At 42.7% G+C, this 72089-nt stretch overlaps 3 protein-coding genes across 5 annotated transcripts in view; 1 reads left to right on the forward strand and 2 right to left on the reverse strand.

Annotated features, from left to right (window-relative positions):
• Positions 1-1405: 1405 nt before the first annotated feature.
• LOC118400218 (draxin-B) lies at positions 1406-29381 on the reverse strand. Of its 3 annotated transcripts, none has more exons than XM_035796861.1 (7): positions 29150-29381; positions 18341-18866; positions 17149-17291; positions 15782-15902; positions 15389-15481; positions 2468-2557; positions 1406-1937 (listed from the first exon to the last, which is right to left on the reverse strand). In XM_035796861.1, exons 2-7 carry the CDS (start codon positions 18840-18842, stop codon positions 1825-1827), a joined length of 1062 nt encoding a protein of 353 aa, XP_035652754.1. In that variant the 5' UTR covers positions 18843-18866; positions 29150-29381; the 3' UTR covers positions 1406-1824. The 3 variants fall into 3 exon arrangements, with proteins under 3 accessions (XP_035652754.1, XP_035652755.1, XP_052329370.1); XM_035796862.2 differs by having other exon boundaries at positions 18341-18863; positions 29150-29332; XM_052473410.1 differs by lacking the exon at positions 2468-2557 and having other exon boundaries at positions 18341-18863; positions 29150-29334.
• Positions 29382-29826: 445 nt separating this feature from the next.
• LOC118400219 (4'-phosphopantetheine phosphatase-like) lies at positions 29827-57733 on the reverse strand. The gene is made up of 19 exons (XM_035796864.2): positions 57433-57733; positions 56939-57021; positions 47733-47941; positions 47467-47650; positions 47289-47381; positions 43052-43205; positions 42420-42601; positions 41183-41264; positions 40930-41030; positions 36814-36969; positions 36576-36688; positions 36266-36353; positions 35838-35989; positions 32603-32658; positions 32447-32496; positions 32140-32244; positions 31893-31993; positions 31707-31775; positions 29827-31553 (listed from the first exon to the last, which is right to left on the reverse strand). The coding sequence occupies exons 1-19, from the start codon at positions 57563-57565 to the stop codon at positions 31298-31300; spliced, it is 2367 nt and encodes a 788-aa protein (XP_035652757.1). The 5' UTR covers positions 57566-57733; the 3' UTR covers positions 29827-31297.
• A 14038-nt stretch (positions 57734-71771) lies between these two features.
• Positions 71772-72089, forward strand: part of LOC118399763 (transcription factor HES-5-like) — a 1367-nt gene continuing 1049 nt past the window's right edge. Inside the window, exons 1-2 of the mRNA XM_035796011.2 lie at positions 71772-71892; positions 72013-72089. The exon at positions 72013-72089 is cut by the window's right edge and continues 1049 nt beyond it. Coding sequence (XP_035651904.1) covers positions 71830-71892; positions 72013-72089 — 140 coding nt within the window. The 5' untranslated portion in view covers positions 71772-71829. The remainder of the gene's footprint in view (positions 71893-72012) is intronic.

Consider the following 72089-nt stretch of genomic DNA (forward strand, 5'->3'; position numbering starts at 1 on the left):
TGGGGGTGATTTATCATTTGACTGGCTGCTAGCAGTGCACTCAGTAGCACTGCACTTTCTCTGATGATATTAATGAATACATCACAAACACTTTTTTCCCCCCAAGGCCGTGAATCAGTGAGAGCAAACTGGTGCTCCCAGTGTCCCGATTGTTTGGGATGATAAACGATTGCTACTCTGGCTGATCAAATATTGATACAGGTACAATCGTGTGGTGGGAGTGGGAGCTATTGTTTTACTCACCAATATACAATATACACTTGATGTAATTGATTTAACTTTCTTTACACTCTGTAGAGCAAGTCTTGAGAAAGAGAGAAAGGGTGAGAGAGAGTGAGAGGATTAGAGAGAGAGAGTGCGCATCTGTTCTCCTCCAGGGAACGCTGGGCCCTGACACACAGAATCCCACTCAGAGCGGGGGGCAGATACAGACTCAACCTCAAGAGCTCCTGTGGCTCTTTGGAACCAACTATCACATCTGTCTCCACACAGAGTACTGAGAAGAATTATCCTTACTGGTGTCACGGAGTATAACATTTCGTAAGACCCTGAGCTCAATGACTAAGCATACTAAGCACAGAGGCAGCACGATGATGATGATGATAAGAATCTTAAACAAGCCCGTCTCTGCCCTGCCTGTCCATGAAATGATCAAAGGACATGAACTCCCATTGCTATGGGCCATCTACAGGCCTTGTATTATGTGAAACCCCGAAGGATGATGTAACATGAGGTCCATTGCTATGGGCCATCTACAGGCCTTGTATTATGTGAAACCCTGAAGGATGATGTAACATGAGGTCCATTGCTATGGGCCATCTACAGGCCATGTATTATGTGAAACCCTGAAGGATGATGTAACATGAGGTCCATTGCTATGGGCCATCTACAGGCCTTGTATTATGTGAAACCCTGAAGGATGATGTAACATGAGGTCCATTGCTATGGGCCATCTACAGGCCTTGTATTATGTGAAACCCTGAAGGATGATGTAACATGAGGTCCATTGCTATGGGCCATCTACAGGCCTTGGGAAACCCTGAAGGATGATGTAACATGAGGTCCATTTGCTATGGGCCATCTACAGGCCTTGTATTATGTGAAACCCTGAAGGATGATGTAACATGAGGTCCATTGCTATGGGCCATCTACAGGCCTTGTATTATGTGAAACCCTGAAGGATGATGTAACATGAGGTCCATTGCTATGGGCCATCTACAGGCCTTGTATTATGTGAAACCCTGAAGGATGATGTAACATGAGGTCCATTGCTATGGGCCATCTACAGGCCTTGTATTATGTGAAACCCTGAAGGATGATGTAACATGAGGTCCTTGGCATTTGACAAAAAATGTATGCATCCATAAGATGAAGGAAACACTCAAGAAAACTCAGAACAACAATCATCAATGTACAAGAATTTAATCACATAAAATGAGGTTGAAAAAACACAATAGACACAGAGTTCTGTTGTAAGTATTGTATAAATAAAACAAATATTAAAACATATAGAAGGAAACTCAAACATTTTTGCTTATCATAATAATTACCTTTAAAGAGTAGTGTGACAGAATCATTAGAAAAGCCATTGACAATCTCTCCATTCTCAGAAAACACATTCATATGTTCAGGACACAGTTAATCAGACACTGCAGTGTTGTTGTGTTGGAACTAATGTGTACATGTACGTGATTCTGTGGCACTGAAGTGAGGGAGACCAGATGAGTAGTATGAACATTCTGAATGAACTATCACTAGACACTGTCTGTCTTTTATGTCAGAGAGAGCGGTCATGTTCAGTGTGTGTTGTGTCTCTGTGACCCCTCACACTGTGATGAAGGACCCCTGGTCTCTGTTGGCTGACTCTGGCACCACACAACGACCCCTTCGCCTGGTCACATGAAGCTTCCGGTGGAATTTGGCATAGCAACGGAACCCTGAGACAAATGAATAGGAACGCTGTCAGAGGATGGACAAGCAGGCTACTGACATCAGAAACTGAGCCCTATATCAAATCAAATTTCAAATCAAATCAAATTTATTTATATAGCCCTTCGTACATCAGCTGATATCTCAAAGTGCTGTACAGAAACCCAGCTTAAAACCCCAAACAGCAAGCAATGCAGGCGTAGAAGCACGGTGGCTAGGAAAAACTCCCTAGAAAGGCCAAAACCTAGGAAGAAACCTAGAGAGGAACCAGGCTGTGGGGTGGCCAGTCCTCTTCTGGCTGTGCCGGGTGGAGATTATAACAGAACATGGCCAAGATGTTCAAATGTTCATAAATGACCAGCATGGTCGAATAATAACAAGGCAGAACAGTTGAAACTGGAGCAGCAGCACAGTCAGGTGGACCGGGGACAGCAAGGAGTCATCATGTCAGGTAGTATATATATGTCCTATGTTGGTTGTGTTCTCACTTAAATTCTCTGATGCTCTGTGGCTTTGGCCTGTTACGTCGCTTACTCACCTTCCTCACACATACAGTCATCATAGCACTTGTTGTTGAGGCCGCGGTTGTGAAGCTTGCACTCGTGCTGTCTCAGGTCACAGCAGGATCCTATGGGTGGGGTAGAGGGAGAAACGTCAGGTTATTTGCGTAACCCCGGTTCTCTGATAATATGAGTGAAGTATCTCACTATAGGGACACATGAGAGCCAGTTTCATCATAGTGCTTGATGGTTTTTGCGACTGCACTTGCAGAAACTTTCCAAGTTCTTGAAAATCTCTGCATTGACTTACTTTCATTGTCTTAAAGTAATAATGAACTGTTGTTTCTCTTTGCTTATTTGAGCTCTTTTTGCCATAACATGGACTTGGTCTTTTGCCAAATAGGGCTGTCTTCTGTTTACCACACCTACCTTGTCACAACACAACTGACTGGCTCAAAGACATTCCACAAATTAACTTTTAAGAAGGCACACCTGTTAATTGAAATGCATTGCAGGTGACTACCTCATGAAGCTGGTTGAGATAATGCCAAGAGTGTGCAAAGCTATCATCAAGGCAAAGGGTGGCTACTTTGAAGACTCTCAAATACAAAACATTTGCTGATTTGTTTAACACTTTTTTGGTTACTACATGATTCCATGTGTTATTTCATATTTTTGATGTCTTCACTGTTATTTTACAATGTAGAAAATAGTCAAAATAAAGAAAAACCCTGGAATGAGTAGGTGTGTCAACTTTTGACTGGTACTGTATTTTTTTTTTACAGCATTAACAATATTATTTACAGTATATAGATTGTAAACAGTAGTGGGCCGAGTATCAAACCTTGGGGCACCTCTTTATGTAACTCAAGAAACTCAGATTTGACCACATCTACCTTGATGGCCTGAGGTCTGTCGTTGAGATAATTCTGAAACCGTCGGCAAGCATCAGTATCCAACCCTATAGAGGACAGCTTATTCATCAGAATAGCATGGTCTACAGTATCAAAAGCTTTTGACAAGTCTACAAACATGGTAGCACAATTAATTCTATCATCTAAGGTATTTGCAATATAATTTACAACAAGCATGGTAGCCATAGTGGTACTACATTTAGGTCTGAATCTGGATTGATTAACATTAAGAATACCATTTACAGATAGAAAATAACATAGCTGTAACATAGCTGTTTGTTGACCAATGATTCTATGATTTTTTGCAAGACAAGGGAGCCTGGAAATGGGTCGATAATTATCGAGATCATTACTATCCAGCCTTTAGGAATTTATGAGCTGCTTTCCACACTTTTGGAATATTTCCTAATACTAAAATTCAATAATAAATGTGTGTTACTGAGCAAGCAATGAGGGGTGCTGCATAGTTAAGCAAAGACGGGTCCATCTTGGTGTCAATAGCTAATCAAGCAGCAAGAACTTCTGTTTCTGTGAGTTGCCAAAAAGAAAAACCAGGACTACCATTTCCCAAGTCGACTGATTCCACTGAGACAACTGAAAGCTGTATGTGGGAAGAACAGTCAACTAACTCGCCAAGACCAGTTTGACCACCATTTATTTCAAGTAAGACACTAGCTGAGATAAAATGCTGATTAAAACCATCACAAATCTTAACTTTCTGAGTAATGATGCAGGAGTCTAAAACGACTTGCTTAGAAAGGGCAGTAGAGGAATTACCCCGCTTCAGTGAATGAACTGTTTTCCAGAATTTAGAGGGATCACTAACAGTCTGCCATAGAGCCAAGGAAGTATTTTGATTTGACCTGTTTAACTGAGGCAGTGCACCTATTTCTCAACTACCAAAATAGCTGCTGAATAGCTAACGAGCCAGTTTGTCTTCGCCAGACTTGATTTCTTACCAAGAGGAGGTCTGAGAGAACAGGAGAGCACCATGGATTAATTCGGTTTTTGGCTCTGAGTTGCTTGAAAGGGGCATGTTTAGGGCTCCTGAGTGGTGCAGCGGTCGAAGGCACTGCATCTCAGTGCTTGAGGCGTCACTACAGACACCCTGCTTTGAATCCAGGCTGTATCACAACTGGCCGTGATTGGGAGTATAGGGCGGCACACAATTGGCTGGTGTTGGCCGTCATTGTAAATAAGAATTTGTTCTTAACTGACTTGCGGAGTTAAATAAAATGTTACATTTTTTAAACCAGTCAAAATGGATGAGAAAAATGAAAGTGCCAAAACAGGGTACTGGTATGTCGCTAGTAAAAAAAAGCCAATCAAATTTATTTATAAAGCCCTTTTAACACCAGCCGATGTCACAAAGTGCTATACAGGAACCCAGCCTAAAGCCCCAAACAGCAAGCAATGCAGATGTAGAAGCATGGTGGCTAGGAAAAACTCCCTTGAATGGCAGGAACCTAGGGAAAAAAACTAGAAAGGAACCAGGCTCTGAGGGGTGGCCAGTCCTCTTCTGGCTGTGTCGGGTGGAGATTATAACAGTACATGGCCAAGATGTTCATAGATGACCAGCAGGGTCAAATAATAATAATCACAGTGGTTGTAAGAGGGAGCAACAGGTCAGCACCTCAGGAGTAAATGTCAGTTGGCTTTTCAAAGCCGATCATTCAGAGTTAGAGACAGTAGGTGCGGTAGAGTGAGAGTCGAAAACAGCAGGTCCAGGACAAGGTAGCACATCCGGTGAATAGGTAAGAGATCCATAACCACAGGCATAACAGTTGAAACTGGAGCAGCAGCACGAACAGGTGGACTGGGGACAGCAAGCAGTCATCATGCCAGGTGGTCCTGAGGCATGGTCCTAGGGCTCAGGTCCTCCGAGAGAATAGAAAGATAAATATTAACATGGTCTATATTACTATACATCATAAAGGAATGTTTTAATATTTATCTTCACAATTATAGGAGGGTCATGTTTTCAATTTGGTATCTCTAATAAAAGCGATAGGGCAGTGGTCGCTTATATCACTTGCAAAAACACCACTAGCCAAATACTAATGGGGTCGGTTAGTCAGTATAAAATCAATCGATGAGGAGTTTGCTAGGTTTTTTACATGAATCTGAATGGGTTTCATTATCAGCTGAGTCAAGTTGAATTCAAGACAGATATTCTTAAACTGATCTGAGGCATGTGTAAGCCAATCAAGATATAGATCTCCTAACACATCCAGTTCAGATACCAGAAAGGGTTTTAAATAATCAGAAATAATACCAACAGCCCCCACAGAAGCGGCTGGGGGGCGATAGACAGCAGTAATAAATATCTGCATATTTTGGCTTATGGCCACTTATACAACCAACAAAGCGAGTAGATTTGACATAAAAAGTAAGAGTAGATTTGACATAAATAGCTACCCCTCCCTCTCATTTTTGTCTATCACATCTGAAAATGTTATAGTCCACAATGGCAATGTCCTTATCCATAATCAAATTATTCAGCCAGGTCTCCAGAACATCTGGGCTAGTGTCATGCACAAGACATCCAGAAAGTCTAGTTTAGACATCAGGCTTCGCACGTTTACAGTAAATTGATCAAAAATATAAATGCAACATGTAAAGTGCTGGTCCCATGTTTCATGAGCTGAAATAAAATATGCCAGAAATGTTCCAAACAAAAAGCTCTCCAATTTTGTGCACAAATATGTTTATTTCCCTGTTAGTGAGCATTTCACTATTGCCAAGATAATCCATCCACCTGACAGATGTGGCATATCAAGAAGCTGATTAAACAGCATGGTCATTACACAGGTGCACCTTGCGCTGGGGACAATAAAAGGCCACTCTAAAATGTGCAGTTCTGTCACACTACACAAAGCCACAGGTGCTAAAGTTGAGGGAGCGTGCAATTGGCATGCTGAAAGCAGGAATGTCCACCAGAGCTTTTGCCAGATAGTGTTATGTTAATTTCTCTACCATAAGCCAACACCAAAGTCATTTTAGAGAATTTGGCAGTATGTCCAACCGGCCTCACAAACGCAGACCATGTGTAACCATGGCAGTCCACTATCTCTACATCCAGCTTCTTTACCTGCGGGATTGCCTGAGACCAGCCACCCGGAAAGCAGATGAAACTGAGGACTATTTCTGTTTGTTATAATGCCCTTTGGTGGGTAAAAACGGATTCTGATTTGATCAGTGGGCCTATGCCATCCCAGGCCCACCCATGGCTGCGCCCCTGCCCTAAATCCATAGATTAGGGCATAGCAAATGTATTTAATTTGACCAATTTCCTTAAATGAACTGTAACTCAGTAAAATCATTGAACTTGTTGCATGTTGCGTTCATATTCTTGTTCAGTATATATGTAACAGTTCAAGCCATCTATGAGATTTGAAAAGAGCAGGAGTATCCATGTTGACACAAGTCAATAGAACTGGATGAGCTAGCCACAATGGGCTTCCTGTTTGGATTCAAAGTGGCAGAGCAAATAGTAGAATTCAGATAAATGTGCACAAGATTACTATTGACAATACCCCTATGTTTATGTAGCAATATTTTTATTTTTTATTTCACCTTTATTTAGCCAGGTAGGCTAGTTGAGAACAAGTTCTCATTTGCAACTGCAACCTGGCCAAGATAAAGCATAGCAATTTGACACATACAACAACACAGAGTTACACATGGAATAAACAAAACATAAATTCAATAATACAGTAGAAAAAAAGAAAACAAAAGTCTATATACAGTGAGTGCAAATGAGGTAAGATAAGGGAGATAAAGCAATAAATAGACCATGGTGGCGAAGTAATTACAATATAGCAATTAAAACACTGGAATGATAGATGTACAGAAGATGAATGTGCAAGTAGAGATACTGGGGTGTAAAGGAGCAAGATAAATAAATAAATACAGTATGGGGATGAGTAGATAGATGGGCTGTTTACAGATGGGCTATGTACAGGTGCAGTGATCTGAGAGCTGCTCTGACAGCTGGTGCTTAAAGCTAGTAAGGGAGATGTGAGTCTCCAGCTTCAGTGATTTTTACAGTTCGTTCCAGTCATTGGCAGCAGAGAACTGGAAGGAAAGGCGACCAAAGTAGGAATTGGCTTTGGGGGTGACCGGTGAGATATACCTGCTGGAGCGCATGCTACGAGTGGGTGTTGCTATGGTGACCAGTGAGCTGAGATAAGGCAGGGCCTTGTAGATAACCTGTAGCCAGTGGGTTTGGCGACGAGTATGAAGCGAGGGCCAACCAACGAGAGGGTACAGGTCGCAGTGGTGGGTAGTGTATGGAGCTTTGGTGACAAAACGGATGGCACTGTGATAGACTGCATCCAATTTGATGAATAGGGTGTTGGAGGCTATTTTATAGATGACATCGCCGAAGTCGAGGATCGGTAGGATTATCAGTTTTACGAACGTATGTTTGGCAGCATGAGTGAAGGATGCTTTGTTGCGATATAGGAAGCTGATTCTAGATTTAATTTTGGATTGGATATGCGAGGCTGAAAGGAGAGTTTACAGTCTAACCAGACACCTAGCTATTTGTAGTTGTCCACGTATTCTAAGTCAGAGCCGTCCAGAGTAGTGATGCTGGACGGGCGGGCAGGTGAGGGCAGTGAACGATTGAATAGCATGCATTTAGTTTTACTTGCATTTAAGAGCAGTTGGAGGCCATGGAAGGAGAGTTGTATGGCATTGAAGCTCATCTGGAGGTTAGTTAACACAGTGTCCAAAGAGGGGCCAGAAGTATACAGAATGGTGTCATCTGCGTAGAGGTGGATCAGAGAATCCCCAGCAGCAAGAGTGACATCATTGATGTATACAGAGAAGAGAGACAGCCCGAGAATTGAACCCTGTGGCACCCTCATAGAGACTGTCAGAGGTCCGGACAGCAGGCCCTCCGATTTGACACACTGAACTCTATCAGAGAAGTAGTTGGTGAACCAGGCAAGGCAATCATTTGAGAAACCAAGGCTGTTGAGTCTGCCAATAAGAATGTGGTGATTGACAGAGTCGAAAGCCTTGGGCAGGTCGATGAATACGGCTGCACAGTAATGTCTCTTATCGATGGCGGTTATGATCGTTTAGGACCTTGAGCGTGGCTGAGGTGCACCCGTGACCAGCTCTGAAACCAGATTGCATAGCGGAGAAGGTATGGTGGGATTCGAAATGGTCAGTAATCTGTTTGTTAACTTGGCCCCTTTGAAGAGGGGCATGACTGCAGCAGCTTTCCAATCTTTGGGAATCTCAGACAATAAGAAAGAGAGGTTAAACAGGCTAGTAATAGGGGTTGCAACAATTTTGGCAGATAGTTTTAGAAAGAGAGGGTCCAGATTGTCTAGCCCGGCTGATTTGTAGGGGTCCAGATTTTGCAGCTCTTTCAGAACATCAGCTATCTGGATTTGGGTGAAGGAGAAATGGTGGGGGCTTTGACAGGTTGCTGTGGGGGGTGCCGGGCAGTTGGTAGCCAGGTGGAAAGCATGGCCAGCCATAGAGAAGTGCTTATTGAAATTCTCAATTATAGTGGTTTTATCGGTGGTAACAGTGTTTCCTTGCCTCAGAGCAGTGGGCAGCTGGGAGGAGGTACTCTTATTCTCCATGGACTTTACAGTGTCCCAGAACTTTTTTGAGTTAGAGCTACAGGATGCAAATTTCTGTTTGAAAAAGCTGGCCGTAGCTTTCCTAACTGCCTGTGGGCTATTCGATGCTAATGCAGAACGCCACAGGATGTTTTTGTGCTGGTCAAGGGCAGACAGGTCTGGAGTGAACCAAGGACTATATCTATTCCTAGTTCTACATTTTTTGAACGGGGCATGCTTATTTAAGATGGTGAGGAAGGCACTTTTAATTGTGGTTGTACCTGGTAGGTTCATTGATAATTTGTGTGAGATTGAGGGCATCAAGCTTAGATTGTGGGATGGCCGGGGTGTTAAGCATGTCCCAGTTTAGGTCACCTAGTAGCACGAGCTCAGAAGATAGATGGGGGGCAGTCAGTTCACATATAGTGTCGAGGGCACAGCTGGGGGCAGAGGGGGGTCTATAGCAAGCGGCAACAGTGAGAGACTTGTTTCTGGAAAGGTCAATGTTTAGAAGTAGAAGCTCAAATTTTTGGGGTAATAATATAATAAATAATAATATATGCCATTTAGCTGACGCTTTTATCCAAAGCGACTTACAGTCATGTGTGCATGCATTCTACGTATGGGTGGTCCCGGGAATCGCACCCACTACCCTGGCGTTACAAGCGCCATGCTCTACCAACTGAGCCACAGAAGGACCACTGCAGGTACAGACCTGCAGGCTCTTAGCAGTAGTTTGCAACACTGCTCCCTTTGGCAGTTCTATCTTGGTGGAAAATGTTATAGTTAGGGATGGAGATTTCAGGGTTTTTGGTGGTTTTCCTAAGCCAGGATTCAGACACGGCTAAGACATCCGGGTTGGCAGAGTGTGCTAAAGCAGTGAGTAAAACAAACTCAGAGAGTAGGCTTCTAATGGTAACATGCATGAAACCAAGGCTTTTAAGGTTACAGAAGTCAACAAAGGAGAGCACCTGGGGAGTGGGACTGGAGCGAGGCACTGCAGGTCCTGGATTAACCTCTACATTACCAGAGGAACAGAGGAGAAGTAGGATAAGGGTACAGCTAAAGACTATACGAACTGGCCGCCAAGCAGGTTTGGAACAGAGAGTAAAAGAAGCAGGTGTCTGGGAACGATAGCATAGATTCAAGGCATAGTGTACAGACAAAGGTAAGGTAGGATGTGAGTACATTGGAGGTAAACCTAGACATTGAGTAATGATGAGAGCGATATTGTCTCTAGAGACGTTTAAACCAGATGATGTCATCGCATATGTAGAAGGTGGAACAACATGGTTGATTAAGGCATATTGAGCAGTGCTAGAGGCGCTACAATGAAATAAGACAGTAATCACTAAGCAGGACAGTAATGGACGAGGCATATTGATATTAGAGAGAGGCATGCGTAGCCAAGTGAACAAATGGGTCCAGTGACTGGTTGGGCTGGTTGGGGACACGGCGATTCAGACAATTAGCAGGCCGGTGCTAACAAGCTAGCAGTTAGTAGGCCGGGGCTAACAAGCTATCAGTAAGCAGACCGGGGCTAGCAAGCAAGCAGTTAGCAGACCGAGGCAAGCAAGCTAGCAGTTAGCAGACCGGTGCAAGCAAGCTAGCAGTTAGTAGACCGGGGCTAGCAAGTTATCAGAAGGAAATTTGGGGGATGTCGCGATGGAGGTAAGTCTGTTTTTGCCTCTTCGTGCAGTGACGTTGATAGACCAGTCATGGATTAGTAGGGTTCCAAGTATCTCTAGGTAGCTAGCAGGCCGTGGTTAGCAGAATGGGCCTTCAGCGCACGTCGCTCCTTAGGGGATGTCGGCATTCCAGTCGTAGAGGGTCAGCGGGGTTCCATGCCCCGTACTGGCAGTAGAAAGGGTCATGATATTGTAGCCCAGGAGTGGGATTTGGCGGTAGCCCAGGAGCCCTAGCCAGGCTAGCTTCAGGCTAATTGGTGCTTGCACCGGGATGGAGACACTGGCCAGGAGTAGTCACCCGGGATTGCGGTTAGCTAGTTGCGAAAATCCAGATGAAAATGATCTCTTGATATGCGCATACTGTAGGTGGAGCTAACAACAGTGGGTCCCTTACGGGAGCTAACAGAGCTATCAATGGAAATTAAATTAACAGACCCATAATTACTATTTACAATACCCCTATCAACATGTGCATCTGTGGAGGAATGATTTCGTTGCGATTTAATAGGAGTAAATACCTTTGAACAGCATCCTCTGCTTCCAAAATGTGTCAAAATTGTCTACAAAAGTTACACCATTGGAGCTGCAGTAGTCACATAGGTAGTGAAGTGCTATTAACCTGCTTAAATGTTCACTACCTCAACCCAGCAAGGGCAGAGGGCTAGAAATTTGAGGATGTTTTTGATGTCCAGCAGAGATCCAAACAGTTCTTCAAAATCCTGTTTCAGCCGTTCCAAACTACCATTCCTAATGTCATTAAATCTCACATGGAATACAACAGCATCAATCCCCGTGTGCTGACATAGAACGGTAGGGAGTAGCCAAGTAATATGCTGTACTCGAGGTCTGGGGTAGCACAGGGTTTTTGGTCCAGGAACCGAGACGCTTCGTACCATAGAGATGCCTAAAACAACAGCCAGCGAGATGAGAGGAAATCCACCCATTCCTACGCCTCGCATGAGTCGGGAGACCCGTTGAGGACTAGTGAGAGGCGGTATCTCGTATGCTAGGAACTCTTGGCACCCGGTTCAAGCCTCCCATAACCAATGAAGCGTCATTCACTGTAGAAGCCACCGGCAAGGGAGACAGAACAGGGGACCAAGGCGCAGGTATCTCCGGATCCAATATTGAAGCATAAGCTCCCAGGGATGAAGGTGCTGGAACCTCTGGATCCAGGGCGGCGAAGCTGTTTGAAAGCTGTTTGAAGTCTTTATCAGGTCCGGGCTTCCCACCACCAAGGAGGCCTCTATTGACAAAAGGCCGCTGCTTTTGCCATCCACGGCGAGTAACGTGCCTCCATGGGTGGTTGGTAGGCCCAAGAATAGGAACATCCACTAAGTCATCCAGAAGCATCCTACCAACTCCATTCTCCAGGGAAGGAGTAAACCCCTTTGGGGAGGGATCCCTGCAGAGCACTGGCCAGTCGGCTGTTGGTAGACAACACGGCAGCGACACTCCCACCAGGCCAGAGCGGCATCCAGCAACCGGAGTAGAAGAAAAAGTAGGCCGACATGGATTCCCCAGTAGCTTGTGTAAATTCGCTATTTGTTTGCTAAGAGTAGCCACTTCACTCCTGTTGTCCTATGCAAGCAAACAGTTGCAACATTGGAAGTCCGGATGGTCCACATTGTCCCAGAAGAGCAAAAATAAACACAGCTCCTGCATCTTTGAAAACATTCGTTAGCAACCTTGATTTGAAGCTAGTTCAGCTAGTGTAGCTGGGCTTCCATGTCTCTCTTGTTGACAGGAATTTACTAAAAGTTTGCTACAAGCTACAGTGGGTTTGCAAACCCAGCCTGCACCCCGCTTCCTGAAACAAGCACAGCCAGTGAAATGGCAAAGACACAAGCAACACACACCCAAGTCACACACCAGTACGGAAAACAGAGAGAAAGCGGAGGACTTGCTCATCGTATGGATCCCGGCTGCACATACACTATACGAGCGGAAGATGGCCAACTCGCAAGGTGGTGCTGTAGCAACTAGTAGTAAATTGTGGGGCACTGAGCCAAAACACAGGTCAACATGTTATAAGGCTCCACGGTCCCACCCTCTACTTCATTATCAAGCAACTGTTTTCGTCCACATGAAGGGAAACGTGGTGAGATTCTTCACTCATATTAATATTGTCGGTAGAACCTCATAAAAGGTTTGAGGGGTTGCCCAATATGCCGCATTACAGATCTCTTGGATGGAGATGCCTTTGTATAGTGACCATGACGCAGCCATACCTCTGGTGGAATGCACTCTCAAGCCCTCCGGAGGTGGTAAACCCTTGCTATTATAAGCCAGGGTTAGGTTGTAAGGTAACCTTTGATAACCCTAGGGCAAATAGCAGGTATGAGTGGTGGACTGACAGTGCGTGCAGCTCACTCACCCACTTTGCGTACGTAATGGCTAAAAGTAATGCAGTTTTAAATGAGAGATATCACATTCCTACGCTTTCCAGCGGGTCAAACAGCTGCTGTGAAATGACCTCAAGCACAATAGATAGGTCCCACGATGGGACTAACGGCTTGGACGCTGGGCATAAGCAACACGCCTTTCATAAAATGTCAACTCAGGGGGTGTTTTCCCGCTGTATTATTGTCGAAGCCTATATGACAGGCAGAGTCTGCAGTACCTCTTAATGGTGGAAAAGGCTTTCCCCTGTCCAAAAGGTCCTGCAAAAAGCATAGTACCTCTGAAACAGAGCATTGGAAGGGAATGATCTATTTCTGACCACACCATCTTTCAAACATACACCACTTATTGTCATATAGTGAGCTTGCAGAAGGGACGCTTGCCTTAGGCCTATTGCATTGATTTTCATCCTCTCACGGGCCAGGCCCAAAGAGTGAGCAAAATCTCTCCATTCACTTGGGTCAACAGATCACTGTGTAACAGCAGCTGCTAGGGCTGGTCAAAACAATCTCCGCTAGCCACAGCTGTCCTGGCCATTGAGGGGCTGTAAGGATGAGGGACACGTTCTGATCCTTCACTCTGGATAGAGTGGGAAGGATCAGACAGGGGAGGAAACGCATAAAGCTGCACCCTTGGCCATGGGTGCGCCAGCGTGTCCACCCCTAGTGGCGCATCACTGCCAGCTCGTGCAAAGAACAGCGGACAGTGTGTGTCTGTGCATGATGCAATTAAATCTACAGAAGCTTGTCCGTATCTATCCCACACTTGGGCCACCAATTTGGGATGTACAGGGGATTCCCTCTGGACAACATGTCTGCTACTGTGTTCATAACACCTGGAACATGAGTCACAGGTGAAAAGAAGAGGTGCTGCTCCACAGAAGGAGCTTGTGGACTAGCCTGCATACAGCTACAGAGATCGGGTGCCACCCTGGCGGTTGATGTGTGCCTCTACAGTCATATTTTCCGTCCTGACCAGGATGTGACAATTCCTAAGAAAAGGCAGAAAATGCTTTAGGGCCAGAAGGGCTGTAAGCAACCTGTGGTCATTTATATGAGCAAGTGGGAGTTGTGGGGACCACAATCCGTTCACTGCTCTGCCCTTGTGGGCTATGCCCCACCCAGTGACAAATGTGTCTGTCGTCAATACTTTCCTTGCAAACACTACCCCTAGTGGAGTGCCTTCGGCAAAGACAGAGAGGTCCATCCAGTGGCGGAGAGCCGGGCCAGACTTTGAAGTGCCTGCAATGAAGGGCAGCTTGCCCCAGGACCTGCCTCTACTCTGTGAACTCGCCTCCGGGTTCGCAGTCTTCTGAGATGGTGGGGGTTTGGAACCTTCCTCCCCTTCTTTGTTCCCTGTTGCTAGTTTGTCAAACAGTGGGTGGAAATCCAGGGGTGACCGTCCATAACCTCAGCTCAGCTGGTTTCATTCAGGGTTGTTGGGTTGCCTCTTGGCCTGAAGGCTGGGAGGTAGAATAGCCTTGCGGGGGGCTGCATGGCACGCCCTACTTTTGAGACTCGATTTAGGCAACTTCTTGCAATGAGTGCAAGATTCAGGATTAGCGAGAGCTGCCTGAGCATGCTCCAGTCCCAAGCAGGGGGTCTGCTGGGTTCACCCTGTGCAGGGGTAGTAGTAACCATAGCTCTGGCTAGTGGGTCCAGGCTATGCTTGTGATGGCTGACGCTTAGCCGTATAGCTAGCTAGTGTTCACATCATGAGCTAATTGCTAGCACGCTGCTAGCTGAAGAAAAGTATGTGGTGTAACTCTTTGGTGAGCTAGCTAGGTTAGCTTTGCCTTGCAGTGTGGGCTAACCAAATATTAAAAGTCTATTTTCTGTCTTTTACCGTGATGGGGAAAAAGAAGCATGAAGAAGTTAGCTAAGTGGTGTATTGGGGCGAAGGCTCGCCGTGTAGTGCTAGCATTGACTGGAAACTGAGAAGTAAACTTTTCCTTTGGGTGGGTGTGCTCAATTCATGCCCAGCAAAGCTGTTTGTTATCTTGTGCTAGGCAACGCGTCCTGTATAGTTCCCCTTTGAGCAGTTAAGCAGGAAAACAGTGGTTCAAGTCGTGCTGAGGAGAGATAGATAGAGCTTGTTCTCCGTTAAGAAACTGATAATGATGTAGAGTTTGTTACCGTGGCACCTATTTACCATACACTATTTGCCACGCTTCCTGTCTGCCTTTGACAGACGTGTTATTGGAACTTTCTTTCACAAAGAAAAATTACTTTCGGTTGTAAATTCAAAAACACAAATGTTTCGACCATCACATGGCCTTTATCATAATGAGCTTTCATGAGACCATGACCTGAGTGGCCAGAGGTCAAGGGTCATCAGAGTCGTGGATGGAGGACAGTTTAGTCACTGACCTGGGAGGCAGTCCAAGTGGTGGTCACATGGCTCGATGGCATCAGCGTCCACCGTCAAGTTGCCACTGCTTAGGTTCTTACTACGCCGCTTGTCTTCAGCATGCAAAATAACCAGCACAAAAACAGATTATCAGTAAAGTACCAGTAAAGTACTTCAACCCAGGCTCAGACAAACATATGGACGATCAAGCAAACACTTCAATGTCAAATAAATAACAAATATATCAAGCATGTCTATCCTACGCAGTACAGTATGTTCAGTAGATGCAAAAGGATCATTAGGGTTTTTTGTGGAGTGAACACATATTCATGTATGACTTTCCACCAACATTAACATTAGCTGTATCTTCTCAATCTGAGATGACTAAATGTGTATTTGAATAAAGTGCTGACCTTTCTTCCTGGAAGAAGGCCAGGCATCCGCTGGCTTCATGTCCTCGTAGTCCGTCCAGTCAAACAGCGTCATATCCAGAGTGGGCATTACCTCTCCTTGCACCTTCCCCCGGCCTGACTTCTGTAATGCAGAGAGAATATTATAGCCACACTTCAGTGGTCTATAACTACATAACCGTAGTTGAGGTGAACAGACACCTGGTCCATAAAATGGCCTGTTAGTTGTGGACACTCAGGATTTCACAGCCCAGAGTGCTTTACAGGCAATCAGTGGGTTTCTGAGGACATGGCTGCACACTACACTGTTTATAGCCCTGAGGCAGCATACATACATCATACTAAACATCTTATGGTAGAGTGTTACTACTTGTCAGAGGAGAAGGCCTGTGAATCACTTTCACACAGCTGTGATTTTACCGGTACGTCAATGTCCTTCAATATCACACCTTGAATCAAAGCAATTTAAGCAGAAGTCAATATTGAATAAAACAACTCCTCAGGGGACTACTTAGCCAAAACCGATATGTCATAAACTTCAACAAAGCTCTTTACATAACTCCTTTCCTCTGGACCTCTGGACTGTGTTGACAAAATAATAGCAGGTTATAATGAAGTCAATATGACATTGAGAGGTCTCCTGGGGATGTCTAGAGAGACAGGACCTGAGAAAATCATCTATCAGGAAATAAGGGTCTGTGCCAACCAGACTCTTTGTGCACATTGATCCCAGCTCATTCTGTGTCACCCAGAGGAAACATTGAGAAACATCAACTAGATGAATGGCGGTGGGATACTAGTACCTGGCTGTTCATTTAGCCATCAGCCAAAATCAAAGATTAATTAAGAACGCTCACAGCGTCCCGGTGTCAATGAACCCAGGTCCACTCCAAGCAAGGCTATAATTTCCACTGCAGGCCGATATCTGACAGCTCCTGAATAAAGACATGCACACAATATCCAAGGCTCTCTGGCAGCATGTAAACAGCTTACCAAGCAGTCAGACAGTTTAGAAATCAAACACTCAGAGGCCAGTAAAGCCAGACAGGGCTACAGTAACTATGGAACTATGGACCTGAGACAGCAGAGAAGGTATCTATCTATCTACCTGTATGAGTGACCATTGTGATGGTAGGCAGCATGCTGGGAGAAAGTGAAGGAAAAATGATAGGTAATTTAAAAAGCCTGTCTCCTCATTTCTCTGAGATGAGTAATGAGCTATGTGATACATTAAGCTTATTACGGAGCCTAGGTATTTACAAATAGGAAATACAGTCACTCTTTCTTTACCATGAATAGCTCTCCTACAACACTGAATTACAATAGACAATGTTGTTTTGAATAAGCAGTCATATGTCTTTATGGGGTACCTTGGGTTTGGTGGAGGCTGGGGGCTGAGTTGGGAGATGCTCGCTCATCACCGTGGTAACTGCAGAGGAGCCGGAGCCAAAGTTGGTGTAGGAGACAGATCTCTCCTTCAGACTAGAGTCCAGCTCAGGCTCAGGGAGGAACCCTATAGGAAGGATGGATGGACAGAACAGGGGTTGGGGAGGAGAGAAAAGACCATACATTATCATATCCACTTGACCAGATTGTTGACAAGAAAATTCAGTTTTTAAAAAAGTAAAAGGTCAACTTCAGACTTAACCTCTTAAATTCTGATGACCTCTGGTGGCATTTTCTAAACTATGCATAATATTGTATACTACCCTCATTAAAAACATTTCTGTTTCAAAACTATAAGTCCTACAAACATATGTTTAGTACTGTTAGAAAAGGTAAAAGCGGTGCGATTCAGATTTTTTTTAAATATTACAGAGCCCAAGAAAACTGAGCAGGCCCCCAAGAAACTGACATTGAAATATTTTAAACAAATTCCCATAGGGACACAGACATTTTAAAAGCGCAAGGCTTGTACAATGGACAATGCCTTAATTTTTTTGACTTACAGGAATGATATACATATGATGAGAAAGCTGAAGTCTCTAGCTATCCAATGATGTAAATACACGGAGTGTACAAAACATTAGGAACACCGTCCTTATATTGAGTTGCACCCCCTTTTGCCCTTAGGACAGCCTTAATTCGTCGGGGCATAGACTCTACAAGGTGTCGAAAGTGTTCCACAGGGATCCTGGCCCATGTTGACTTCAGATGCTTGGCATCTGAGAGAAAATGTTGCAGTTTTAAAGCTAATTTCCTGCTATTCTACGCATTTTATCATTGGGCAGAGAGATTTGTTGTTGCTGCAGCTTTGAAGCTAATATCCTGCAATTGTACACATTTTGCCATGAAACTCATTCCATGAATCCCTTGGCCAAAATGTGTTAAATATGTCTTTTTTTTGTAATATTCAAGAAAAAATAAATAATGTAAAAAAATGTAATAATAATATTAATACTAATTTGGAGATCTGGCCGCAGACCCCCTGTAGTACCTCACGTCTGAGGACCTCAGTCTGAGAACCCCTGCACTAGATAGCAGCAGGAGGTCTCTTGGCCACTTGAAGCCAGTTGCAGGCTTACGGCTCATTTGATAACCCTAGATCCTTTGGGGACTTACCTTTAGTGTGCCGGCCCTTGTCTCTCCGACCTCCATGTCTCCTGTGATCAAAGTGGTGCCCATGTCCCTGTTCCTTTCCCTTGTGTGGCCCCAGAGGGTGGTTGTCCCGAGCATGAGATGGGTTCCTGATGCCTCCGCGACCATTCTCCCTCTCCCTGCCCCCAGGGCCCATCTCCAGTCTCACCGGGCTCAGGCCATCCAGACCTGTCCCATCATCCTCATGCCGAGCTGCGGGGTGCAAGGGACTGCGGGAGAGGAGCCCAGCCCCAGTATTGGCTTTGGCACTGTGTGCCCCTTGGCCCCCATGCCCCCCTCCACGCTCCCTGCCGTTCCCATGCCCATGGCTCTGGAAGCCCTGCTCAGGGTACTGGAGGGCATTGCCATTGCCTGGTGAGGGCTGTGCCAATCTCCTCTTGGCGTGTGTGGAGCGGGGCTCGGTGCTGTGTGAAATGACCAGATTGGAGACCAGGAGAGCCAGAGGCAGACACCAGGAGGAAGCCATCACCTATAAGTACAGTGCCACCTGCTGGAAATATACAACATATTTCAGTACACTCGTTCTATATTCTATGTTTTACTCAAGAAAGGAGATGGGCAGGAGCAGCTACAGTATGATGCCGCAGACACGCTTTGGACTTCCAGAGTTCATTCAAATACATGTAGATAAACTAGGCTCTTCCTCATCATGTTTTTAAAAAATCCCTACAAAACAGAGTATTTTCTTGGGTGAAACATCCGTGTCACAGCTGATTGGTGTGTTATCGCTCTGGACTGTCTGTGGCTTTAACCCTTGCCATGAAGTCCATCACCAGGCAGCCACACTATCATCTTCTGAAGTCCCCAGACAGTACCCATGTTGTTCCCTTGTTCATTTTCCCAGAAGCACTCAGTTCCACCATATCATAGCCTACTCACCCCTTCACCCCATCCCTGATGCTGTGCTACAGCAGTACTCATCAGTCCTGGCAGTAATCGTCAGCCTCTTGGGCTACCCTCTCAAGCCGCAGTGGCTCTTTAAGAGCCTATAAAGACAGAGACAGGCAGCCCCTTAGTGCTTGTGTTGTAAATGTCTTTCCCTGTCTGTCTGGAAATGTTCCCAGCAAACATGCCCATATTGGCATGATGTGGGCCCAATGCAGGCAAAAATATTGGACCCATATAGGCTGCCTTTGCTCATTGGCTCCACATTGGCCCCCAAGGCATTTGCCCAGTGTGGACATCCCATATGTGGTGAGGGCAGCTCTCACCTTGCCTGAAATAAGCAAACGTTCTCACAATGTGGGCTAAAATATTGGCCCCATGTAGGCTGCCCACCTTGGGCCAATGCGCCTTTGCTATTTAATAGGAATTCATAATTAATTTATAAAAAAATGTAATTCAATGCATAGATTGCACAATTTAAGCCTTAAAGGTATTTAGGGAACGTGACACATTGTATCAGAAAAACAATGCTGTTGTTACTATCATACATATATTTTCAAACAAGAGAAACTGTTACCTTTCTCCTATGTCACATGTACTTAAGTATTTTTTAAAGATGTCATCAATGGCAGTGTAGAAGATAAAAACAATTTGGTCACCAAACAGAACAACGCCAGTAACGGTTGCACAAAAATAACTGTGTGCAAACCACCCCCCAAATATTCAAATTGGGATGGCTCGTGCTGGGCGTGGGGTAGCCCATGTTGGGCTTGGTGTGGGCTGGCCCATGTTGTGCTGATGTTGGATTGATGTGGGCTAGCCTGTGTTGGGCTGGTGTAGGCTAGTCTCTGTTAGGCTCGTGTGGGCTTGGTGTGGGCTAGCCCCTGTTGGGCTATGTGTGAGCTGGCTCATATTGGACTGATGTGGGATTGGTGTGGGCTAGCCTTTGTTGGGCTTGTTGTGGGCTAGCCTGTGGCAGGCTGGTGTGGGCTTGATGTAGGCTAGCCTATGCTGGGCTAGCCCGTTTTGGGCTGATGTGCTATTGCTGTGGGCAGGCCCGTGCTAGGCTAGTCTGTGTTGGGCTTGATGTCGGCTAGCCCATGCCCACCTTGCCCACCGAATAACCACACGGGGCCAATGGAGTAATGTTCGCTGGGTTGGTATGGGGCTCAAGGAATCCTCAGGATTAATAATCACTAACTGACCAACTTAATTTGTATTCAACTCAGGATATCCAAATAAAATGTCCCTGTTTGCTGTTTCTAACACCCTGGTCTAGTTAATGTGGGTTCATTTGGGTTGTTTATTAAAAGAACATGGTGGGCTTTCTGTTCTTCTCTGATGGGTTGGGACCGTCCATCGCCCTGGCAATGCAGAATGACTGCAATGCCCCTGCAGGTCAGTATTTTATGTTAAAGACGGACGGCTTGTGACCCATACAGAAAATCAATCGGGAAGAAGTATTGAGCCACTGCTGCTGGGGTGTTGTGGGTCGATAGCCTTGCCTCCATCCATCACACACACACACACACACACACACACACACACACACACACACACACACACACACACACACACACACACACACACACACACACACACACACACACACACACACTGAGGTTTACAGTGGGTTATTTAGGTGCTTCTAAAAATGGGCCAGGACTAGGAGATTGTGTTATGGGGAGGAGGGGAAGCAACTACTGTCCAGGGAAATTTGTGGTGCTATTGCAGGCAGATCTGCTGGGGGATTAGACACAAACTGCTTTCTCCTGCTCATCTCTGGGAGGGTATTCCACCAGCTGTGCAGTTTGCAAAAAACAGTGGGACTGTAGTTGCTGAGGTGAGACCTTTATCTTCTCCAACCTTACAGTGTCTGAGAGAGAGGCAGTGTGCCATATCCCACATAAAGTGTTTGGTCAGGCTTCATCACATTTTCCAGCCCTGTACATATGACTAGCGTGGCAAAGCTACCGGGAATTTACCAAAGTTACCAGAATCTTCAGTAATTTTGGCAATTAACAGACAATCTATAGCAATCTATCATAACTTTGGTCATTTATACTTGAAATAACTTAAAACAAATACTGTATATATACACTACTGGTCAAAAGTTTGGACACACCTACTCATTCAAGGGTTTTTCTTTATTTGTACTATTTTATACATTGTATAATAATAGTGAAGAAATCAAAACTATGAAATAATACATATGGAATCATATAATAACCAAAAAAGTGTTGAACAAATTCTTCAAAGTAGCCACTCTTTGCCTTGATGACAGCTTTGCACACTCTTGCATTCTCTCAATCAGCTTCACGTGGAATGCTTTTCCAACAGTCTTGAAGGAGTTCTCACATATGCTGGGCACTTGTTGGCTGCTTTTCCTTCACTCTGTTGTCCAACTCATCTCAAACCATCTAAATTTGATTGTGGAGGCAGGTCATCTGATGCAACACTCCAACACTCTCATTCTTGGTCAAATAGCCATTACACAGCCTGTAGGTGAGTTCGGTCATTGTCCTGTTGAGAAAAAAATGATAGTCCCACCAAGCGCAAACCAGATGGGATGGAGTATCGCTGCAGAATGCTCTGGTAGCCATGCTGGTTAAGTGTGCTTTGAATTCTAAATAAATCACAGACAGTGTCACCAGCAAAGCACCCCCACACCTCCTCCTCCATGCTCCACGGTGGGAACCAGACATCCGGAGATCATCCGTTCCCCTACACTGCCTCTCAGAAAGACACGGCTGTTGGAACCAAAAATCTCCCATTTGGACTCATTGAACAGAATTCCACCGGTCTAATGTGCATTGCTCGTGTTTCTTGGCCAAAGCAAGTATGTCCCTGATTGAGTCTGTAATACCAACATGTTTCAAGCAGATCACCATAGTCCCTGTGTCCAAGAACACAAAGGCAACCTGCCTGAATGACTACAGACCTGTAGCACTCATGTCCGTAGCCATGAAGTGCTTTGAAAGTATGGTCATGGCTCACAGCAAAACCATTATCACAGAAACCCTAAACCCACTCCAATTTGCATACCGCCCACAAATGATGCAATCTCTATTGCATTCCACACTGCCTTTTCCCACCTGGACAAAAGGAACCCTTATGTGAGAATGCTATTCATTGACTTCAGCTCAGCATTCAACACCATAGTACCCTCGAAGCTCATCACTAAGCTAAGGATCCTGGGACTAAACACATCCTTCTGCAACTGGATCCTGGACTTCCTGACAGGCCGCCCCCAGGTAGTGAGGATGGGTAGCAACACATCTGCCACACTGATCCTCAACACTGGAGCTCCACAGGGGTGCGTGCTCAGCCCCCTCCTGTACTCCCTGTTCACCCACGACTGCATGGCCAGGCCCGACTCCAACACCATCATTAAGTTTGCAGACGACACAACAGTGGTCGGCCTGATCACCGACAATCACGAGACAGCCTATAGGAAGTAGGTCAGAGACGTGCCCGGGTGGTGCCAGAATAACAACCTATCCCACAACGTAACCAAGACTAAGGAGATAATTGTGGACTACAGGAAAAGGAGGACTGAGCACGCCCCCATTCTCATCGATGGGGCTGCAGTGGAGCAGGTTGAGAGCTTCAAGTTCCTTGGTGTCCACTTCAACAACAAACTGGAATGGTTCAAACACACCAAGACAGTCATGAAGAGGGCACGACAAAGCCTATTCCCCCTCAGGAAACTAAAAAGATTTGTCATTGGTCCTGAGATACTCAAAAAGGTTCTACAGATGCAACATTGAGGGCCACTTGACTGGTTGCATCAATGCCTGGTACGGCAACTGCTCGGCCTCTGACCGCAAGGCACTACAGAGGGTAGTGCGTACGGCCAAGTACATCACTGGGGCTAAGCTGCCTGCCATCTAGGACCTCTACACCAGGCGGTGTCAGAGGAAGACCTAAAAATTGTCAAAGACCCCAGCCACCCCAGTCATAGACTGTTCTCTCTACTACCGCATGGCAAGCGTTACTGGAGTGCCAAGTCTAGGACAAAAAGGCTTCAACATTTTTTTTGTTACCCCCAAGCCATAAGACTCCTGAACAGGTAATTAAATGGCTACCCGGACTATTTGCATTGTGTGCCACCCCCAACCCAACCCCTCATTTTACACTGCTGCTATTCTCTGTTTATCATATATGCATAGTCACTTTAACTATACACTCATGTACATAGTACCTCAATTGGGCCGACCAACCAGTGCTCCCACACATTGGCTAACCAAGCTATCTGCATTGTGTCCCACCACCCGCCAACCCCTCTTTTACACTACTGCTACTCTCTGTTCATCACATATGCATAGTCACTTTAACCATATCTACATGTACATACTACCTCAATCAGCCTGACGAACAGGTGTCTGTATGTAGCCTCGCTACTGTATATAGCCTCGCTACTGTATATAGCCTGTCTTTTTACTGTTGTTTTATTTCTTTACCTACCTATTGTTCACCTAACACCTTTTTTGCACTATTGGTTAGAGCCTGTAAGTAAGCACTGTAAGGTCTACTACAGCTGTTGTATTCGGCGCACGTGTCAAATAAACTTTGATTTGATTTGATTCTTCTTATTGGTGTTCTTTAGTAGTGGTTTCTTTGCAGCAATTCGACCATGAAGCCCTGATTCACACAGTCTCCTCTGAACAGTTGATGTTGAGATGGGTCTGTTACTTGAACTCTGTGAAGCATTTATTTGGGCTACAATTTATGAGGCTGGTAACTCTAATGAACTTATCCTCTGCAGCAGAGGGAACACCGTCCCATCTGTTTTGTGTTTATTGGGACTATAATTTGTTTTTCAAATTGCAATGACCCAACACACCTCTAGGCTGTGTACCTAGTCAATTGTACAACTGAATTCATTCATCTGAAATGTGTCTACCGCATTTAACCCAACCCCTCTGAATCAGAGAGGTACAGGGGGCTGCCATAATCAACAGCCACGTCTTCGGCGCCCTGGGAACAGTGGGTTGCTGCCTTAGGTATCCCCCTTTCCCTTTTTAAGGGCAATTTGACCAAGAAGGAGAGTGATGGAGTGCTGCATCAGATTATCTGGCCTCCACAATCACCCGACCTCAACCCAATTGAGGTGGTTTGGGATGAGTTGGACTGCAGAGTGAAGTAAAAGCAGCCAGTGCTCAGCATATGTGGGAACTAATTCAAGACTGTTGGAAAAGCATTCCAGGTGAAGATGGATGAGAGAATGCCAAGTGCATGCAAAGCTGTCATCAAGGCAAAGGGTGGATACTTTGAAGAACCTGAAATCTAAAATATACTTTGATTGGTTTAACACTTTTTTGGTTACTACATGATTCCATGTGTGTAATTGCATAGTTATAATTTCATACAATGTAGAACATTTTTTTTTTCAACACTTGAATGAGTAGGTGTGACCAAACTTTTGACTGGTACTGTATTTTATCTGTGTCCATATTGTCCATGAGTTTCTAGGAGATAGACCATATGGTTCAAGAAAACAATAGCCTAACGCATGAAAAAAGCATTTAATCAACAATGGTATTAACTCTTAACTTTTTTCACAACTGCCATCGGTTTGACACCAAAGCATTGAGAGCAAATACATAGACATACTAAAATAAATGTATAATTAAAAAAGAAAAAAATTATGCTGAAACCCTCATATTAAACACCAATGGTATTCACTAAATGTATGGTTTATATTTTTCATAATGTTTTACAGATTTGTCATTCTATTTTTCATTTTAGAATTGTCTTATTTAATTATTTTATATATTTTACATGTGATAAGTGTCACACCATGTCTAGTTTGTCTATTTCTATGTTTGGCCTGATATGGTTCTCAATCAGAGGCAGATGTTAGTCATCGTCTCTGATTGGGAACCATATTTAGGTAGCCTGTTTGGTGTTGGGTTTTGTGGGTGATTGTTCCTGTCTCTGTGTTTGCACCAGATAGGGCTGTTTTGAGTTTGCACATTTCTTGTTTTGTTAGTTTGTTCATGTGTAGTTGCTTTATTAAAGAACCATGATTAGTGACCACGCTTCATTTTGGTCCTCCTCTCCTTCACCGCAAGAAAACAGTTACAATAAGGCCAGAGATCATTACAGATGCCTGTGATAATCTGAAGTACCCAAAAGGGCAACTAGATGTCATGTAATAGATTATATTATATTAGTTTACTGGTAAACTTCAAACGTTTCTAGTAATATAACCTCCCTTTGCAACCCTACATTTGACACAAACTACTGCTATGGTGGAGGGCATAGGGAATTTTTTAGGGAGACTTCTCAGAAAACCTGCCATCGCTAGAAAATACTCTCACTTGTCAGTCTGCTCAGTTCTGGAGGAGTGCGCTCCATGAGGCCTTGCTGCCAAAATGAACCAAACAACTAGTCCAAATAAATGAACAATCAAAATACACAGGAAACGGATTGACTGAGCCCAGACTCATTTTGGAGATCACTGAGCCCTTTGAAATGAGCGTGCAGATAATGGGCCACAGACAGAGGCTGAGCAGCAGTCTGTTATGGCACAAAAATGATTTCTCTCTCAACAATGAGAAAAGTGACGCCTTCATAGAAACATAGTGAACTGCTTGTCGCAGCCTGAATAGTCCTGTTGCCTTAAAAGGAAGCTGGTTGGTGACAGAGAGGCACAGATAGGCACAAAGCACCCCTGCCTAGCAAAACCCCTTCTCCTTTGGCCCTTTCATGTAGCCACTAAAAGGTGATCCCCTGACAAAATCAGGATGTGGGTGGTAATGGAATACCCTGGGGTGAAGTTCTCAGCATCATCTAATGATTAGAAGTCTACCAAACAGTGTATTACAGAGCACTGTGTGATATAGGTAGGACACAGCAGGGGTTAGCATCTGGTGCTGAGGCTGTGGCCGGGTCTGAGGGGCCACATTAGCAGGGTTAGCTGGATAGTGGAGGAGCGTGACACTTTGATTCTGAAGACAGAGAGGGTTTTGAGAGAGCATGAGGAAGAGTAGGACATGTAGTGTACCTTCACCTCATATACATGGAAAGCTGTGATCATGAAACATGACCTATTGAAATTACGAGGAATAAGAAGCCACAGATCCTAGAAGACTTTGTAGAACGACTGCATATCATCAGTTGAAGGCCACTAGCTGGGTTAAAACAATATAAATGATTTAGACTGTTCAGACAGAAGTCGGGCCAGTGATGATGGACAATCTAGCAGAAGAGTGTAAAGGGCCACCTCTGGAGGGCTGATTCATTAAACACTATTGATGCGATCTGAGAATTCTCTCTGGTTCTACGACCAGTCCTCAGCGATACCAGGCCCTGACATGCTTCATAAAAGCCCAGCTAACAGCAGATCATGGACACAGCTGAAATTATAGTTTGAAGTGTGCTTCTGTGGTAGTGAGGGACGCAGCAAGGCAAAGTAAAGCAGTGGAGGCACAAGGCACTGGTCTGGCAGTGGTCTCTATTTAATGCGCATTGATAATTTCACCTGCTGGGCAACAAGCCTCCAGAAGCCATCTGCTTCTTTCCTGTTGTCTGTCATAGCAACCAGCCAGGCCACAAGGAACAACCAAACAAAGACCTCAAGACCACCGGAATCATTCTGGGTTTACATAAAGAGATTACAGGCCCATGTCTAAATGCAGAGGCTTCCTTTTTTCCATTTCTATTCGATTATTTACCTGATTAGCAGTGTTCTGTCAAGTTGCTGAGTGTGTGCCTTACGTGTAATGTGGTTCATTTAAGCCAGTCAATGACAGTGAGAGGACAATGGGAAGGCATCAGGAAGGGAGTGGGTGGCAGGGCTCAGGTGAACTCTGGTCCCTGTCCCCATCACACACGGCTCAATGAAGAACAGCAGAAGGAAGACTTCACACCAAACAGATCAGACATGCATGACTAATTTACCATCTTTTCTTTGCTCCTCCAGTGAACAATGCCAATACCCCCCCCCCCCGTACGCACTACCCTCTAAGTGAATGCTCAAGAAAATGATTAATTTGTCAATCATTTGTCAAACTTATTTAAGGGACAATGTATGCCTTAATTGACCTATTATCCAATTAAAGTTTACTGCTTGCCATGTGTAACACATAAGGTTCTCAATATTTACCAACATTTTACAAGTCTGACATGGTAGTTTCTATCTGATTTCTCAACAAATACTTCAGGAAAGCTGCTATGAAAGTTAATTTCAGCCAGTAGCATTTCAATCGCCAAATCAATTACCACTGAGTGCTGAATTCTTCAGCACTCTGGAGAACAATATTGGAGATTTCATACCATCATTTTTTCCAGCTCTGAATTTGTCCAATATAAACTCTTGTATTGGTCTGTTTGCTTCTGTTTGGTTCATAAGCAGTTTCCGTGATGAATACATGTTGGGCAAAATCGAACATTGCCACGGTTGCACAGCAATATCAGAGACATCCCGCAATGTAGTCCTTATCTTCCAGTAGAGCATGCTCAGTGCACATACACTCACAGCGGGGCAACCTCCTCCAGACACCCACAGAGCAGAGAGAGAAAGGCGTTCGAACAACGCTGAGACACAAACAGCACCAGGAGAACAGAGCTACAGACATCACACTGAGAGGAAGAGAAGGGTGGTAGGCCAAGATAACTTAGGGAGATGGGAGGAGAGAGAGAGAGATAAAGAGAGACTATCCAGGGGAGGGTTAATTGGAACAGTGACAGTGGAATCTTGCTCTCATTTGGTGGCACATAAGGAGACCAGCTGGGTCCACAGTTCCACAAAGACACCCCTTGGCCAACCAAAACACAACAACCAATCAGACTGAATCAACCTTGAACCAGCATCTCACACCAGAAGACTCATTATAGGACATGGAGATGGTGGACACTAGTGGATCACCAATGGAGTCCATAGTGGAGGAGATTTTCTATGATGGCACAACTCACTACTTATAGACTACCCACTACACAGAGGAACACAGAGGACACATGGGGAGGGTGATAATGATAAGAAGTTATATATGTAAGTGGAATGGGGGGAATTACTTTTAGGTGAACTAAGGCTTAGTTAGTGAACCATAAAGTCATGATTAATAGTGTCCTTTGGTTTCCTATTATTTTGATTAATTTTCTCTGATTAGTGATTGTAGACTGGGATGTGGCCCCCAATTTGATCTGCTGGGAGCTTCACAGTCAAGTGCACCTACAGTCCTCCTTGTAATCACATTCCTGCTGATTGGCTTGGTTTTAATTAACAGACTTGTTAATGATGAGTCCACAAACACTGTCCACCCGATGTGTCTGCTTTATTTTCACTTTTAAAGGCATGATCTGACATGGAGACACCCAAACTAAATTATATATATTTCTCTCCCTCTAATTAAGTCCTTGTAATACCAATATTATTGAGTATAGTCTCAAAGATGTACAGGCAAGAGGACATGATCACAATATAGGATTGTATCATAACATATTCACATAATATTCTTTGAGATATTTGCCTGATACAGAAAACATAATACCCTCCCCCCTAATCAGAATGATTTTCCCCGTGCCAAATAGAAACATACTTTTGTTCAGATATCAGAATTAAAGTTAGCATTAAGTAATTAGGACTATTGAAGGTACTATTGTGCATAGTAAAAAGACATACAATTTCACATTTATTTAAATGTCTAATAACTGGGCGCAACGGTTTATATCTTGCCTTCTCAGTGGATTCCATTCATATAACTTTTTTAGAAGCAACAACAGTGTGTGTTATAAATGCACTACTTAGTAGGCTACAATATTTAGTCTAAAATGCAGCAATAAGCTGAATGACACAAAATGTGGCACATTTGATTGGCTTTTCGTTATTGCGGCATAGCCATGTTTCAACACTTGAATAAAATGACAAAAGAATAACCTCACCCGCGTTTCTTAATCCGTTGAGGTTGACTATTATTGCAAAGGTAATAGTTTTATATGGGATGAGAGATGTAAGGCCGTGAAATCGCACAGGACTGAAATTCCGTCTGTTTGGGGTCCGTTCACGGTCGGTGTGTTGATCGTTGGGATTAAAATTGGTTTATGAGGAGAGTCACTGGCTGGAAGCGCGTAACCGTGTGCGCGAACGTGCGGGGACTGATGTCAGTGTTTGTCCCATTAGTTGAGGCGCAAGAGAATAGGCTACCTGGGTGTGGGATGGGTTACGTCCAATTTGTTGCAAGTAATTCAATTCGTGAATTTTTTCTTAACGTTTCACTACATGCATTGGGAACTGAATATTGAAACTCAGTGTTAGAGAAGCAATTAAGTGTGCTTAAAGAAATTATTTTGCAAGAAAAACTAATGTACAGAATACAGAATAAAAATATTGTAGAACTCAAGAACTGGCATCCGTGCATGTGGCAGTAGAGGGTAACGAAGAAGCAGAGGTACAGCATGTTGTGGAGTAGGACTTCCTGCTTGGCACAGTGCATTATCAGCATATTACTCCGCGTCCCCGGCAAGAGCAGAGCGTGGTATAATAGCTGGTATAAACTCCCCTCCCATGAACTCCCTAAAATGTAATAAGTACCGCCCCACCAAAAACAAGACAAACGGCATTCAAATATATTCAAATTTAATTCAAAGTGATCGTCTATAGAACAAAATACTTTCCATAATTTCGGAGCATCATGAACTCTTAACGCAAATTAATTATATTAACACTTATTTATCATGTATATACACAAATGATAATACAATATCGCAAAGTGAGTTCACAGGTTAAGCAAAAAGCCATGGAAACATTTGGACAGCAAGACCTCAACCTACATTTCAGACACCTGGTTTGATAAAGATAGTATGAATGAGTATCATCAGTATCATCAGTAAGTAAATTAACCATCAAATACTGTCACCTCCAATCACCCAGAGCATTACTTTAAAAAAAGAGCAGATCTGTTATTGCCTTAGTTTAAACTATTTTAAGAATTGAAAGTAAATCCCTTTTACACAACATTTTGTTAAGGACAGTGGTTAGCCTACTGTTTGACAACTTCAATGTTTTAGTTTTTTGGAAGCAGACCTAATTTACTAAGGCTACCAACAAAATGATAATGACACAAAGATGGCTTAAACATTTGCAATAAAATGACCTGAAATACACTGAGTTTGACACAACACTTTCAAAACGTCCATTGAACAAAATATACTTCACATTTAATTTGGGTTGTTAGGAACATATTTCACAGTAAAATACTGCCACCTTCTGGAATTTTAAGAATAATTTTAACCCCATCAATAAAGTGCTATTATCCACTCTTTTCAAACAAATTCCCAGTAGCAACATTTTTAGCTTCTCACACAATGATTATCACACAATTAAGTAAATAATCTCAATTCACCTAGTGGCAGTGATGGAGGCAAATCCTGGAATCAAAGAAAAGACACTCATGTAGCCCAAGGTAACAAACGTCCATGCTTTCCCTACACCAGAAATTAAACCAGGTTGGTTGCATTTTGAACAAGCTATGCTTTTTATCACTCCAACCTTAAGGCACAGTTACCATATGTTTGTGTTGCTTCACCAGATTGCTGTAATTACCCTGGTAGCAAGCCACACACAAAGCATCTCCACCACTGAAAGGGACACGTTGTCATGGTAACCATTGGGATGCTGTGTGTAAACAGCAGGGTACTGATGATAACCTGTCTATAAATGCAGTCAGTAGAGTATCTCACCAGCATGGACAGTTAATCTACAAAGAGTGCACACCTCTACCACCTGACAACCATTGTCTGTTCTGATACCTTAACTATAATTTAAGCTGTGATCTACAAGAACACACAACATGGTGCAAAGTATGGCTGTATATTGAAAAAATAAAGACATTTAAACATTCTGGTATTACAAAGCAATGTTATACTCTGCTTTAACAGACTAAGCTTTCAAATCAACCCAAGTCCACTGATTATCTTAACACCTCCCTGTACAATCATCACTAGGTGGTCAAATCAACCCCATTACAGCCAACTGGACCTCTCCAACTAGTACCTCAACCTGTCCCATGATCAGACTTGAAAAGAGAGAGATTATGAAGGTGTCACTGGAACATGATCCAGGGTGGTGGTTTTGTGGCCTGGTGGCACCTCATACTTGAAGACCACGCTGAAGAGCTTGCCCCCCAGCCGGTCAGCCAGCCAGGAGTTCTTGATGACAGCCATCTTGAGGCTCTCGCAGCTCAATACGGCGTAGTAGTTGGTGTGGATGGCCCGGCCCATGCCCTCGATGATCACCAGGTCTACATGGCGCTCTCGCACAACCCCAGCCAACACCTTGTCAAGACGGCTGTGGTGGGGAGAGAAATTAACACACATTTGGGAGGATTTACCTTCAAAATGTAACAGAAATTACTAAAGAAACTTTAAAATGTTTTTAAACATAGTTAACAAGGGTATGTTACGTTGAAATATAATGAACGCTTAAGAAATAAGAACAGACCTCAAGTCTAAGCAAGGAGAGCTGGAGCCACTCTGGACTAGCGTCAGCCTGTCCTCCTTCACAGCAGACCTGCAAAACAAATTAAATGGACATTGACATGCTGGTATAGGAAAACAAAAAAAACATATCATTACTATCCTATCTTTTACATCCATAAATGCAGAGCCAAAAGACTTAAATACTCACTGTATGACTAAATCCATTGCAGCTATTCTTTCAGTCAAGATCTGCAGCTCACTGTTTGTTACATCATTCAGAGCTGGGCTAGAGTTGCTGGCAAGGACAACCTGGAAAACAACATAGCAGGGGGTCAAAGGAAGAAAAAGGGAAATCTTGTTGTGTTCATAGTGTTTTATTAAATCCTGTGTATATTTGAAGGGGTGGTACAAGTGACAGCTTTTCAGATGATGGGAAGGACTGTGTAGCTTCTTACCTCTGTTCCCCTGCAGAGAAGTTCTCTGACAAATGGGAACACTCCAAGTATGATGTCTATTCCACTATTATCTACGAAAAACAATGCACACTTATGAGGTGGGCCCTGGAAAAGAAAGCCAGCAGGCATGGTATTCAATTACTGTTCCACAGCATCAAGTCATATACATCTTTGTGCCAAATCCTAACTTGAGATCCAGGCACACAACTTCTGTGGATCCTAAGTTAGGATGTGGCCCATAAACCAAATGCAGCTAATATAATAACTTTGAAACACTCCATCATCAGGAAACAGTTTAAATTCTTACCTTCAGTCTCTCGAGCCATTGGTCATAGGCATCCACAAGCCACGGCCGCTCTATGGAGAAAAAGGGACTATAATTAAGTAGCCTGTATAGGTTGCAGCAGCAGTATAAAATGCAGGACACATAAAACACATGTTTACCCAATAGGGGCTTTCATACCTTCCAACTGCAGTTTTGCATGTTCAAAGCCAAACTCCGGATCAGACTCCAGAACACTATTACAAGTGAAAATGTGAGCATGAGCGACATTCTTTGCTCATCTACAAACACATTTTCTCAAGAAAATTTAAATATACAGTAGCAGACGAAAGTTGACACACCTACTCCTTCCAGGCCTGTTCTTTATTTCTACATTGTAGAATAACAGTGAAGACATCAAAACTATGAAATAACACATATAGACGTAGTATCACGTAGTAACCAAAAAAGTTAAATCAAAATATATTTTAGATTCTTCAAAGTAGGCACCCTTTGCCTTGACAGCTTTGCACACTCTTGCCATTCAACCAGCTTCATGAGGAATGTTTTTCCAAGTCTTGAAGGAGTTCCCACATACGCTGAGAACTTGTTGGCTGCTTTTCCTTCACTCAGCGGTCCAACACATCCCAAACCATCTCAATTGGGTTGAGGTCAGGTGATTGCTGCATCAGATGACCTGGCATCCACAGTCTATCACTCTCCTTCTTGGTAAAATAGCCCTGACACAGCCTGGAGGTTTATTGGATAATTGTCCTGTTGGAAAACAAATGATAGTCCCACTAAGCGCAAACTGGATGGTGTATCACTGCAGAATGCTGTGGTAGCCATGATGGTAAAGTGTGCCTTAAATTCTAAATAAATCACTGGCAGTGTCACCAGCAAGCACCATCACACCACCTCCTCCATGCTTCACGGTGGGAATCACACATGCGGAAATCATCCGTTCAACTTACAAAAGACACGGCAGTTGGAACCAAAAATATAACATTTGGACCAAAGGACAGATTTCCACTGGTCTAATGTGCATTGCTCGTGTTTCTTGGCCCAAGCAAGCTGAGATGCAGCTAACTAATTAATTTATCCTCTGCAGCAGAGGTAACTCTGGGTCTTGTTTTCCTGTGGCGGTCCTCATGAGAGCCAGTTTCGTCATAGCGCTTGATGGTTTTTGCGACTGCACTTGTAGAAACTTTAAAAGCTCATGAAATTTTCCCTATTGAACAATGGACTGTCATTTCTTTTGCTTATTTGAGCTGTCCTTGCCATAATATGGACTTGGTCTTCTACCAAATAGGGCTATCTTCTGTATACCAGCCCTACCTTGTCATAACTGATCGTCTCAAACGCATTAAGGAAAGAAATTCCTCAAATTAACTTAACCTGTTAATTCCTGCTTGATAGAATGCCAAGAGTGTGCAAAGCTGTCATCAAGGCAAAAGGTGGCTACTTTGAAGAATCTCAAATATAAAATATTATTTTGATTTGTTTTAACACTTTTGTGGTTACTACATGATTCCATACGAGTTATTTCATAGTGTTGATGTCTTCACTATTATTTTACAATGTAGAAAAGAGTTGACTGCTACTGCATGTACACAAATACATACACAGAGCATTCGGAAAGTACTCAGACATTATAGCTTTATTCTAAAGATGATTCAATTGTTTTTGTCATCAATCTACACACAATACCCCATAACGACAAAGCAAAAACAGGTTTTTAGAAATGTAGTAAAAATAAAACCCTGAAATATCAAATTAAAATAAGTGTTCACTCTTTACTCAGTGCTTTGTTGAATAACCTTTGGCAGTGATTACAGCTTTGAGTATGATGATACAATTTTGGCACACCTGTATTTGGAGAGTTTCTCCCATTCTTCTATGCAGATCCTCTCAAGCCCTGTCAAGTTGGATGAGGAGCGTCAATTCACAGCTATTTTCAAGTCTCTCCAGAGATGTTTGATCGGGTTAAAGTCCGGGCTCTGGCTGGGCTACTCAAGAACATTCAGAGACTTGTCCCGAAACCACTCCTGTGTTGTCTTGGCTGTGGGCTTAGGGTCATTATCCTGATTAAAATGTGTACCTTCGCCCCAGTCTAAGATCCTGAGTGCTCTGGAGCAGGTTTTTATTTAGGATCTCCGTACCTTGTACATTCATCTTTCCCTCAATCCTGACTAGTCTCCCAGTCCATCCTGACTAGTCTCCCAGTCCATGCCACTGAAAAACATCCCCACAGCATGATGCTGCCACCACCATGCTTCATCGTAGGGATGGTGCCAGATTTCCTCCAGATGTGACGCTTGGCATACAGACCAAAGAATTCAAACTTTGAATCTTGTTTCTCATGGTCTTAGAGTCTTTAGGTGCCTTTTCGCAAATTCCAAGCGGGCTGTCATGTGTGTTTCATTGAAGAGTGGCTTCTATCTGGCCACTCTACCATAAAGGCCTTATTGGTGGAGTTCTGCAGAGATGCTTGTCCTTCTGGAAGGTTCTCCCATTTCCACAGAGGAACTATGGAGCTTTGTCAGAGTGACCATTGGGTTCTCGGTTACCTCCCTTATCAAGGCCCTTCTCCCTCGATTGCTCAGTTTGCCTGGGCGGTCAGCTCTACGAAGAGTCTTGGTGGTTCCAAACTTCTTCAATTTAAGAATGATTGAGGCCACTGTGTTCCTGGGGCCTTTCAATGCTGCAGAAATGTTTTGGTACCCTTTCCCAGATCTGTGCCTCGACAAAATCCTGTCTCGGAGCTCTATGGACAATTCCTTCAAACTCATGGTTTGGTTTTTGCTCTGACATGCACCTGTGAGAGCTTATATAACCAGGTGTACCTTTCCAAATCATGTCCAATCAATAACATTTTCCACAGGTGGAATCCAATCAATTGTTCTTCTGGAAAAGTCTCAATGTCCTTGAGGGGCCCAGCTAGAACCCGGACTTCAACCCGATCGAACATCTCTCCTGAAGAAAGCTGTGCAGCGACGCTCCCCAGCCTACCTGACAGTGCTTGAGAGGATCTGCAGAGAAGAATGGGAGAAACTCCCCAAATACAGTAGTGCTAAGCTTGAAGCGTCACACCAAAGAAGAATCGGTGTTGTAATCATGGCCAAAGGTGCTCCAACAAGGTACTGAGTAAAGGGTCTGAATTCTTATGTGAATGTGATTTCAGTTTTTATTTTTAATACATTTGCAAACATTTCTAAACCTGTTTTTGCTTTGTCATTATGGGATAGTGTGTGTAGATTTGAGGGAAAAAATGTAATCCGTTTTAGAATAAGGCTGTAACGTAACAAAGTGGAAAATGTCAAGGGGTCAGAAAACCTTCCTAATGCACTGTATATGACCAGAATTTTAGTCCTAATAATATCCTTCAAAGTCCCAAGTTTAGGAGTGCACAGAGTGCAGCCTCATTAAGACTCACTCCGATACAGCCTTGGCTCCCCAATCGAAGACGTTCCCAGCCAGGAGGCCCCTGACCAGGGCAAACTGCCTCTGCTCCCAGCTCAGCTCCCCCAGGGACTTAACTGCCTTCTGGAAGTACTTGAGGGCCATGTCGTTCTCCCCCTGCTTGATCTGTGGAAGGGGTGGAGACACAGCACTGAGACAACAGCTTCCTCCCACTTCTCACTGATGATCTACATTAGCAATTCATGCTAATCAAGGCAAGTGGACATGAAATTACATTAAAAGGCACACAAGACGACACTTGAAAGCTTCATCAGATGAACTACTCAACATTCAAGGTAAATCAATTCTAGAAAAAGAGTAGCATTAGAACATTTATTGGAACAGTGAACAACAATAGAGAAAAATAGTTTTATAGGAAAGAGCTTTAGAATCCACTCAAACCTTTGAGTATGGGTCAGGGAAGTTGAACTCGTTTAAACAGTGTTCTCTTGTGTCTAACAGACTTCTTACAGTGAGGGATCCATAAGCACTAGAGGTGAGAAGAGAATTACACTACATTAGCAGATAAACACATACAGATTGGTGAGGGAACAGTGAGAGTTCATCTACAAGAGTCACTCATCCACTAATAAGAGGCCTTTGGAGACCAGCATCTATAAATTATCAAGAAACCGTGTTATGCTCTAATTGGTTTAACAGCCTTTGAAATCTATCTGCAGCTGTGGCATTCAGATCCTGTGGCTCCCCTTACAAAGGCTGGTGGCGGAGGGTCTGAAGCTTGTGCTGGTACTTGTGACGGAACTTCTCTGCTCGTTCAGCGGCCTCTGGAAGATCAGGCTGGCTGGCAACAGCTCTCTTCACCACCTATCCAAAGCACATTGCCCAGATCAACTGTTTCAAAAGTGACCAGGATAAGGACTCCCTGTCAATGCATAATGCAATGTGTGTATATTGATTAATAGACCAGTGGCAGGTTCTCTGCCTCTTACCCCATCCAGGGCCTCCTCGAAGCAGTAGAGCCAGTACTCCCGTGCAAGGGCGTCCTCTGAGAGGTCCACTGTGTCTGGGATGTAGGAGGACGGGTCCTGCAGCAGGGGCAGATTCACCAGCTGCCTCTCCAGACGGTCCATCTCCAACATGTCAAACTGAAGCCGAAGAGGAGACAAACTGAGCACTGTACATAATGCAAGGCTAATGCATTCATGCACACTTAGACGGGTTTCCTGACAACGCCAGAGAAATGCACATCGCAGGGGTAAAGGGCTGTGTGGTATGATTCTGAATGGTAAGATAGCCAGCAACAATGACAAGAAGCTGCCTTGTCGGCATATCCGACCACGACTCCACCTTGCTCCTACAGTCCTATAGGCAGAAACTCAAACAAGATGTACCCATGACTAGAACATTCAACGCTGTTCTGACCAATCGGAATCCACGCTTCCCGATTGTTTTGATCACGAGGACTGGGAAATGTTCCGGGCAGCCTCAGAATAACATCGATCTACAGTTGAAGTCTGAAGTTTACATACACCTTAGCCAAATACATTTAAACTCAGTTTTTCACAATTCCTGACATTTAATCATTGTAAAAATCCCCTGACTTAGGTCAGTTGGGATCACCACTTTGTTTTAAGAACGTGAAATGTCCGAATAATAGTAGAGAGAATTATTAATTTCAGGTTTTATTTCTTTCATCACATTCCCAGTGGGTCAGAAGTTTACATAAACTCAATTAGTATTTGGTAGCGTTGCCTTTTAAAATGTTTAACTTGGGTCAAACGTTACGGGTAGCCTTCCACAATAAATTTAATTTTGGCCCATTCCTCCTGACAGAGATGGTGTAACTGAGTCCGGTTTGTAGGTCTCATTGCTCACACACGCTTCTTCAGTTTTGCCCACCAATTTTCTACAGGATTGAGGACAGGGCATTGTGATGGCCACCCCAATACCTTGACTTTGTTGTCCTTAAGCCATTTTGCCATAACTTTAGAAGTATGCTTGGGGTCATTGTCCATTTGGAAGACCCATTTGCGAAGCTTTAACTTCCTGACTCACGTCTTGAGATGTTGCTTCACGGTTGGGATGGTGTTCTTCGGCTTGCACCCCCCCGTAGTCTGGCTTTTTTACGGCGGTTTTGGAGCAGTGGCTTCTTCCTTGCTGAGCAGCCTTTCAGGTTATGTCGATATAGGACTCATTTTACTGTGGATATAGATACTTTTGTACCCGTTTCCTCTAGCATCTTCACAAGGTCCTTTGCTGTTGTTCTGGGATTGATTTTCACTTTTCGCACCAAAGTACATTCATCTCCAGGAGACAGATGGCCAACATTGTTTCTGTAACCAAGGCAAAGATAACAGAACTAAATAACTATAGCCCCGTAGCACTCACCTCTGGCATCATGAAGTGCTGAGAGAGACTAGTCAATGATCATATCACCTCTACCTTACCTGCCACCCTAGACCCACTTCAGTTTGCATACCGCCCCAACGGGTCCAGACGATGCAATCGCATGCACACTGTCCTATACCATCTGGACAAGAGGAATACCTATGTAAAAATGCTGTTCATTGACTACAGCTCAGCATTCAACACCATGGTACCCTCGAAGCTCATCATTAAGCTGGAGGCCCTGGGTCACAACCCTGCCCTGTGCAATTGGGTCCTGGACTTTGACGGGCGGCCCCCAGGTGGTGAAGGTAAGAAACATTGCCACTTCACTGACCCTCAAAACTGGGGCCCCACAAGGGTGCATGCTCAGCCCACTCCTGTACTTCCTGTTCACCCATGACTACGTGGCCATGCACACCTCCATCTCAATCATCAAGGTTGCAGACGACACAACAGTAGTGGGCTTGATTACCAACAATGACGAGACAGCCTACAGGGAGGTGAAGGCAATCAGTGTGGTGTGAGGAAAACAACCTCTCACTCAACGTCAACAAAAAGGAGATGATCGTGGACTTCAGGAAACAGCCAGGGGAGCACCCCATATCCACATCGAAGGGACAGTAGTGGAGAAGGTGGAAAGCTTCAAGTTCCCCGGCGTACACAGACAAACTGAACAGTTCCACCCACACACACAGTGTGGTGAAGGCTCAACAGCACCTCTCAACGTCAGGAGGCTGAAGAAATGAGTCTTGTCACCTAAAACCCTGACAAACCTTTACAGATGCACAATTGGGAGCATCCTGTCAGGCTATATCACCGCTTGGTACAGCAACTGCACCACCCTCAACCGCAAGGCTCTCCAGAGGTAGGTGCGGTCTGCACAATGCATTACTAGGGGCAAACTACCTGCCCTCCAGGACACCTACAGCACCCGATGTCACAGGAAGGCCAAAAAGATCAAGGACAACAACCATTCGAGCCACTGCCTGTTCACCTCGCTACCACCCAGAAGGCGAGGTCAGTACAGGTGCATCAAAGCTGAAACCGAGAGACTGAAAAACAGCTTCCATCTCAAGGCCATCAGACTGCTAAAAAGCAATCACTACCTCAGAAGCTGCTGCCTACATAGAGACTACCTAGTCACTTTAATAATGTTTACATATCTTTCATTATTCATCTCATATGTATATACTGCATCTTGCCTATGCCCTAGGCCATCGCTCATCCATGTACATATTCTTATTCCACCCCTTTAGATGTGTGTGTATTAGGTAGTTGGGGAATTGTTAGATATTACTGTACTGTCGGAACTAGAAGCACAAGCATTTCGCAAAACTCGCATTAAAATCTGCTAACCATGTGTATGTGACCAATACAATTTGATGTGGGGACTCATAGGCGACTCGTTTCAGCCAGTTGTATCTTGTTCTTGAGGTGTTTTGAGTAATGACATATCCATGCTAATATGGCTAAAATTCATTAGTAAGCTAACCAACAACTGTAACAATGTATTTGAGAGAAAACAAGTGCTTATTGTGCACATTTATGTTTTCAATAAATATTTGGAGGGCAAATATAGTTTACATATTATCAAAAGAAAGGAGGACCAAGGCACTCCATATAATTAATTAAAATGCCTATATTTGTATGGCATGTTCAATGGATTTATTTTTAATTTTTTAAATCAGACGCGTTACGGCTGCATGGCCTTCGCCAGGGAGTACAAAGAAATAATACAAGGTCCTCTTTGTAACAGCTTTTCAAATTAGCCCTAATTTGAAGAGGGAGTTTACATGTTGTCAATAATTCTTTGAACATAAGCCAACCCAGTCTGTTTTGCCCCAAAGTTGCGCACGCATCGGTTTTGTTGCTAAACAACCCAATAAAAGTGAAACGACTCCTTCAAACATAGCTAAACTCCAATATGTTTTCACTATGCCCCCTAGTGGTCAGTGAGCTGAGAATAGCATGTGTCAAACTGCACACTGTTAGTGGGCAGTGGACACACGCATCAACATTATAGTACCCAACATTAAAAAAATATAGTACACCACCTCACACCAGTCACATCCGTGCAGGGAGTATGTTTTCATGCACAATTTATAAGGTGAACAGACCTGCCTAGTATTCTCCACAGTGTCACACAGGTTGGTTGACTATAAGGTTGGTTATAACATGTTACAGCTCAATTTAAACCATGACTACATAGAGCAACACTTCAAAGGCTGTTATGCAATAAAGGAAAAGGCTGGCATATAGCAGTTACAATGCCACAGCTGTCTCTCTGAAACCTTATTTAACCCATTGTGAATGTGAATGCTTGGCAAGCTGGTAGCTACAAAGCCAGAATCATGAGGAAACATTTAGACCTAATCAAACCACTAAGCATGGAGAAGTACTTACGGAAAACTGAAGGGTTACAGTAGGTAAACAGAGGTAAGAGATTGTGGATATGAAGAGAAGAAATTAAAACAAAATGTTAGACTGAAAAGATCAACGAATGCTTCATACCAGGCCTGTGGATTTTAAAAGGACAGCGTTGGTGACATTTCCATAGAAAATATCAAATCCACAATCTCAGACTGAGAGTGGGGAGAATTGCTATAATGGTCAATGAAATGACACCAAAATTAAACAACAAGTGGGTTATGAGCGCACCCTGGTGGTCTTATGCTGACCTTTCAGTATTTTAACTTTTTCTTTTCCAATGGACTTACTGTTCCACTACGTGCACGTTGCATGGGGTTCAGGTCAGGAGAAGTACTCATAAGGCCAGAGCTCCCAGCATAGTTCTCCCCCCAACTGTACTGGTTAGGATCTAGATAAAGTGCAACAAATAACAGTGAATTAGACAAAATAACTTCCCATCAAGAAGAAAATCCTTACAAAACCTATGGTGTGATAAACTATGGATTCCTGTGCCACTTTCTTTCAAGAAGAAACTCCATAGATGAAAGCATCTTGACCTACTGTCTTCCTCTGCTCCCTTAAGGAAGGCTCCAATAGTCCCCAGATAGCCTTCATGCCTCAGGAAGAGTGCCTGGACTTCACCCTGCAAAAACACAATATAAAACTCCACTCAGATGGAACCATTTCCAACTAATTATGCTCATAGATTGCATCATTTAAAAGTAGCCTATCAGCCCAATACAATCAAACATGTCATATCAATGTTTATGTATCATCTCCACTAGGGAGGGGCACGGTTAATCGAATATCCGGACTTCGGAAATTCGAAAACTTGTGAGTAATATTTTTGTTGTTGAAGGGGGGCATTTTAACAATGAAAAAGCTCCAAATTAAAATTGTCCATGTTACATTGTTACACACAAGGACATGACATTTGAAATGCTTAATTTAATAAAATAAACCTTAAAATGTAGTGTTTATGTACAGCGCTGTTAGCTACTGCTGCTTCAGATGTCACGTGGCTTTGACAGAACATTGCTTACAGTTGCGCACTGTAAATGTAGCCTACAGTTCTGAGGACACATTGACTACGCAGACTACACAGATAGCCCAAGTGAGCTTTTTTCCCCCTCACTAATTGGTATTTTGAACAATCAGATCAGCTCGGAAAAAGAGCTGATGTGAAAAGATCTGATCTGCCTGTATAAACGCAGCCAAAGTTGTCGTTTTCAAGCTCATTTTCTCATCCATGGGCTATATGTTGCATTTTACACAAAGGCATTTTACCATCATTGCCATCCAGTCAGCCCTGACAAGGGTATGCCATTTTACCCACTTCAAATAGCGACTAGCCTACAGGTGCGCACCAACAGAGGGTCCACAAGACCTGACACAGATCAATGCAAAACACGCACCAAAAAACTTTTTCTATGATGGCTAACATCAGACTTCTCTTTCACTGCTGCCGTTAGCCTAGGCTACTGTTAGCCAAAAACTAATAGCACCCTGAAAACAAATGTGCACTGTCTGCTGTTGTAGCACTTGGCGTCATTCTGATTGGTCAAGAGAATAAAGCAATTTGTATCTCAGGATAAAGGGTATATTTGCATACTACTGTGTGAATAGTGCAGTTCAGATTTGATTGCTGCTTTTCAAGCTCTGAACTAGGCCCATACCTGATTATAGTCAGCTGCCATCAGATCCAGTTCTGTCAGTGCTAAATCTAGACCTCAATCAAATGTAACTGGATTGAGAAAGACATGCTTGTTAATGAGGTACAGTGTGGGGGGGGGCTTGCCTTGGTGAAGAAGTTGATGCTGTAGGTGATGGTGTGCATAGTGACAGGGTGTCCTCGGATGAAGAAACCCCCAAAGTAGACCCTGGTCAAGTTGTGGAGCCGGGCATAGAGGCAGGCCAGCTGCCCAATGTCATTGCTGATCATATGGAGCAGGCTCTTAGCCATATCTTCTTTAGAGAACTCTAATTCAGGAGGAGACAAAAGTAAAGGTAACAACATACAGCCAAGTGAAGTACCAGAAACATAACTCGTCAACAAGCCCAGGTCCCATTGAAGTACGTACAGTGTTGGTTTATGTATAGGTAGTTTGTGACCGGTATTATTGGCACTACATGATACACATGAATGACCTACGTGATACATATGAATGACCTAAGAGTGAATTAGTTGCTTTCTTTGCCATGGCTGGCTGCCTCGTCTACATTTCTCAACAGTAACAGTAACCAACCAGCCTACAGGGGACAAGGTCACAGTAACTGGGTAAGAGGTCATCAATCAGTTAGTGCTCAACAGGAATGTAGCCTACATTACAGTAGATAGCATGCCAGGGAGTCTGCTCCTGAAGACAGTACCATGAAAAACATGTCATGGGGTAAAGAGTAGAAGTACTGCAAATGCTCTATTCTCTTTACCTTTGTCAGGAGTAGCAGACTTTCCAAAGCTGCTTGCAATAAGGTCCCCAGTCAAGCCCAAGGACCCATAAGATCCCCCGTAGATGTCTTTGACCAACATGTCAACATTTGTGTGCTGCCCCTTCGAGGCCAACTGAAGGAGTTCATCAAACCTCTGTAGGAGGGGAGAGCAGGTCATGGGAGTACAGTAGTTTTAAAAAGAGACTTTTCACCAAGATAGCTATTTTGTAACCACCCTATTCAGAACAAGGGTTTAAATACACAGGGCAGTCTTCCAGATAATAAAAAGTAGCAGTAAGGTTAACTGGCAAAATAATAGGCAAGAACAAACAGAAAATAAAACTGTACATTTAAGTTAATTTGAATAGCTTGATCAATTAAAAAAGGTTATTGGGCTTGAAGTTTTTTATTATTATTACTATTTTTAAATTTGTCGGGCCCCAGCCGCAAACTCAGGCTCTGTGTGTAGTTAACCGACCCTCTCTGCCCAGTCATCACCATTTTACCTGTTGTTGTTTTAGCTGATTAGCTGTTGTTGTCTCACCCGTTGTTGTCTTAGTTAGCTCTCCAAATCAACACCTGTGATTACTTTATGCCTTTATGCCTCGCTGTATGTCTCTCTCATATGTCAATGTGCCTTGTATGCTGTTGTTTAGGTTAGTGATCATTGTTTTAGTTTACTGCGGAGCCCCTAGTTCCACTCATTATACCTCTGATACCTCCTTTGTCACACCTCCCACACATGCGGTGACCTCACCCATTATAACCAGCTTATCCAGAGATACAACCTCTCTTATCATCACTCAGTGCCTGAGCTTACCTCCGCTGTACCCGCACCCCACCATACCCGTCTGCACATTATGCCCTGAATCTATTCTACCACGCCCAGAAATCTGCTCCTTTTATTATTTGTCCACAACTCTCCAGGAGACCAGTTTTGATAGCCTTTAGCCGTACCCTCATCCTACTCCTCCTCTGTTCCTCGGGTGATGTGGAGGTAAACCCAGGCCCTGCGTGTCCCCAGGCACCCTCATTTGTTGACTTCTGTGATCGAAAAAGCCTTGATCATGCATGTCAACATCAGAAGCCTCCTCCCTAAGTTTGTTTTACTCACTGCTTTAGCACACTCCGCCAACCCTGATGTCCTTACCGAATCTGAATCCTGGCTTAGGAAGGCCACCAACAATTTAGAGATTTCCATACCCAGCTACATTATTTTCCATCAAGATAGAACTGCCAAAGGGGGAGGAGTTGCAATTCACAGCAGAGATAGCCTGCAAAGTTCTGTCATACTTTCCAGGTCTATACCCAAACAGTTTGAACTTCTAATTTTAATAATGAACCACTCCAGAAATAAGTCTCTCACTGCTATCGACCCCCCTCCGCTCCCAGCTGTGCCCTGGACACCATTTGTGAATTGATCGCCCCCCCCCCATCTAGCTTCAGAGTTTGTTCTGTCAGTTGACCTAAACTGGGATATGCTTAACACCCCGGTAGTCCTACAATCTAAGCTAGATTCCATCAATCTCACACAAATCATCAAGGAACCCACCAGGTACAACCCTAAATCCGTTAACATGGGCACCCTCAGACATTATCCTGACCAACTTGCCCTCCAAATACACCTCCGCTGTTTTCAATCAGGTTCTCAGCGATCACCGCCTCATTGTCTGTATCCGCGGTCAAATGACCACCCCTCATCACTGTCAAACGCTCCCTAAAACACTTCTGCGAGCAGGCCTTTCAAATCGATCTGGTATCCTGGAAGGATATTGACCTCATCCCGTCAGTCGAGGATGCCTGGTCATTCTTTAAAAGTAATTTCCTCACCATCTTAGATAAGTATGCCCCGTTCAAAGAAATGCAGAACTAACAGACATAGCCCTTGGTTCACTCCAGACCTGACTCCCCTTGTCCAGCACAAAAACATCCTGTGGCAGACTGCAATAGCATCTGTTCAGGGAAGTCAGGAACCAATACACGCAGTCAGTCAGGAAAGCAAAGGATAGCTTTTTCAAGCAAGCAGAAATTCCCCTCCTGTAGCTCGAACTCCAAAAAGTTTTAGGACACTGTAAAGTTCATGGAGAACAAGAGCACCTCCTCCCAGCTGCCCACTGCACTGAGGCTAGATAACACGATCACCACTGAAAAATGCATGATAATCAAACATTTCAATAAGCATTTCTCAACGGCTGGCCATGCCTTCCTCCTGGCTACTCCAACCCCAGCCAACAGCCCCCCCGCAGCTACTCGCCCAAGCCTCCCCAGCTTCTCCTTCACCCAAATCCAGACAACAGATGTTCTGAAAGAGCTGCAAAACCTGGACCCGTACAAATCAGCTGGGCGAGACAATCTGGACCCTCTCTTTCTAAAACTATCCGCCGCCTATTACGAGCCTGTTCAACCTCTTTCATATCATCTGAGATTCCTAAAGATTGGAAAGCTGCCACGGTCATCCCCCTCTTCAAAGAGGGTGACACCCTAGACCCAAACTGTTACAGACCTATATCCATCCTGCCCTGCCGATCTTAAGTCTTCGAAATCCAAGTTAATAAAACTGAACATTTCGAATCCCACCGTACCTTCTCCACTGTGCCATCCGGCTTCCCGAACCGGTCACGGGTGCACCTCGGCCACGCTCAAGGTACTAAATGATATAACCGCCATCGATAAAAGACAGTACTGTGCAGCCATCTTCATCGACCTGGCCAAGGCTTTCGACTCTGTCAATCACCGTATTCTTATCGGCAGACTCAATGGCCTTGGTTTTTCTAATGACTGCCTTGCCTGGTTCACCAACTACTTTGCAGACAGAGTTCAGTGTCAAATCAGAGGGCATGTTGTCCGGACCTCTGGCAGTCTCTATGGGGGTACCACAGGGTTCAATTCTCAGGCCGACTCTTTTCTCTGTATATATCAATGATGTCGCTCTTGCTGCGGGCGATTCCCTGATCCACCTCTACGCAGACGACACCATTCTGTATACTTCTGGCCCTTCCTTGGACACTGCTAAGTAACCTCCAAACGAGCTTCAATGCCATACAACACTCCTTCCGTGGCCTCCAACTGCTCTTAAATGCTAGTAAAAGCAAATGCTAGTAAAAGCAAACCCGCCCGCCCGACTAGCATCACCACCCTGGACGGTTCAGACCTAGAATATGTGGACAACTATGAATACCTAGGTGTCTAGCTAGACTGTAAACTCAACTTCCAGACTCATATTAAACATCTCCAATCAAAAATCTATTCTAGAATCGGCTTTCTATTTTGCAACAAAGCCTCCTTCACTCACGCTGTCAAACTTATCCTAGTAAAACTGACTATCCTACCGATCCTCGACTTCGGCGATGTCATCTACAAAATAGCTTCCAACACTCTACTCAGCAAACTGGATGCAGTCTATCACAGTGCCATCCGTTTTGTTACCAAATCTCCTTATACCACCCACCACTGCGAACCGTATGCTCTAGTCGGCTGGCCCTCGCTACATATTCGTCGCCAGACTCACTGGCTCCAGGTCATCTATAAGTCTATGCAAGGTAAAGCTCCACCTTATCTCAGTTCACTGGTCATGATAACAACACCCACCCGTAGCACACATTCCAGCAGGTATATCTCACTGATCGTCCCTAAAGCCAACACCTAATTTGGCCGCCTTCCCTTCCAGTTCTCTGCTGCCAGTGACTGGAACGAATTGCAAAAATTTACTTATTTCTTATTTACTTATTTCTCTCACCAACTTTAAACATCAGCTATCTGAGCAGCTAACCGATCGCTGCAGCTGTACATAGTCCATCTGTAAATATCCCACCCAATCTACCTCATCCCCATACTGTTTTTATTTTATTTACTTTTCTGCTCTTTTGCACACCAGTATCTCTACTTGCACATCATCATCTGCTCATTTATCACTCCAGTGTTAATCTGCTAAATTGTAACTATTCGCTCCTATGGCCTATTATTGCCTACCTCCTCATGCCTTCTGCACACATTGTATATAGACTTTCTTTTTTCTACTGTGTCATTGATTTATTTAATGTATTATTGGCTTGTTTATTGTTTACTCCATGTGTAACTCTGTATTGTTGTCTGTGTCACACTGATTTGCTTTATCTTGGCCAGGTTGCAGTTGTAAATGAGAACTTGTTCTCAACTGGCCTACCTGGTTAAATAAAGGTGAAATAAAAATGTTTTTTTTATTTTTAAGTCTCAGCATGGGGGTGAGGAGGGGTTTTACCTTTGTTTTTGTGAGCAGTGCTCCAAGGCCCCAGAATGTCCCCCCACCTATGGAGCTTCCTCCAACACGCTCAAATGTATCCTCTGATTCAACCTGTTTGGAGAGAAAGATTGTTGAATTAATGGGTAAGTCTACATAGGCCACGTCACACCAGATCTGGAGTGCCAGGCATTGGTACCTTGAAAATGGACACCCCTGAGCCGATGTTGATGAGCAGGTAAGGGAAAATGTCAGGGTGAGTGTTCTGGAAGCGGAACTCAGAGTCTGCATGCTTGGCATAGACAAAGGCCTCATGGGTGATATTCCTCAGCACAAAGTTGCAGCCCTTGATCAGGCATGTCATTTCATCCTCCTTGTCCACCCTAATCAAAACAAAGAATAGCTACATTATAATAAGCAAAACCTTCTACTGGTCATAGGGTCTTTAAAAATAAAAAAACTCACCTGAGTTTCAGTTTCTTCTCTATGAGATCTTTAAACTTGTGAGCCCCTCCACCGGTGGCTTTGATGACTTTGGTGTCAGTGTTGACCAGGTGTTCTTTGATAAAGTCCAGGCAGGTTTCGATATAGGCATTTTCAAATTTGATGAAGTGAAGGCGAGACGACACCTCCTCCTGCATAGAGATCTCATAGAGGGGGTCACCCTCAGTCTCCTAGTAAAGAGGAGAGACACAGTTAAGAGACCAGGCCAGCACTGCAGATCACCAGGGCAACCTGAGTGGTCTCAGTAAGACCTTTTAAGTCTACACCTTCACTGTCCCAATGTACAAACCTTTTTGATAGGGATGCACGATATCGGATTCGGCCAATATTAGCTAAAAATGGCAACATCAGCCCGATGTCTAGTTTTACACCAATGTGAAAACCGATGTCAAAGCTGACGTACATACCTATATAAAGTAGGTAGATGACGTAATGACGCCATGAAAAATATAGCGCTACATGTGCAACACAGCATTCCTAATCTAGCCCACAATGTCTGCTGTGTGGATCGAACAGTCAACAAGTCAAGCAGTCATTTGAAATAGTAAGAATATTTCAGCGAGACAACTCAAAGGGGAAGTCCATTAAAGCCAAGATAATGGAATTCATTGCCCTTTTCATAACAATCGACAAAAATCAAACTAGGCAAGTTTAAGAACTTCTTATTTTCAATGTTGTGTATGATGTTGGCCTGTTACGCCTGCCTCTCTCTACTGCTGCCTGTTAGTAAGCCAAGGTAAGTTGCTAGCTAGCATTAAACTTATCTAATAAAAAACAAGTCATAATCACTAGTTAACTACACATGGTTGATGATATTACTAGATATTATCTTGCGTGTCCTGCGTTGCATATAAATCGGACTGTTTTGCCAGCAGCTCTTCGTTGTGTGTGGGAAATAGTCCTATAATTCCTAGAACTACAACCTTAACTTCTTACCTGGGAATATTGAAGACTCATGTTCTGAGCAAGGAACTGAAACGTTAGCTTTCTTACATAGCACATATTGCACTTTTACTTTCTTCTCCAACACTTTGTTTTTGCATTATTTAAACCAAATTGAACATATTTCATTATTTACTTGAGGCTAAATTGATTTTATTGATGTATTAAGTTAAAATAAATGTTCATTCAGTATTGTTGTAATTGTCATTACAAAAAAAATATATATATATATATATATATACATACACACACACACACACACACACACACACACACACACAAATAAATGTATTCTTTTTTAAAGATCTATACAAATAAAATAATTAATAAAAAAAATATATACACACATTTTTTTATTTTATTATTTTTAAATCGGACGATTAGACGGTATGGGCTTTTTTGGTCCTCCAATAATCGTTGTTGAAAAATGATAATCGGTCGACCTCTAATGGGCATCACTGCTATTAACTTCACTACTGACATTTGGACCAGTGATGTCAGCGCCATGAGCATTATGAGTCTAACAGCACATTTGTTCTACGAGGATTTCCTACTGACTAAAGCTGTATTGCATGCTCAAGAATATGCTTGTTATCATACCGCTGCTGCCATTTCAATGGCATTTGAGAACGTGTTTGAAAAACTTGCCCATCTCCATTCGAACAACTGACTCAAGAAATACAAGGACCGCTACTTCGATGCAGACAAGAAACAGAGTTTACGTGAAAACTTCACTGCTTGATATGCATGAAGCAATCATCTATTGGCTTCTCTCCAACTAAAACAAGCTTGATTAGATTATGTTTCTGTAGCTACACACATGTTTTATCAGGTAGACCCATCAGAGACCTCAGACAAGAAACACAGTTCAGTCTGCTTCGTCAACCAGGCCTAAACACTGTAATAACACTTCATAGCTGAGCACTGGCAGCAAATCCCTTTATCCCCTCATTGAGCACTGACAAGACATTTGATGTTATTGTTGCTGCGTAAATGGCTTAAATAGTTGGACATAAGGGGGGGGGGGGTAAGTCTGTCCTCCGTCCTTTCGTTGTTCCTCTCTCCTCCACCCTTAGTGACTCGGAAACTGATAAGTGGTCGAGTGGTGTCAATTCGTTAATAGCACACGGAAGATGATAATCCACTCCTCGATAGCCTCATTTTGGCGAGGAAGCACAAGTGTATCTAGCTCTCAAACTCTAGGAGGCATTCTGCCTTCACCCTAAAGTTTTCTGCGATTAGAGTTGACAACGATTGGCTCATGTCATCTACAATCCCGATGCTGTGTTTTAATGTTTAGAAACCTCAATAATCCTCCCTTGAAATTTGGCTTTTGAAACATATGGCCGTTAACTTTTATCAGCGAGAAAAAATCTTTCAGATAAAAAAAGCTCCTGACCACACCACCCGCGTGACCGCGTGCGTGCGTGAGCATTGCAAAATAAATGTACACTCTACACTGCATATGGAAAGTATTCAGACCCTTTGACTTTTTCCACTTTGTTACACTACAGCCTTATTCTAACATGGATTCAATAGTTTTTTTCATGCGTCAATCTACACACAATATCCCATAATGACAAAGCAAAAACAGGTTCAGAATATTTTGCTAATTTATTACAAAAACTGAAATTCCACATTTACGTAAGTACTCAGAACCTTTACTCAGTACTTTGTAGAAGCACCTTTGGCAGCGATTACAGCCCCGAGTCTTCTTGGGTATGACATTACAAGCTTGACACAACTGTATTTGGGGAGTTTCTTCCATTCTTCTCCGATGATCCTCTCAAGCTCTGTCAGGTTGGATGGGGACCGTTGCTGTATAGCGATTTTCAGGTCTCTCCAGAGATGTTCGAGTTGGTTCAAGTCCGGCCTCTGGCTGGGCCACTCAAGGATATTCAGTGACTTGTCCCGAAGCCACTCCTGCATTGTCTTGGCTGTGTGCTTAGGGTTGTTGTCCTGTTGGAAAGTGAACCGTCACCCCAGTTTGAGGTCCTGAGTGTTCTAAACAGGTTATTAATCAAGGATCTCAGTACTTTGCTCTGTTAACTTTCCCTCGATCCTGACTAGTCTCCCAGTCCCTGCCACTGAAAAACATCCCCACAACCTGATGCTGCCACCACCATGCTTCACCGTAGGGATGGTGCCAGGTTTCCTCCAGACATGATGCTTGGCATTCAGACCAAAGAGATAAATCTTGGTTCCATCAGACCATATAATCTTGTTTCTCATGGTCAGAGTATTTAGGTGTCTTTTGGCAAACTCCAAGTGGGCTATCATGTGCCTTCTACTGAGGAGTGGCTTCAGTCTGGCCACTCAACCATAAAGGCCTGATTGGTGGAGTGCTGCATAGATGGTTGTCCTTCTGGAAGTTTCTCCCAGCTCCAGAGAGGAATTCTGTCAGAGAAACTTAACATTTTCTTTTTAGAAAACAATTTCTCGCTGATATGAAAGACACACTATATACACAAGTGGACACCCCTTCAAATTTGTGGATTCTACTATTTCAGCCAAACCCGTTGCTGACAGGCGTATAAAACTGAGCACACAGCCATGCAATCTCCAAAGACAGACATTGGCAGTATTAAGGCCTTACTGAAAAGATCAGTAACTTTCAACGTGGCACAGTCATATGATGCCGCCTTTCCAACAAAGGAAAGGCCTGCAAGAGCTGCCACGATCAACTATAAGTGTTGTTATTGTGAAAATAAATGTATAGGAGCAACTATGGCTAAGCCGCAAATTAGTAGGCCACACAAGCTCACAGAATGAGACCACGGAGTGCTGAAGTGTGTAGCACATACAAATCATCTGTCCTCTATTGCAAAACTCACTACCAAGTTCCAAAGTGCCTCTGGAAGCAATGTCAACACAAACTGTTCATCTGGAGCTTCATGAAAGGGGTTTCCATGGCCAAGCAGCCACACACAAGCTAAGATCACCATGCGCAATGACAAGCATCGGCTGGCTTTTGTGTAAAGCTCGCCACCATTGGACTCTAGAGCAGTGGACATATTTGTCTGGAGTGATGAATCAGGCTTCACCATCTGGCAGTCTGAAGTATGAATCTGTGTTTGGCAGTTGCCAGGAAAACACTACCTTCCCCAATGCATAGTGCCAACTAAGGTTTGGTGCAGGAGGAATAATGGCCTGGGGCTTTTTCATGGTACAGGCTAGGCCCTGTAGATTCAGTGAAGGGAAATCTTGCTTCCAACTTTGAAGCAACAGTTTGGGGAAGGCCCTTTCCTGTTTCAGCATGACAATTCCCCCGTGCACAAAGCGAGGTCAATACAGAAATGGTTTGTCGATGTGGAAGAACTTGACTGGCCTGCACAGAGCCCTGACCTCAACCCCATCAAATACCTTTAGGGTGAATTGGAACACCGACTGTGAGCCAGGCCAAATCATCAAACATCAGTGCCCGACCTCACTAATGCTCGTGGCTGAATGGAATCAAGTCCCCGCAGCAATGTTCCAACATCTAGAGGAAAGCCTTCCCAGAAGAGTGGAGGCTGTTATAGCAGCAAAGGGGAGACCAACTCCATATTAATGCCCATGATTTTGGAATGAGATGTTTGACAAGCAGGCAAACATTTTAAAAACATATTCTACTTAACCTTTATCTATTAAGTGTTTTTATCACTTTGTATATTAATTTTGGGATTCCAACCAGTAAATGTCATTTGCCTGGTGTCGCGCGATTGGAGCGTTATGGTAGTTTCAAGATAACTGGGAACGAGGGTTGCAAAGGGTTGGAAATTTCTGGTATATTTTCAGAATTCTTAACAGATATTATTCATGGGAAGTTAAGCCCTGGAATTTGGGGCATTTTTGCTTAAATTCATAAAAAAAAAAAAATTTAAGTTATAAACTAACAGTGAATTTTTTTTGTGGGATACACAAGCCAATTCTAGGTCTTGTGGCATGCTTTGGTTAAACTATCCCCAATTCAATGGAATTGCAACCCTCCGCAAGCACAGTGATTTCCAAGAGCTTGCTATTGAGCCCACTACTACTACACTGTCTGAGCCAAGGACTACATGCTTTCTGGTAAGTTTTGATTACAATACTGGGTGGGGTGAATATATTTTATATGACATACATTATTTTTTTTGTTAACTAGTAATTTCTGCTAGTTCATTTTTGCTGTCATGTGGGTTTTAGCACGCCTGCTAACTGAGGAGAGTTAATTCACCTGTTTCCATACAGGTTTCATTTTTAAAACATGTATCTTACAAGGGAGTTTTTTAATCTGCTTAACTATTTATCTGTACATGGAATTGTATTTATTTTTTCCCCTAATATTTACATGAAAATGCCACAGGCACTATCTGATGTGTGGAGACATTTCACTCCAGCTTATGTAGAAGGAAAAGCTGTGTACATTTGCAAATAATGTGAAGAATGCAACAAAGATGCAGAATCATCTGGCCAAGTGCATAAAGTTCCCTCAGCGCTCACAACAAGCAACCTCTGACAATTCTCCATCTACTCGAGGTGAAAATTATGAATCAGACACCTTATCGACAGCTCATGGTTATCCTGGAATAATTTGTTTTTTGACTCAATGGAGGAACGTAGAGAAATGCTGATGGATGTCTTTCTCGAGCTGTGTATGCAACTGGTTAACCTCTGATGCTCACAGGCAATGTGTATTGGAAGAGATTTCTGAATGTTCTTCGCCCAGCATACACCCCTCCAACCAGACATGATTTATCTACTCAATTGCTGGATAGAGTTCAAGTGAAGGTCAAGAAAATCATAGACAAAGCAGACTTGCAATCATCTTTGATGGGTGGTTGAATGATCAAGGAATAGTTAACTACATCATCTCCACCCCTCAACCAGTATTCAACAAGAGCACAGACAAGGGACAGACACACCGGTCTCTACATTGCAGATGAGCTCAAGGCAGTCATCAATGACAGACCACAGAAGACATTTGCACTGGTGACAGACAATGCAGCAAACATGAAGGCTGCTTGGTCTAAGGTGGAGGAGTCCTACCCTCACATCACACCCATTGACTGTGCTGATCATGCATTGAATACGCTCCTCAAGGACATCATGGCACTGAAAACAATGGATACACTCTAAAAGAGAGCCAAAGAAATGGTTAGGTATATGAAGGGTCATCAAGTTATAGCAGCAATCTACCTCACCAAGCAAAGTGAGAAGAATAAGAGCACAACATTGAAGCTGCCCAGCAACACCTGTCTGGGTAGTGTTGTCATCATGTTTGACAGTCTCCTGGAGGGGAAGGAGTCTCTCCAAGAAATGTCCATATCACAGTTTGCCGATATGGACAGCCCCATCAAGAGGATCCTCCTGGATTATCTATTTTGGGAGAGAGTGGTTAGCAGCCTGAAACCTATAGCAGTAGCCATTGCACGGATTGAGCGAGACAATACCCTCCGGTCTAATGTTCAGACTCTGCTTTCAGATGTAAGAGAGGACATCTGTACTGCCCTGCCCACTTCACTGTTGCTCCAAGCAGAGGAAACTGCAGTTCTAAAATACATCAAAAAGCGTGAAGACTTCTGCCTGAAGCCCATACATGCCGCAGTGTACATGTTGGGCCCCAAGTATGCTGGCAAGAGCATCCTGTCTGGTGTAGAGATCAACAAGGCCTATGGTGTCATCACTACCATGTCTTGCCACATTGGCCTAGATGAGAGCAAGGTTCTTGGCAGTCTGGCGAATCACACTTCCAAGAAAGGACTTTGGGATGGAGATGCAATATGGCAGTCGTGCCAACATATCTCATCAGCCACCTGGTGGAAGGGACTTTGTGGATCTGAGGCTCTTTCCCCTGTTGCCTCCTTCCAGCAAATTTGAGGCTTTTTGAGCCTGACAACAATCCATCCTCAACAAGGTTGGAAAGTGACAGTGAAGATGAGGCCTCAGTCTGATGTTCAAGAGGTAGACATTGAGGAGGTCCAGAGAGAAGACATGGAAGCCTGAGAGAAAGACACCCAAAGCTTTAGTGTCAAGACTATCATTTTACAGATGTATGTTGAAAATGTTTTTGGGAGACACGATGGATCATTGGGGATCATTCAATATTCCCTTTTGTTGTTCAGTGAAATCATCCCATGTGAACAGTCAACTCAATTAAAGTTCAATTCGTAACTACATTTTATATATTTTTTCCATTGGAAGGATTTAGTCATTTGCAATGTCTCCATATGATATGGTAAATATAGCCAATGCAAAAAATCTCTACATTTAAAATGGTATTAATATTAATTTGCATACATTTCTGTTAATTCCCATATATTCCCACAAAGTTTACACCTCTGAACATCCCCCAAAATGTGCAACCCTAATCATGACATAAGTGATCTTGACGTCAAAGCTCTAGAAAAAGATTTCTAAAGATTTTTTTCCCAGTCGGAAGTCTGAGATGTCCCAGTTCCCACTGCTTAATTTCAAACATGCACATTTTTAAAAACAGTCCCTCTCCTCAATTATCTTTGACCTTTTTCAAAAGGAAAGAGGACACAGGAGTTGAGCAAATCTAACAGGGAAAAGGCCAAGTATGTACCGTAAGTCCTCTGCTCCATTGGACCTCCGTGCTACAACCTGGTTTTAGAGCATTTTGTATTATTCTGTACGTAAATCCAAGACACTACATTTAGTATGATTTGTTATGTTTTGTATGGTATGTGTTAATTTGTGGATGATCATCACACGTCATATGATATGTTACGATTTTCTGTCTAACGTTAGCTAGGCTAGGGGTTAGGGTTGAAGCAAATTTATGCTTGACCATGCAGCGGCTTTTGGGGGTTAGGGTTAACTAAAAGGGTTAAGGTTAGAGTTAGGGGAATGGTTAGTTAACATGCCAAGTAGATACAAAGTAGCATAAAAGTAGTAAGTAGTTGAAATGTTTCTAATTAGCTAAAATGCTAAAGTTAACCATGATGAGATTCGAACTCGCAATGTTCCCTCTAATTTGTTTTGTCACTGAGTAAATTTCAGGTCTGCTGAGCACCAAATTGAACATTGTGAAAATTCTGTGCAACTTCTGGCGCGCGATTGCTGTAAACACCTTAGGTTGTACTGAGCTTTAAATTAAAGTTATAACAGTTATACTGTGGCTATTTGATCATAATGTAGGCCTACCATCAAAAAGCAATGAAGAAAATGCATCCCATGACATTTTAACATGGAAATAGCTGTTCTATCATTCCGCCTACAGTAACAGCCAATGTGTGGTGTTCAATGTAGGTCTACATTCCATGAGACTTCTGAAAAAAACAACATGCAGGGCTTGAGATTAACCTGTTAATCCACTTTTCTTTCAGACAAGGAGGTGACTGAAAATGTGTTATTTGATGCAAGAAACCACTTAACAAAATAAAATGCACCATTACTCCCATACTACTACTTAGCTTATTCAAACCCGTCTCAAAATACAACACTGGCCCTTTAAGACAAAGAAAAGCTCTTTACATGACTCGCTTTTCAAAGACCTCTAGAATTGCACATGTATTGTGCTCTTGTAGGAAGCAACCACTTCCCCATTGCTGACTACAAATTATCCATAACTGTTAAAATTCACTTACTAGCAAAGGATATGAACAGATGTGCACACGTCACATAAGTAGCTCTCGCTTTGATCACAAAACAAGTGCATCACCTCATGAACGCTCATGCTGTGAAAACAGTCCAGTTCAAAATAAATGGCACAGATCATACTGCAGCACTGATTGTTTATGGCACACCGGTCTGCATAGAGTGCGGACCTGAGTCTTGCCTGTCAATGCAATAGAATCCTAAGCCAATGCTTTCTTCATACAACAAAATCTCTTGCATAGTGTGTTTTGATATGTTGCATTTAAAGTAGCTAATATTGCGTTGATTCGATCACAATTCCCACAGTAAAGGAACGACAATAGTATAAACTAACAGGACAAACTCTAAAAAGTTGAGTGAAGTTCAATCTAGTGTTTCTCTGCATGGCTGAAGTCTCTTCTGCGTGGTAGTCCCTGGGGAGGTGGTTGCATGTGTGCAGTTTAGAGGGAACATTGGTTGCTAAACGTTCCTGTTATATGGCCACCCATCCACCCCCAACGAACCACCCTACTTTCGCTTGAGTAACCATCTGTCTTGTGTAACCAAATTCTGGGTGTCCCGGTTGTACATTTATTATGTTGCGTCTAGTCTGACACCAGGCTGAGTGTACTGACAGTGTTCCAACGTTTATGTATACCACCTACCTTTGCAGTATGGTCGAATGACCGTACTTTCGCTACTTTGTGTTGAACAGTGGAGTAATAGGCGAGTTTCGTCAGAGATCCACCTGTGAGGAAAAACCGTTGATAATTGATCGTAGTAGCTACCTAGTTAGCATGGAATAACATGTCAGACACTGTTGACAGCACAGCCAGTTTGGCTCTGTGGTAAAAATTAGCTAACTTAACTAGCTAGACAGTTAAGAAAACTGCAGCTAAATTGGCCCATAAAATTTGTAATTGCCACTAGATAACATGTATGTCTGTAGCAGGCTTGTGGCGCGAAGGTAAATTCGCAGGAACAGGTACTTAATTTAGTTAATCTAAACACTGCAGCGTTAGTTAGCCAGACAGAACGACAACACGTCGCTGCTTGCTAACCTCTCGTGAATGCCTGGCTGTGTGTGTTGTCAAAGTAAGAAGCCAACTGAATATATTCAAGTAGTGATAGAAAAATGCATCTTAGTGTATAACATTACCTATGTCTATTGCGAACCTCTTTGCATTTTCCAAATTCCTGAAGATCTCGTCGGGTGGGAGAGTTATGCTTTTATCCATGCTGTGACTACTGTCCACTCTTTCACATCCCGCCGCCATCTTGGAAGTAGACATTGTGCGGATTCGATTACGCTGAGCTGCGGGGCACAATGACTATAGCCCGTGACGTGAACGGGCAGGATGAGCGCCTGTCTGAATCGAATGCTGTTCTGCGCCGCTCGTAACCTGGTTGACTTGACCCACTTGACCACAGCTCCGTCATGTTGTCAACAAGGCAGCATGGTGAATCGTCCATGGCCCGGCTCCACCAGGCGGCAAAATGGTTCTTAGACCCCTCAATAGAAAAGTTTTAGTTTTATGTCCCTATATAAAAATAGCAAAAAAGTTCAAATGGTTGAGTGACAGGGTGACACATAATCCGAATATCGATGCGCCAGGACAATAAATAGTGCTCCGTCCAGAAACGTACATCTCTTTCCCATTAAACATGTTTGGTTTTTCAAACTAGTTTTCATTGTGAAGGTATATAAAGCATTGATATATAGAAAAAAATCACGTTTGCATGTTAAAAATTAGAATCCCACTCATTACTCATTACTCCTGTTTGGCCCTGTCCGGGATTGTCCTCGGATGGGGCCACAGTGTCTCCTGACCCCTCCTGTCTCAGCCTCCAGTATTTATGCTGCAGTAGTTTATGTGTTGGGGGGCTAGGGTCAGTTTGTTATATCTGGAGTACTTCTCCTGTCCTATTTGGTGTCCTGTGTGAATTTAAGTGTGCTCTCTCTAATTCTCTCTTTCTCTCTTTCTTTCTCTCTCTCGGAGGACCTGAGCCCTAGGGCCATGCCTCAGGACTACCTGACATGATGACTCCTTGCTGTCCCCAGTTCACCTGGCCGTGATGCTGCTCCAGTTTCAACTGTTCTGCCTTATTATTATTTGACCATGCTGGTCATTTATGAACATTTGAACATCTTGGCCATGTTCTGTTATAATCTCCACCCGGCACAGCCAGAAGAGGACTGGCCACCCCACATAGCCTGGTTCCTCTCTAGGTTTCTTCCTAGGTTTTGGCCTTTCTAGGGAGTTTTTCCTAGCCACCGTGCTTCTACACCTGCATTGCTTGCTGTTTGGGGTTTTAGGCTGGGTTTCTGTACAGGACTTTGAGATATCAGCTGATGTACGAAGGGCTATATAAATACATTTGATTTGATTACTCCACTAGGACACCTGGCTCACTCCCGGGATTTAGCCAGTTTCCAATTAGAATGCATTCAACTTTCACAGTCCCTAACCGGGCGCCGGGCCCAGATGAATCAAATCCCCTCATTGGTCGTGTTCCTCCGCTCAGACGTTGCATGCATCAACCAATGGGCACATTCCTCTGCACAGGCTTTGCTGGCGCATACCAGATCGTACAACGCCTGGATAAGTATTTTACGTTTCAACTAATCACGTAATATGATATAGCAATATGGTTCCCGAACGTTGGTTGCATGCAAAATCGGTGCAGGGGTATGCGACCTATCATCGACTGTGTCATCATTGCTATAAAGTGGTTAGCTCATACTTAAAATACCTATCCAGGCAATCTGGCAGGCGAAGCAACTCTCTACGCAGAGGTGTGTGCCCATTGCAGCAGACGTGTTGCGCAATGATGTTCAGGTAGCTATGAAAAATCGAAAATTCCTCGATGGAAAAGACTGCGTTCCAGAGCTTAGACGTTGCTGATGCCTGACCAATCATACAACGCCCAGATAGGCATTTTAAGTTTTAGCTAGCCACATAATATGTTATAGCAATGTGTCAGTCGATGACACAGTTGCCTATCCTGCGTTTAGCAGGACGCAACGTTTTGGAACATTCAGATGCCTCTGAAATGTAGAATACGGAATCACTTTGGCTCTATCCATGGCATTTCTATCTGCAACATTCAATAACGAATGGCAACTGAACATGGCCCTGAACTTCTGTGATATTTGCTTTAGGAAATCGCTGGTCTTCTGTGATATTTAGGTGAACACTTGTGAAACTATTTGGTATACATTTGATGAGCAACAAAAATAATTATTATATCATCGTAAACCTCCAGCACACAAGTGGTTTACAGTAAGTAAGTACAAATACGTTTAAGTACTACTTTTGGGATATCTGTACTTTACTATTTATATTTTTTTACAACTTTTGTTTTGACATAAATTCCTAAAGAAAATCTGTATTTTTTACTCCCATACATTATCACTGACACCCAAAAACTCGATATATTTCGAATGCTCAGACAGAACAGCACTATGGTGCAATCCATTCACATATTAATATAACACTTTGTCAGCCCTACTGCGTCTGATCTGGCAGACGTACTAAACACAAATCCTGCGTTTGTAAATTATGTCTGAGTATTGGAGTGTGCCCTATCGGTCTGTAAATACTTTTTTTAAAGATTCGTGCAGATAATATTTGCTTGATATAAGGAATTTGCATTTACTTGGACTTTTTACATGTACTCTTGTATGACAATAAAATACTTTTTCCCACCACTGTAATTTGTAATCATTTCACTTTTAGGCCCAAGCCTACACATTATTGAACTGAAATATAGGCTGTAATAGTAAAGATGAGAAAATGTAACTAAGTAAAGAACAAGAAAAAGTATTTAATTTGGTTGACTTTGTATTTATAAAAAATGTACTCAATGAGTTGTGCAAAGTGATTAAACATCACTAACAGAACTTGGATAAATCTCCAAGTCTTACTCTGACAGAGTATGGGCTGCCAGACAATAGTATGGGGGATATAGGCTGCATTTACTGTCTTTACAAAAGACACACTGGATTGTTGATAATAAACAAGAGTTTGGAGACAGCTTTCATCAATCTGCAATAGACACATTCCGGTAATGTTTATCATATCACAAAACATCATGAAATAAAATTGACAAGTTTGATCTTAAATCAGAGTATTGCTTATCACAGAGTGATGATTACAGGTATAATACCCAGCTTGGGTAAATAATCATCATGGAGGAACAGTGATGCTGTAGCTTAGGTCCATCATTATCAAATGGATAACTAATACATGTTTCATATAAGATGCTCAATACAATGTAAATAAAACTATATCAGTACACAAATGTAGTGGAAACAATTGCTTATTCTCTAAGATTTGACCTTAAAACAGATCATTAGACAATCACCAAAAGTTTGTGTAAAAGTCATAGAGGACTTTTAAAATTGATGTTGCTCATGAACAACCATTCAACATAATCAACACACTTTAGAAGACATAAAGGTTATTCATGATATAAAACCATCACACTACAAAAATGTAGTTTTCATAGTATGGATCATTTTCTTAGAAAAACTTCTTCAGTAAAACTGAAATGAACAGTCTCAATCAGAGCAAGACTTTTAGAAACTCCTGCATGAGCAGAAGATAAAGAAGATCTTCCTATTCTCATTCGTGTCCATGACAATAATGACATTATTCTTAGACCAACGTGATCCATAGGTTTTCTCTATGAGTGGAGCTCCAGTCTGTAGGACTCTACCAGGGCCTCCAATGGATGCTGCTGACTGGACTCTTCTCTTTGCTGTTGCCTAAGGTAGGTCACTCTCCCTTCTGTTCTTATCAGAGGATGGCTGAAGTATCTGGAAGTGGCTCAGCAGTCTTCTCTGGGATGTGTCTTCACCTCATCCTTGGACAAGAAGTGTACAATCTCTTGGACACATCTGGAGTAACCCTGATTGACAGGTGCTGAGCATGAGGAGGAGCTCACTCGCTGAATGTGTTGCCGTCCTCTCAGGAAGCAAACTCATTTCCAGGATGTCTGCTTTCTCCAACTTGAAGTTGTTTTGCTGATTGAGGATCTCTGGACCCAGGAGAGACTTGAGCCGCTCAATGCTGCTGTTGATACGATCTCTGAATAACTTCCCCACCACTGTCTTTCTTGGTTGCGAGAAGAGGAGGAGTGTGATTAAAAGCGTTGTTCTGGAATATGGTATGATTGAAGCAAATAATCAATCTAATCAAACTGAATAATGGTCCTTCAATTTGAATCTTCAATTTACCTTTTTGGTCAGTCAGGTGGTCCTTATAGTAGATCATTGCTGAAGTGATTGTAGGCTCAATGGCTGGATCCCTGTGCTGTAGAGGTCTCTGTGTAGAGTTATTTCTACTGGCTTCACCTCTCCTATATATAGTCCCAAATCTCCATATGAAAGTGTGTGTCTTGGGTTTGTTGGAGTTTCTCACAGTCTGTAGCCAATGGGTGAGCTTGGGAGGACAATAAGGAATGTGAAGCTGCCACATGCTCAGTGTTCTTATTGCTGGGGGACAATGGTCACGTCTCAGTGGAACAGGTGGAGGGGTGGTGGGTGATGGAGAGTAACTCACAGAGCGCTGTGTGACTCTGGGAAAGTGGTGACCCCCAGATCTGCTGCTAAATGTTGGGATCAAAGACACAGGCATTGATCCCACAACTTACATACGTGTGAGATGACACATACATTTAAAACACTGGTAAGCTACTCATAATGTTGTAACTTTTACTGAAAGCTGTCTGAGACAGTGACAGTACTGATCAGATTGGAGTTCTTTCACACTTGTCCGTCTGTATCAGACAACCTTCCAGGTAATGTGACTCCATCAGAGTGCTGCAGCTCTGAGGTGATGATGACCTGTATGTCTGTCTTGTCTACAGGCACAGATTTCCCAGATGCCTCAGGCAGCACACTTCCCTCCTCTGAGCTTTACAGCTGGCTCCCTGCACAAAGCTGAGTGTGCCCCAGTCACACGCCCTCTGGAGCTGGGAGCCACAGAGACACACGGCTTCCCACACTTCTGCATGCAGTCTGCTGAGCCCTGACACACAATAGAAGTGTGTCTGCTATCACAAAGACCCACTGCATGGCAGGAGGGGTTTGAATAGATGTTGTTGGGGTTCCCAATACATCCCAGATGCATTCCTCATGCTCTTTCAGCCATGGATTAATATCCTCAATAGTTTCTTTATATTTAAATTCTGAGATGACTCTCTTAATTGATCCTTTGAAAGGGAACATGTGAAATGCTTTATTTTAAAAAGCACTTTCATCATTGATTTGTGAACATTTCTTGTGACTGTTTCATAGTTACATTCCAAATTCTATAATGAAAATGAGTCGGCTGGCTAATACGGGCACTTCTAACAGTAATGTTGATTAACTGCAATGTCCCTCTAAAACTAAAATGCAATTAAGTAAAGTAAACATTTCCACTGTCTTCCATTGTTTCTCATTACTCGTAAATGAGATTGCCACCACTGTTTCGATGCAGTGGTGAATGTGACGAATGTTCCAACAACTCACGTGACAACATTTACCACAAAATGTTTGTGTTCGTCTATTTCCTCATTGAGAAATATTGTACTCATGAGCTTTAATCCCAAGGGCATGTTGGAAACGGCTTGTGTAGAGATTAATTAGAATTTAACAATGCACACTTCTATTGTTTATTTGAAGCTATCGCAATGGGCAGAGTGTGGGAAAGCTCTAGAGAGCAGAGACAGTTAATGGTCATTCATCAGTCCCACCAGCACCTGTGAGTCTCAGTGGGGAATAGGCACACTTCAGGAAGTGAATGAAGCAACAATTTACAAGCCTGAAACTGAGGTTATGTTTTGTACTTAATAGTATTACCTTATAAATCAGTATATTTATTGAAAAAATAAAATTAATATTTTCTGAATCATCTGAACAGCTAAACAACATGGCAGTTATAATACTGGAAATAAGTTATTGAATTAGACTAATTAGGCTATATGAGCAGGTATTTGAACCCTTTCAAAGTGCTTCACATTGGATTGAATTTCTACAATGTCAGGACAATAATTATCTAAAATGCAAAAAACTAAAATTATTAGGAATTTTATTGAAAAGTATTTGAGTCAATTTTACATATGTAAATTGTGATGATGAGCGTGTGCTCCGTCAGTGTCATTGATCCCAAGATCTGTGGGTCACCACTTTCCCAGATTCACACAGCACTCTGTGAGTTACTCTCCATCACCCACCACCCCTCCACCTGTTCCACTGAGACGTGATCATTGTCCCCCAGCAATAAGAACACTGAGCATGTGGCAGCTTCACATTTCTTATTGTCCTCCCAAGCTCACCCATTGGCTATAGACTGTGAGAAACTCCAACCAGCACAAGACACACACTTTCATATGCAGATTTGGGACTATATATAGGAGAGGTGAAGCCAGTAGAAATCAGATCACTTTCTACACAGAGACCTCTACAGCACAGAGATCCAGCCATGGCACCTACAATCACTTCAGAAATGATCCACTCTAAGGAGCACCTGAGTCTGACCAACAAGGTAAATTGAAGATTCAAATTCAAGGACATTTGTTTACTTTGATGGATGGTTTATTTGTTTCAATAATGCCATATCAGAATAAGGTTATGAATGACTCTCCTCTTCTCTTCTTGCAGCTAAGAAAGCCAGTAGTGGAAAAGTTATTAAGAAATAGACTTCAAGATGGAGAAATCAGGCATCCTGGAGCTGACAGTTTTCTTCCTGATACGACAACAACAGTACCAGCCAGTGAACTACTCCTCATGCTAAGCTCCTGTCAATCAGGGTTACTCCAGGAGTGTCCAAGAGATTGTGCACTTCCTGTCCAAGGACGAGGTGAAGACACATTCCAGAGAAGACTGCTGAGCCACTTGCAGATACTTCAGCCATCCTCTGATAAGAACAGAAGGGAGAGTGACCTGTCTCAGCTGAGTCCACCACCCCAGCACAGCATAAGCAAAGAGCAGAGTCCAGTCAACAGCGCCCTCTGGAGGCCCTGGTAGAGTCTTACAGACTGGAGCTCCACTCATAGAGAAAACCTATGGATCACGTTGGTCTAAGAATAATGTCATTATTGTCATGGACACGAATGAGAATAGGAAATTTGAGTGAATTTATCTTCTTTGAAGATATGTCTTGAATTATCATTCATCATGGACCCATTATTCTATTTATTACCCACATTGGGTGAGAAAGCGCACAAAGAATGTTTAAATTCTTGAATTATGCAACACTATCCTTCTGTGAAGGAATTTCACATAATATTTTCTTGTTTATGACTTACAAATCTTGAATTGATTTGCTTGATAATCAAGCCTGTTTTTTGTGTGATTCACTACCAATGTTACAACATTGAAATACTCATATCATATTTAAGATATGTATCTGTAAGAAATGCATTTGTTTGCAGTTGCTTCTATGAAGGTTTTATATAACCCACACTCTATGATGTGTCTTGAAGATGTTTTCAAGAAATTGTAGGAAAGTGTCATCACAAAATGAAGAAAAACTATTTTATATGAAAAATAAAAGAAATCATTAAATATGTATCTGATTGTGTGTGTGTTTTTTTTCAAAATCCTATATTTTGCATTTGAGTCCAAGTACTGATCATTTGACACTGTAAAATCTTAGATCCAAGGAAAGAAAGATGCAATGGCTTATGAACGTCATCAAGAAATATATTATTATCCAGAAGTTTACAGTACCTTCAGAAAGTGTTCATACCCCTTGACTCTTTCTACATTTGGCTGTGTTAAAGACTGAATTCAAAATGGATTAAATCATATTTATTTTCAACCATCTACACACAACACCCTAAAATGACAAAGGGAATTCATGTTTTTAGAAATGTTTGATTTTTGGGGGGAAATGAAATAAATAAATATCTCATTTATTTTACATAAGCATTCACACCCCTGAGTCAATACGTGTTAGAATCACCTTTGTCAGAGATTTCAGATGTGAGTCTTTCTAGGTAAGTCTCTAAGAGCTCTGTACACCTGAATTGTACTATATTTGCACTTTATTATTTTTAAACCTTCTTCCAGCTCTGTGAAGTTGGTTGTTGATCACTGCTAGACAGCCATTTTCAAGTCTTACCATAGATTTTCAAGACGATTTCAGTCAAACTGTAACCAGGCCACTCAGAAACATTCAATGTCATCTTGGTAAGCATCTCCAGTGTATATTTGGCCTTGTGTTTAAGGTTATTGTCCTGCTGAAAGGTGAATGTTTCTCCCAGTGTATGTTGGAAAGGAGACTGATACAGGTTTTCCTCTAGGTGTCACACCTTGGTCATTGTATTTTGTGTTTTCGTTATATATTTGGTCAGGCCAGGGTGTGACATGGGTTTATATATTTTATTTTCTTATTGGGGTTTGTAGTATTTGGGATTGCGGCTGAGGAGGGGTGTTGTATAGGCTTGGCTGCCTGAGGCGGTTCTCAATCAGAGTCAGGTGATTCTCGTTGTCTCTGATTGGGAACCATATTTAGGTAGCCGGGGTGTCACTGTGTATTTCGTGGGTGATTGTTCCTGTCTCTGTGTAGTTTCACCAGATAGGCTGTAATAGGTTTCACGTTCCGTTTGTTGTTTTTGTATATGTATAAGTTATTTCATGTATCGTTCCGTTTTTCATTCATTAAAGACATGAGTAACCACCACGCTGCATTTCGGTCCGACTCTCTTTCTACAAACGAAGAACGCCGTTACACTAGGATTTTGCCTGTACTTAGCTCTATTCCGTTTCTTTTTATCCCCAGAAACACTCCCTTGTCCTTGCCGATGACAAGCATACCCATAACATGATGAAGCCAATGCCATGCTTTAAAATATGAAGACGTGTTGTGTTTGCCCCCAAACATAACGCTTTGTATTCAGGACGTCAAGATCATTTCTTTGCCGCACTTTTTGCAATTTTACGTTAGTGCCTTATTGCTAACAGGATGCATGTTTTGAAATATTTTAATTCTATACAGGCTTCTTTCTTTTCACCCTGTCATTTTGGTTAGTATTGTTGAGTAACTACAATGTTATTGATCCATCCTCAGTTTTCTACTATCAGTCATTAAACTCTGAAACTGTTTTAAAGTCACCATTGCCCTCATGATGAAATCTCTGTGCGGTTTCTCTGGCACCTGAGTTATAAAGGACGCCTGTATCTTTGTAGTGACTGGGTTTATTGATACACCATCCAAAGTGTAATTAATAACTTCTTTTTTTTAACCCATCTACCAATAGGTTCCCTTCTTTGCGAGGCATTGGGAAAACGTCCCAGGTCTTTGTGGATGAATATGTGTTTGAAATTAACTGCTCGACTAGGAGATCTTACAGATAATTGTATATGTGGGGTACAGAGATGAGGTAGTCTTTCAAAAATCACATTACACACTAGTATTGCACAAAGTGAGTCAATGCAACTTAATATAGGACTTGTTAAGCACATTTTTACTCCTGAATTTATTAGTCTTGCCGTAACAAATGTGTTGAATACTTATTGAATCAAGACATTTCAGCTTTTCATTTTTTATGAATTAGTTAACATTTCTAAAAACATAATTCAACTTTGACATTATGGGGTTTTGTGTGTAGGCCAGTGACACAAATCTCAGGCTGTAACACAGCAACATTTGGAACAAGTCAAGGGGTGTGAATACTGAAGGCACTGTATGTAATATTCTGTGTTAATTCATTTAGTTGAGGGTTTAGAGGTATGAGATATGTATCACTAGCAAATCTAGGTTCCAACTTCAAATATATGTGTATTTGATTATTTGTTATTTAAATGCGTACTTTCTGTGTATTTGAATAGTTTCAAATAATGTGGCCGAAATCTCCTACTACTGGAAGTATGACAATTATTTTCAAATAATAGCTTACTAATGCATTATTTCAAATATTTTTAGAACCTGGGGTCAAATGCATGTATGCATTTATTTGTATTTGAATATACTCTGTATTTGAGTATTTTCACAATACTCTGTGTATTTGAGTATATTCAAAAACAGTGCTTTTGGAAAGTATTCAGACCCCTTGACCTTTTCCATATTTTGTTAGGTTACAGTCTTATTCTAAAATGTATTAAATTGTTTTAACTCATAATGACAAAGCAAAAACTGGTTTGTAGACATTTTTGCTAATTTATAAAACGTTTAAAACTGAAATATCACTTTTACAGAAGTATTCAGACCCTTAAACTAGAAAATTGTGCTGTCTGGTTTGATTATGTCACGGATCCCCCCGGTACTGCTGCTCATTCCGTTCACCAGCTCCAGAGGTCTACATCTCCGCCCTTCTAGGCGTCACTGAACTGGATCATCACCACCAACCCTGGACTGTCTTGTCTCATTATGCACACCTGGATCCTATAACCCCTGACTAGTATGTGTATAATTGTGCCCTCTGTTCCCCATTGTCCTTGTCGATTATTGCTCCATGTCTGTTGGTCTTGTTAAGTACCTGTGCTCTGTGGTAACGGCTTTTGTACTACATTTACTGTACATTGTATTACGGTTTACATACCGTGTTAGTGTGCACTTGTTATTACGGGTCTCGTCCTGTGTATTGTTATTACGGGTCTCGTCCTGTGTATTGTTATTACGGGTCTCGTCCTGTGTGTTGTTATTACGGGTCTCGTCCTGCGTATTGTTATTACGGGTCTCGTCCTGTGTATTGTTATTACGGGTCTCGTCCTGTGTATTGTTATTACGTGCCTCGTCCTGTGTATTGTTATTACGGGTCTCGTCCTGTGTATTGTTATTACGGGTCTCGTCCTGTGTATTGTTATTACGGGTCTCGTCCTGTGTATTGTTATTACGGGTCTCGTCCTGTGTATTGTTATTACGGGTCTCGTCCTGTGTATTGTTATTACGTGCCTCGTCCTGTGTATTGTTATTACGTGCCTCGTCCTGTGTATTGTTATTACGGGTCTCGTCCTGTGTATTGTTATTACGGGTCTCGTCCTGTGTATTGTTATTACGGGTCTCGTCCTGTGTATTGTTTTACGGGTCTCATCCTGTGTATTGTTATTACGGGTCTCGTCCTGTGTATTGTTATTACGGGTCTCGTCCTGTGTATTGTTATTACGGGTCTCATCCTGTGTATTGTTTTACGGGTCTTGTCCTGTGTATTGTTTTACGGGTCTCGTCCTGTGTATTGTTATTACGGGTCTCGTCCTGTGTATTGTTTTACGGGTCTTGTCCTGTGTATTGTTTTACGGGTCTTGTCCTGTGTATTGTTATTACGGGTCTCGTCCTGTGTATTGTTTTACGGGTCTTGTCCTGTGTATTGTTATTACGGGTCTTGTCCTGTGTATTGTTATTACGGGTCTCGTCCTGTGTATTGTTTTACGGGTCTTGTCCTGTGTATTGTTTTACGGGTCTTGTCCTGTGTATTGTTATTACGGGTCTCGTCCTGTGTATTGTTATTACGGGTCTCGTCCTGTGTATTGTTATTACGGGTCTCGTCCTGTGTATTGTTTTACGGGTCTTGTCCTGTGTATTGTTTTACGGGTCTCGTCCTGTGTATTGTTTTACGGGTCTCGTTGTTATTGTTTTACGGGTCTTGTATTGTTATTACGGGTCTCGTCCTGTGTATTGTTATTACGGGTCTCATCCTGTGTATTGTTTTACGGGTCTTGTCCTGTGTATTGTTTTACGGGTCTCGTCCTGTGTATTGTTATTACGGGTCTCATCCTGTGTATTGTTTTCTCATCCTGGGTCTTGTCCTGTGTATTGTTATTACGGGTCTCGTCCTGTGTATTGTTTTACGGATCTTGTCCTGTTTATTGTTATTACGGGTTTCGTCCTGTGTATTGTTATTACGGGTCCTGTGTATTGTTATTACGGGTCTCGTCCTGTGTATTGTTATTACGGGTCTCGTCCTGTGTATTGTTTTACGGGTCTTGTCCTGTGTATTGTTATTACGGGTCTCATCCCATGTATTTATTAGAGGTTTACACCTCTGTCTTTTGTTTGGGTTACATCCGTGTTATGTATATACGTGTTTGTTTTGGGCTTCGTCCCCATGACGTACTCTATTTTGGTTAGGGACATTTTTTTTAAATCCTGCGCCTGTCTCCTATTATACAACGTGGCAGATTAACGTAAGGAATTTGAAATTATTCATACTTTTACTTTTGATACTTAACTATATTTGAGCAATTACATTTACTTTTGATACTTAACTATATTTAAAACCAAATACTTTTAGACTTTGACGCAAGTAGTATTTAACTGGGGGACTTTCACTTTTACATGAGTTATTTTCTATTAAGGTATCTTTATTTTTACTCAAGTATGACAATTGGATACTTTTTCCAAAACTGTTAGTCTTTGCAGAAGTGCTTACTTGTGCAATGTCATTACAAAAGGCAATTCAACTATTTTTACATTGGTAAAATGTATATTTTCTGCATTGTTCCGTAGATTACAGGTGTTCTATATCTTGATCTAGCTAATATGTTGATGCATGGTAGAGTTTCTAAGTGTTTTCTAAAAAATAAAGCTTATTGATACCCTCATCCTAGTCATGTGGGCAGGCAGAGTAAGTATCCTTCTTTGTCTGAGACTTGACTCAACTGCATAGCTAATTTGATGAGTAATAAGACACACTTCTGTTCTTCCATTGAAAGCAAAGCAGTCAATGGAGAGAGTGTGGGAAACCCAGGAAAACTCATTCACAGAGCCTCTTTGGGACAATAGACTCAGACCCCTACGGGGAGGGGGTCTGAGTCTGGGTCAAGGGATAGGGAGAAATTTTAATAATATATGCCATTTAGCAGACGCTTTTATCCAAAGCGACTTACAGTCATGTGTGCATACATTCTACGTATGGGTGGTCCCGGAATCGAACCCACTACCCTGGCGTTACAAGCGCCATGCTCTACCAACTGAGCTACAGAAGGACCATTTTGATTGTTATATTTCAGAATCCTAGGCCTATGTTTAGTAAATGTTCACATAATATCCCAAACCAAAAAGTATCCGTTGTGTCTGGTGAAAATCATAATTTTCATAGTCTTATTTTGAAATGTATTGTTACAGTCCTTATACTAAGGCTGATGAAATAAGGCCAATAATAACTTGCTGTATGGTTAACCCTTCAGGATTTTTTATTCAACTTGTTGCTTATTGTATAGGCTACCGAGACTATATACATTAGTGAAAATATTTGTATTTACCATCATCTAAATTGACAAATATCTAAGAAACAAATTTAACCCCAGGGGCTTGATGGGAACTGCTTGTGTAGAGACAATGCCATTTAACAAGGCATACTAAACGGTGATTTGTCTATTTGGTTCCATCATATTTTTTTACACTATTCCTATCTTTCTGGAAGGAAATCTTATTATTTTATGTCATTTGTAATAACATGAAATGTTTCCTTTAAAATATAGTTATTGTCTAGGACAAAGAGAATCAATATCAGCTTAAATACCATTTAGAAAACAGATTGAATTGCAGACATTGACTTGGACTAACTTGGATACACGGTCTGTACCTCTAAGAGTATATGTTGAATCAGCCAGTGCAGGAGTTTCCCTCCAGAATCCAGATGGTCTGTGATGTCAGAATCTGTCTATCATATAACACAGATCCAATAGCCATCACTAATGGTCCACTGAGCACCTTTTGTAGTGCATTGATCACAGCACACAGGACTTAGTGTGGGAAACTCAGATCAGCTCTCTACTCACACTGACCACCAGGCTTAAGCCAGAGAACACATCTGCTACCTCTGGACTTCCAAAACCCGTAGTGTATTCCCTCCACTCTGAATAATAGGAACAGTATTGCAACATTTCTCTCAAAAAGTTATGAGAAATGATGAATGAGAAATGATGAAGTCATTCCAATATCGATCTACATTTTGATCATATTGCTATTTTCTCTGTCTTCTATAAGAATTCATCCCATTATCCTAATTATGCTACTTCATTACAATGAAAAAAACATTTAGCATGAATAATTATGAATGCATCTCAGACGTGTACAAACCTTTTACTGATAAAGCAAACACGCAAACAAGCTAAAATACTGAATTTGCACAGAATTGGCTGGAATCCATTTTTCTATTCAGGATTAGAAATAAAGAGGTCATATTCATAATGCAGTCACCAAATACAATACAGAAGGCTACGAATCTTCCAATAAAATGTATAAGAAAGGAGTGTAAGTTTTAATGCAGAAGGTATGTGTCAGTCCCACATGTGTAAGTTTTGATGATGAGCGTGTGTACTGTCTGTGTCATTGATCCATTAGGCAGGAAATCTGGGGGTCACCACTTTCCCAGATTCACACAGCGCTCCGAGTCACTCTCCATCACCCACCACCCCTCCACCTGTTCCCCTGAGACGTGACCATTGTCCCCAGCATTAAGAACCCAAGCTCCCCCATTGGCTACAGACTGTGAGAAACTCCAACAAACCCAAGACCCACACATTCATATGCAGATTTGGGACTATATATCGGAGAGATGAAACCAGTAGAGATCAGATTCACTTTCTACACAGAGACCTCTACAGCACAGAGATCAAGCCATGGCACCGACAATCACTTCAGCCATGATCTACTCTAAGGAGCACCTGACTCTGACAAACAAGGTAAATTGAAATTACATCTTGCTTTATGATTCGGTTCTTGATAATAGTTGCCATCTTTTTATCAGACCTCTGATATATTTTAGAACAATGTTATAAATGACTCTCCTTATTTTTTTGCAGATTAGAAAGCCAGTGGTGGAGAAGTTACGCAGAGATCGTATCAACAACAGCCTTGAGCAGCTCAAGTCTCTCCTGGG

This window comes from Oncorhynchus keta, chromosome 21 (assembly GCF_023373465.1).
Source record: "Oncorhynchus keta strain PuntledgeMale-10-30-2019 chromosome 21, Oket_V2, whole genome shotgun sequence".
Classification (NCBI taxonomy): domain Eukaryota; kingdom Metazoa; phylum Chordata; class Actinopteri; order Salmoniformes; family Salmonidae; genus Oncorhynchus; species Oncorhynchus keta.

Excerpts from the sequence above, each read along its gene's own strand:
- LOC118400218 (XM_035796861.1), bottom strand. The coding sequence starts at position 18,842 with ATGGCTTCCTCCTGGTGTCTGCCTCTGGCTCTCCTGGTCTCCAATCTG. Across the intron at positions 17,292-18,340 it reads CAAGGGCCGGCACACTAAAG|GGTTCCTCCCTGAGCCTGAG; the intron begins GTAAGTCCCCAA and ends TCCTTCCTATAG. Across the intron at positions 15,903-17,148 it reads CAGCCTCCACCAAACCCAAG|AAGTCAGGCCGGGGGAAGGT; the intron begins GTACCCCATAAA and ends TCTGCATTACAG.
- LOC118400219 (XM_035796864.2), bottom strand. The coding sequence starts at position 57,565 with ATGTCTACTTCCAAGATGGCGGCGGGATGTGAAAGAGTGGACAGTAGT. Across the intron at positions 47,942-56,938 it reads CATTCGACCATACTGCAAAG|GAGACTGAGGGTGACCCCCT; the intron begins GTAGGTGGTATA and ends CCTCTTTACTAG. Across the intron at positions 32,245-32,446 it reads AATGGCTCGAGAGACTGAAG|GGCCCACCTCATAAGTGTGC; the intron begins GTAAGAATTTAA and ends TTTCTTTTCCAG.